At 34.8% G+C, this 72,089-nt stretch overlaps 3 protein-coding genes and 2 long non-coding RNA genes across 12 annotated transcripts; 3 read left to right on the forward strand and 2 right to left on the reverse strand.

Moving 5' to 3' along the window:
- Positions 1-334: 334 nt before the first annotated feature.
- On the forward strand, positions 335-31,445 carry LOC105219408 (multiple inositol polyphosphate phosphatase 1). Of its 3 annotated transcripts, none has more exons than XM_011195528.3 (8): positions 335-493; positions 18,123-18,299; positions 21,823-21,914; positions 21,978-22,124; positions 22,755-22,844; positions 22,918-23,159; positions 26,526-26,625; positions 30,865-31,445. In XM_011195528.3, exons 2-8 carry the CDS (start codon positions 18,125-18,127, stop codon positions 31,414-31,416), a joined length of 1,398 nt encoding a protein of 465 aa, XP_011193830.1. In that variant the 5' UTR covers positions 335-493; positions 18,123-18,124; the 3' UTR covers positions 31,417-31,445. The 3 variants fall into 3 exon arrangements, with proteins under 3 accessions (XP_011193830.1, XP_054084610.1, XP_054084609.1); XM_054228634.1 differs by lacking the exon at positions 335-493 and adding an exon at positions 13,905-14,435; XM_054228635.1 differs by lacking the exon at positions 18,123-18,299 and having other exon boundaries at positions 345-493.
- On the reverse strand, positions 8,760-9,214 carry LOC128921343 (uncharacterized). The gene is made up of 2 exons (XR_008470790.1): positions 9,094-9,214; positions 8,760-9,029 (listed from the first exon to the last, which is right to left on the reverse strand). It is a non-coding gene; the product is annotated as an uncharacterized LOC128921343 (long non-coding RNA).
- A 4,156-nt stretch (positions 31,446-35,601) lies between the features above and the next one.
- Positions 35,602-36,705, reverse strand: LOC128921342 (uncharacterized). The gene has a single exon (XM_054228636.1). It carries the CDS (start codon positions 36,703-36,705, stop codon positions 35,602-35,604), a length of 1,104 nt encoding a protein of 367 aa, XP_054084611.1.
- A 6,770-nt stretch (positions 36,706-43,475) lies between these two features.
- LOC105219409 (uncharacterized) lies at positions 43,476-48,220 on the forward strand. 6 transcript variants are annotated; one of them, XR_008471013.1, is made up of 6 exons: positions 43,476-46,419; positions 46,473-46,908; positions 46,975-47,134; positions 47,227-47,496; positions 47,568-47,709; positions 47,769-48,220. It is a non-coding gene; the product is annotated as an uncharacterized LOC105219409 (long non-coding RNA). The 6 variants fall into 6 exon arrangements; XR_008471012.1 differs by having other exon boundaries at positions 43,478-46,688; positions 46,753-46,908; positions 47,769-48,213; XR_008471014.1 differs by having other exon boundaries at positions 43,477-46,908; positions 46,975-47,163.
- A 3,817-nt stretch (positions 48,221-52,037) lies between these two features.
- On the forward strand, positions 52,038-58,299 carry LOC105219410 (importin subunit alpha-7). The gene is made up of 7 exons (XM_011195529.3): positions 52,038-52,298; positions 52,364-52,642; positions 52,696-52,916; positions 53,038-53,301; positions 53,357-53,696; positions 55,930-56,089; positions 57,960-58,299. The coding sequence occupies exons 1-7, from the start codon at positions 52,122-52,124 to the stop codon at positions 58,142-58,144; spliced, it is 1,626 nt and encodes a 541-aa protein (XP_011193831.2). The 5' UTR covers positions 52,038-52,121; the 3' UTR covers positions 58,145-58,299.
- The last annotated feature ends 13,790 nt before the right edge of the window (positions 58,300-72,089 follow it).

A 72,089-nucleotide genomic window follows, 5' to 3' on the forward strand; every position in this document is an offset into this window, starting at 1 on the left:
TGTCACACGGCCAGATAAAGGGTTATAAAGGGGTTAAACAAAATTAACTGTATATTTGTAACTAAACAATTTTGGCTTTCAATAATAATAGAAATGTGTGTTTTTTGTTTATGCATATGCATATAATATTGATGAGCAGGCTACAAACATTTACATTAATACATTCATATATTTATAAACATTTTACATACTACATATATACATATATTCACAGTGAGCTTTCAGATATGATTTTCAATCAGCCAAAAATGAGAATCGAATATACGAGAGACACATATTCTAAGGTCATTATTGAGAGTGTTAATCTAATATGTATTTATTATTTGATTGCTGATATAGCTAGCACGTTTATTTGTAATCTTTAAAAGCGCCGTCCTTTTGACCAATGTTCTCAGTAGTCATTTACTTACAATTGTGTTCGGACGTTTTGTTACAATAAACTTCTACGAATATTTAGATACACAGAATATAAAACGCGCGCTCATTAATAAAGGTAATGAAATGAATCGAATGTCTTAATTTCTGTGATGAAAGTTCGATTACTTGGAAAAGTGAAATAGCGAGTGACCAAATCAAATAATAAGAGTATTAATTCAAACAAAATATTTATAAATAATTGTAAATTTTTGTAATATGTATAGTGACGCAATGAAAAGATTTTATAAGCACTAGTTGTAAGCACTAGTTGTATACTATGTAGTTAACACATTCAAAGCATACGTAAATATAAAATGCTGAGCTCATTGGATATAACATGTTTGAAAATATACACATTGTATGTGTACACATATACATGTGTGTTTGAAAATGTATAGGTACATCTTAATTTATTTACACAACAATAAACAAATATGAAAATGCATATACATTTGTAAATTAACAATAATGACCATATTTACAGTAAATAAATAATGAATTTACTATTTATAGATAGATACAACAGATGTGTAGATAAGTATCTTAAGTTTATAGTATTAAAAAGATTAATTACTAGTCTTAGTTGAACTTACGGTTATTGTTCTAATATCTATACTCTATATGGGATTTGTAAAAGTGTACTATCTTTGAACTGAGTTTATTATACATAGTGCAAAAGTAATGTAAAAGTAAAGTAAACAAGTAAGGAAGGGCTAAGTTCGGGTGTAACCGAACATTTTATACTGTCGCAATTTATTTATTTGACTTTATTAATATTATATAATACACAATTTGACCCACATATTCTTCATATATATTGTATAAAGTCCATTGAAAGTTGGAAACCCTAATATTAGGTTAGAAGTACCGAGGTCCTCATGTTCGATATATGGGGCCTTGACAAACTATGGTCCGAATTCGGTTATTTTTAGAATGGGGCTGCCACACTATAAACGTAGAATTTGTACAAAGTTTTACATCGATATCTTCACTAGTGCTAACTTTATATATTGTAATTTAAACGATTCAGATCCACTTCAAAGTTCTGGTATATAGAAAGTAGGCGTGGTTGTGAACAGATTTCGCCTATTTTCACAACATATCATTGAGATGTAAGGAAACTATTACAAACCAAGTTTCATTGAAATCGGTCGAGTAGTTCCTGAGATATGGTTTTTGACCCATAAGTGGGCGACGCCACGCCCATTTTCCATTTTGTAAAAAAATCTGAGTGTAGCTTCTATCTGCCATTTCTTATGTTAAATTTAGTGTTTCTGACGTTTTTGACGTGAGTTAACCCACTTTTAGTAATTTTCAACCTAACTTTTGTATGGGAGGTGGGCGTGGTTATGATCCGATTTCTTTCATTTTTGGACTGTATTAGGAAGTGGCTAAAAAAAACGACTGCAGAAAGTTTGGTTTATATAGCTCTAATGGTTTGCGAGATATGTACAAAAAACTTAGTAGGGGGCGGGGAAACGCCCACTTCCCCAAAAAAATTACATCCACATATGCCCCTTCTTAGTGCGATCCTTCGTACCAAATTTTACTTCCATAGCTTTATTTATAGCTTAGTTATGGCACTTTAAGTGTTTTCGGTTTTCGCCATTTTGTGGGCGTGGCAGTGGTCCGATTACGCCCATTTTCGAACTTAACCTTCCTATGGTGCCAAGAAACAAGTGTGCCAAGTTTCATCAAGATGCCTTAATTTTTACTCAAGTTACAGCTTGCACGGACGGACGGACAGACGGACGGGCAGACAGACATCCGAATTTGAACTTTTCTCGTCACCCTGATCATTTTGATATATATAATCCTATATCTAACTCGTTTATATATACTATATACTCTCTTAGCAACTTTTGTTGCGAGAGTATAAAAAGTGTTTCAATGGTGTCACAAAATCTGATTGAATTTTCATCTTTTCTAATAAAAGCAAAACCAATATTCGAATCGGTGCCTCTATTTATTCATGGGGAAAATTAACAAGAAAAAGTGTTTGGAATTTATAAATTTAATGATATAATCACTTCAACTAAAATTCATTAAAACCGATAAATATAATTAAAGTGAGAAGTCATTTTTGCTTTTATTTTATTGGACAATGAAAGAAGCGCAAACGAGAAAAGGGGAATCACAGTGGAACTTTCATAACTCGAACTCTTGAATTTGCAATAAAGTCAAATTTCATTCAAATTTCCTTTCATAAATCGAACTTTTCGAAATTTAAAATCTACTATCGAGGCAGAATTTTAAAATAGTCTCTATATCGTATGGAGGCGAAGAAAAGATAATGATATTAATGAATTACAGAATAAATGTTTTCACGTATGTACATAAAACTTTATGCGCAGTAAATAAAAAATAAAAAATTCTATAACTTGAAGTCTCTCTAACTCGTTTTTCTGTGGATTATGGAGATTCGAGGGAAGTTCCACTGTATTTATATTTATGTAATAATGTACATAGGCATTTAAAGGGACCCCTCAATTCTCGATTTCAATTTTTGACGATTTTCATAATTTTTTTGTTGTTCATTTTCTTTGTGATCACACAGAAGCCCTTCTTTTCGGCGGCGCATGTGATTTTAGATATTCCCTAGATGTTCAATTCAAAATTTCAACGGGATTAGAATGAGTACATGTTTGGCTCTGGTATGAACTAGGAATATTAATATCGGACAAAAATTAACAAAATGGCGGACCTTTGAACATTCTTTTTTTTAATCGCCACAAATCAAGTTGAAAAGTAAAGATCTTCGCCGATTTGATTTATCCTAGTTCATACATAGTTATATATGTATGTATAGAAATACGTATTAAAATTTGGAACCGAAATGATTAATAGGTTTTGAGAAAAAACGCGTTTAAAGTTTTGAGAAGCAAATTCTTGGGTGTAAAACCTACCTATGTTATTTTATCTCACGTAGCTGTGTATTCTCTTTCCTATTCTTTATTTCGGTAAGTAGGGGGGACTAGAAGCAGATGCTTCAGGCAGATAGTCACAAAATATGAAGGGACAGGGGCACTAATGCGAGCTAGGTACCTGCGAGGTGGCCCATGCGTGCGCGCTCTCGCCGTCGCCTGACGCTTCTACCATAAATCGGCTATATCTTCAAGAGTTTTTGAAATGTCCACTTGAAATTTTAAAGGAACATTCTTGAATAGTTATAGGTTCGAATTTAATTAAAAACGATTTTTTGAAACCGAGAATGGGGGGTCTCTTTAAATGTACATAAATATTGTATTACGAGATATCTTAGCAAAATTAAGTGAGCGTATATTCTTGGATACACGTAGCGTATATTCAAGGTACACTACCTTGGTGGTGAAAATGAGAGAAATCTGTTCAAGAATTTCTTCAGCCCTATATACTATTTATGATGATTTTTGATAATGATTTGATAATTTTGATTTTATGCCTAATATGTGGGCCAAATTGTGTGTTATCTTAATAAAACTATATTACTAAATTGCACCGGTTAACGGTCTTGGAAATACCAACACTCTCGTAGTGCTAGAGATCATCTAGTTTAATCAATTTTCAACTCGTCCTCTGTTCTCGTCATTTTGATATACAGTATGCAAAATACGTATTCGTACACCCTTTGGTACCAAACTAATAGAGCACATACAGGTTTGTGATGTTGTTTTGCAAGCATTGGTTTAACGAGTAATCTTATGAGACTCTTTGTTATATCAAAACAATTACAATAAATAGATAACTATTACTACATTAACTTTATTTACTATTAGTTTTTGAAAGTAATTATGGAAATTTTATATTTTAATGTAATATATTGATATAGAAATATGAAACATTACTTATTATATGTATATTTACTTTGTTGATCCTTCTTTTCTTTTAGAACCTGTATTTTAACTCCTGTACAATTGTTTGAAATATCTTTATAACACAGCTTTTTCATGTAATATCTAATCGTATACTTCTTCCTCTTCTTGACTGGCGTAGACACCGCTTACGCGGTTATAGCCGAGTCCAAAACAGCGCGTATCCCTCCTTCTGGCAGTTTGGCGCCAATTGGTTATACCAAGCGAAGCCAGGTCCCTCTCCACCTGGTTCTTCCAACGGAGTGGAGGTCTCCCTCTTCCTCGGCTTCCACCAGCGGATACTGCATCGAATACTTTCAGAGCTGGAGCACTTTCATCCATTCGAACAACATGACCTAGCCAGCGTAGCCGCTGTCTTTTTATTCTATGTCGTCGAATAATACACACAGCTCATCGTTCCATCGTCTGCGGTATTCGCCGTTGCCAATGTTTAAGGGACCATAAATCTTCCGCAGAACCTTTCTCTCGAAAACTCCTAGTGCCGTCTCATCGGACGTTGACATCGGCCACGCTTCTGCACTGTAAAGTAGGACGGGAATGATGAGAGACTTGTAGAGTTTGGTTTTTGTTCGTCGAGAGAGGACTTTACTTTTCAATTGCCTACTTAGTCCATAGTAGCACCTGTTGGCAAGACTGATTCTGCGTTGGATTTCCAGGCTGACATTGTTATTGCTGTTAATGCTGGTTCCCAAGTATACGAAATTATCTACAACTTCAAAGTTATGACTGTCAACAGTGAAGTGGGAGCCAAGACGACAGGAGATATTTCGTCTTGTCCTCGTTCACCACCAGACCCATACGGTTCGCTTCCAGTCTGAAAAAAGTATCGCCTTATCCAGTCTGAAAAAAGTAGAGCAAACGGCGCGGGTGTTGTTTCCAATGATATCGATATCATTGGCGTACGCTAGTAGCTGAACGCTATTATAAAAGATTGAACCTTCTCTATTTAGCTCTGCAGCTCGTATTTTTTTCTCCAGCATCAGGTTAAAGAAATCACCCGAGAGTGAGTCACCTTGTCTGAAGCATCGTCTGGTATCGAATGGCTCGGAGAGGTCCTTCCCGATCCTGACGGAGCTTTTGGTGTTGCTCAACGTCAGCTTACACAGCCGTACTAGTTTTCCGGGGATACCAAATTCAGACATCGCGGCATAAAGGCAGCTCCTTTTCGTGCTGTCGAAAGCAGCTTTAAAATCGACAAAGAGATGGTGTGTGTCGATCCTATTTTCACGGGTCTTCTCCAAAATTTGGCGCATGGTGAATATCTGGTCTGTTGTCGACTTTCCAGGTCTAAAGCCTCACTGATAAGGTCCAATCAGTTTGTTGACGGTGGGCTTTAGTCTTTCACATAGTACGCTCGACAGAACCTTATACGCGATGTTGAGGAGGCTTATCCCACGGTAATTGGCGCAAATTGTGGGGTCTCCCTTTTTGTGTATTGGGCAGAGTACACTCAGATTCCAATCGTCAGGCATGCTTTCTTCCGACCATATTCTGCAAAGAAGCTGATAAAAGCACCTTATCAGCTCTTCGCCGCCGTATTTGAATAGCTCAGCCGGTAATCCATCGGCCCCCGTCGCCGTATTGTTCTTCAAGCGGGTAATTGATATTCGAATTTCTTCACGGTCGGGCAATGGAACATCTGCTCCATCGTCGTCGATTGGGGAATCGGGTTCGCCATCTCCTGGTGTTGTACTTTCTCTGCCATTCCGAAGGCTGAAGCAGGTTGTACTTTCTCTGCCATTCAGCAGAAGTGTTTCCTCCACAAACACAGTATACTCTGGTCGTCAACAATTAGACCACCTCTGGGGGTCCTACAGGAGTGTGCTCCGGTCTTGAAACCTTCAATTAGTCGCCGGATCTTTTCGTAAAATTTTCGAGCATTACCCCTGTCGGCCAGCTTGTCAAGCTCTTCATACTCACGCATTTCGGCCTCTTTCTTTTTTTGTCTGCAAATGCGCCTCGCTTCCCTGTTCAGCTCTCGGTATCTTTCCCATCCCGCTCGTGTTGTCGTCGATCGCAACATTGCGAGGTAGGCAGTCTGTTTTCTCTCCACTACGACACGACAATCCTCATCATACCAACTGTTTTTTTTTTTACTTTTCCGAAAGCCAATGGTTTCGGTTGCAGCCGTACGTAAGGAGTTTGATATGCCATCCCACAGTTCCCTTATACCGAGATGCTGATGAGTGCTCTCAGAGAGCAGGAGTGCAATTCGAGTAGAAAATCGTTCGGCTGTCGGTTGTGATTGCAGCTTCTCGATGTCGAACCTTCCTTGTTTTTGTTGACGTATGCGCTGTTCTACACAGAGGCGAGTGCGTATCTTAGCTGCTACAAGATAGTGGTCCGAGTCGATGTTGGGACCACGAAACATCAAATCACTGGAGACATGTCGTCCATCTATCACTTCACTGTTGTGCCAAAGACACCTTCTTTACCCACCCAAGCGTTGAAATTGCCAAGCACGATTTTGACATCGTGGCAGCGCTCATAGGTACGTTCTAGGCGCTCATAGAAGGTATCTTTGTCTTTCTTTTCATTGGGGGGTGTTTTTATGTGGTGGGTCCCAAACCCTACGCACAACCTCATAAGCGGGTTTCGCCTCCTCACTTTAGCTCGCCTCCAAACGGATGTCTGTTGGCTACCCAGAGGATACTTGGTCTAAGACCGGAAGTCGTGAGCTGCTTGAGCCACATGTAAAAGAATCGTTCCTGGACACTCCCAAGTGAATGACAGTCAGAAACTTTTTTCACTTAGGTGAACTTATACATATGACTCCATCCTCTATCTAATCGTATTAGGATGTAAAAATTCTTACTATTCGAAAGTATCATTCGCTTAGATCTAAGCCAAAATATATAAACCATGGAACAGTTGCTGCTCATTTTTTGTGACAGCCAAAATGCACATACGGGATAATTTACATTAGGCATTAGGAACATTTTAAAATATGCAATATTTGTATAGAATACTGTAATGTTATTCAGTAGTTTTCCGAAATAATGAATATTCGTTTTAACGAAAACCGCTTAAACGAACAACCAAATTTGATACATTGAGTACCTTAAATAACGAACATCGGAGATTTGTAAGTACTCGGTTTAACGAATTACATGAAGAAGACATATGAAGAAAGAGAATAAATCAAATAACATCAAACCGGAATTAAAAATATAACTTGAAAAAATTCAAAAGAAATTGAAAAAATGTTGAGTTTTATAAAAAACTTAAAACTATTGATCAGCACAAAATAGATGTACAAGTGTCCGAATTGGTTAATTTTGGAAGAATTTAGCTATTTTGAATTGTTTTGTTATGGTTTTTCATTTTTTAACAAATATTTAATACAACAATTTATTCAACTGCAATTTACGGATATTTATCTAATTTTTATTGAAAAACATACCTCTAACTGAGTACACGAATTAACGAAAGATTCGATGCAACGAACAGGGCTGACAATTAATGTGTTCGTTATTTCGGAAAACTACTGTATTACCAAAATTTGGTATTAAAATTAGATGTAGAGTATATACATATAAAGTATGCAAAATCCGTATTCGTACACTGTATTTTTTCAGCGAAAATAGAAATAGAAAGCTATCTTATAAAGATATTTCAAACTATTGTATATAAGTTATAATAAAGGTTATCTATTTATAAAAGAAAAGAAGGATCAACAAAGTAAAGATACATATAATAAGTAATGTCTTATATTTCTATGTCAATATATTACATAAAATATTAAATTTCCATCATTACTTTCAAAAACAAATAGACCAACAGCCCTATTGCACTTTACAAATTCAACAAATTTCTAATTTGTAAAAATTTGAAATTTATCAAGCATTTCGTATTCTGTGTCTAAAATAAAAAGCTTTTTTCTTTATAAGTTGTTAAGAAATAAAATGCTCTTGACAAATAAAATATCTAGTTGTGGATAGGTGTGAAAGTGAATTTGTTGCAATGGAGATATTTTACTTTTGTCGTTATTTCTATACAAAGAGGAAAAATATGAACATGTTGATTGCTGGCGGTATTGAGCCGTTTTTATATTAAGAAGTTTATTTTTCGCTTTTTTATATAAAAAAAATAAGATAATGAGGGTAACTTTGAGGACATTGTTTTCTCTGTATTACACACGATTACAGCTTAGCAAATTTTTGCCAATAATGAACAAAGATTTCGTAGTCCCCAAAAAACTTTTCTGAAGCTAAACATAACTACCAACTAAATCAAAATTGCATTCCAAATAGTTTTAAATATATTATAAAGGACATATGTACATATGTATATGTATTATATTATATAGTATTCTATGGCTTTGCGGGGGTGCAAAATATTAGGGGGGATATGTGATGGAAAAGCGAATAGCCTCTGCCATCCGATTATCAATTAACCTCATTTACGCGTGACACTCCCTGTTTGGTTAGTGAGGCTAACGAGGCTCTGGCGACCGAGTAAAGGCGGTATAACTTTATCATCTATATAGAGTAAATGGGGTTGTTAAACCAAACCAAATACTTTTCATCAGGTCCTGGACGCTCCAGTCGATATCTCGACATCAGAACCGGATAGATAGGCTGATAACCGGTCAATCGTAAACCAAACTTATTAATGAAGCCACAATGAAGAAGGCTCGGTTAAAACAAACACTCATACAAATAACGACTTTATGCATGAAAAATAGGGCCAGATTCGGAGCATGGAATATTTGCGCACTCTCAGAAACTTCACGTCTAGACCAAGAGCAAATGATTTATTCTGAAATTGAAGTTAAATTATTAACTATTTTGCAACAAAAATTGAAATGCATGTGAAAACGTACTTTATGGAATAATTCAAATAAATTTTTCGATTCAATTCAATATAATTAGACAGAAATCAGCTGTTTCTGTTTATATTATTTTGTTTCCCACACATGTGGGGAAAAGCTATGCGTACTCAAGCTTTTTATTTTATCAAAATTGTCACAGAATTCCAAAAAATTTCTTACTTGATAAAAATTTGAAAAATATTTCAATTTTTTTGTTATTTTGTCAAGTGCACAGAATAGGGCTGCAAATGTAAATAAAGGTAATGTAGTCATAGTTATCTATTTTTTGTAATTGTTTTGATATAAAAAAGAGTCTTATAAAATTACTCGCTAAACCAATGCTTGCAAAACAACATCACAAACCTGGTTAATTTGGTTACCAAAGCTATTATTCAAGCGTTAAAATTTGATGGTCAATGTGAAAAACCCTTGTTATTAAATTGGACATTTGATTCATTTACTTAACTACAGAACAACTCATTTTACTCTGATTTTCAAATAATGTAAAATTTTATCTGATTTAAGATTTATGTAAGTATTAGCCCCAACATTCAACTATACATACATATTATTATATATATTAGCCGGTTAGATATGGCGCGTGGCATGTTATTTTCAATGCTTTCTATTGTAGATGGAAGGAAATGAAATTATATATGTATGTATATAGTAATTATAGAAGTAGGCTTATTCTCAAGGTAAATCAATACTAATTTATTCCTATAAGTTTCGTGATAAAGGGCAATTAAAGAAAAGTCTGACCCAAAGGTATCATTTCTTGGAAAATAATCATTAGAATTCGACAAGAAAATCAATTAGGTGCAAAATGTGCACTATCATCATTTCCAAATATATACATATGTATATGTATAGATTCATTATATATATATTTATATACTAGCAACCCGCTCCGGCTTCGCTCGGGTTTAAAGAAACATTTCAATTTTACACACACATACACACTCTCCCATATTTTTGCGTGGGGTCATTAAAAAATAGTAAAATGAAGAAAATTCGAATACGAAATAATATTTTTTTGCAATGAGCGACAACTTGATTACGGCTTCTAGTGTTTTTTTATGTCCGCTGTCTTTCTCTCTGTTTATGAATTCGACTCCCTAAGGCGCCATATCAATCTATGGGTACGTATTGGTCAAAAACCATATCTTTGTAACTACTCGACCAATTTCAATAAAATTCGGTTCATAATATTTTCCTGGCTTCCCAGTGATATGTTTAGAAAAATAGTCCAAATCGGTTCACAACCACGCTTTCATCCCATATACCAGGACTTTGAAGTATACTTTATAACATATACATATATGCCGAATATATAAGTCAAATTGTTTGTTATATTAATAAAATTAAATAAATAAGTTGCGAGAGTATAAAATGTTCGGTAACACTCGAAGTTAGCCCTTCCTTACTTGTTTTTACTGAAATTAGTACCCTCAAATAGATCAATGACTATTCTGGAAAAAATATTAAAATCTATAACCATATAAAATGATAAAACATTTTTGTATTTAAAAGGCAGTAGTTCCAATAATTAATGATGAGCTATCGATTTGACAGTTAAAAGGCTATAAACTTTTGCTTGTCGAGTTGCCCCGTTATGGTGCCTAACCTAGCAGTTGGAGCGGCGAGCATGCGACATTTTTCAAATATCATACAATTCTATACTTGTGATAACTTTCGAATGGAATGTCCAAATTGAATAATTTAAAAAGTTATATAATAATATTGAAAACGCTTAATCATGAAGTCATTTGTTGTGATAAGGATTATTTCCAAAGTATAAATAAAAAAGCTTTTGTAGCGATTACATATATATTATATATATTTTTTAAAATGATAAAGACACTTATTGTGACAATACTATAACAGTTAGACATATGCTGTAGTAACATTTTTTGTAGATAATTATATGATCCTCAAATTTGTTTCCGTAGCGCCCGCGATTTAAGAAATATTTTTGGTAATTATTTCACACCTTCTGTTAAATTATTTGAGTTTTATTAAGGATTCCTAACTTTTTTGAAAATTTAATATAGCTTATGTTCACCACAGATAGTGTAGTTTGCCAACAGTGAAAGAATATTTCAAATCGATCAAGTTATTTCGAAGCCTATTAAATGCAAACAATCAAATCTTTCCCCTTTATAATATAAAGATAACTATTAATACAAATACACATGCATATACAATTGTATAGCATATTTATTGATATATTGTATTGTAGAAATGTAGAAAAATCTTATTAGTAAAAATTATGGAATTACTTATACATAAACTTCGTTTGTCCCTTCTAAGTAAGACCTATTTGATTATGGTGAATGACATATTACTGTATACAGTAAATTGAAAAACTAAATTCCTGAATAAAATACTTATGTATATGATAATTTGTCGTTATTTTCACTTAATAATAATAGTTTGTAAATGCATATCATATTGATGATATTATTGTATTCACAAAGTTTAGAGTAACAGTCCTTAGCCTAATTAGATAATCGATTTCTGGATATAGAAGAACATAACGTATTGGTTTATAAATTACCCATATACATACATATATGTATATCTGTCAGGTCTGCTAATATACATATAATATATTGCCTTTAAAACTAGAAATATTACTATTACTTGTAAAAGAGCGAAAAAAGTCGCTAAGAGAGTATTATAGTTTTGTTCACGTAGTGGTTGTTTGTAAGTCATAAAACTAAAAAAGTTAGAGAGAGGGTTATATTTATAAAAATAATCAGGATGACGAGACGAGGTAAAATACGGATGCCTGTGTGTCCGTCTGTCCAACGGATAACTTGAGTAAAAATTAAGATATCTTGACGAAACTTGGTACACATGTTCCTTGGGACCGTAGTAAGGTTGCTATTGAAAATGGGCTAAATCGTACCATTTCCACGCGAAAACCGAAAACCTAAAAAGGGTCATAACTAAGCATAAATAAATAAAGCAATGAAAAATTTGGATTGAAGGATCGCCCTAGGAAGGGGCATATCTGGATGTAATTTTTTTTTTAAGTGAGCGAGGCTGTGCCTTCAACTTGGTTTTTTGAATATATCTCGCAAAATAATAAAACTATATAAACCAAAATTTCTGCAGTGGTTTCCCTTAAGTACCCCATTATATATATATATTTGGCGTACAAACTGCTTTAAGCGATTATAGCCGAATCCACCAGAGCGCGCCACTCATTCCTCCTTTTTGCTTTTTGGCGCCAACTGGAAACACCGAGCGAAGCCAGGTCACTTTGCACTTGGTCTTTCCACCGGAGTGGAGGTCGTCCTCTTCCGCGGCTTCCTCCAGCGGGTACTGCATCGAACACTTTCAGAGCTGGAGTATTTTCATCCATTCGTACAACATGACCTAGCCAGCGTAGCCGCTGTCTTTTTATTCGCTGAACTATGTCAATGCGGCATTCGCCGTTGCCAATGTTCAAAGGACCATAAATCTTACGCAAAACCTTTCTCTCGAAAACCCCAAGAGTCGTCTCATCGGATGTTGTCATCGTCCACGTTTCGGCGCTCCCATTACACACCATAAAAATTGATATAATCAGATAATAACAATGCATAGGCAGAGGAGAGTTGCACACAAATTTTCTTAAAAAATGGGAAGTGAGCGCGGCGTCGCCGACTATGGGACAAAAACCATATCTCAAAAACTACATGACCGATTTCAATGAAATTCAGTATATAAACTTTCTTGACACCCTGATAACACGGATAGAAAATGGGCGAAATCGGTTCACAACCACGACTATTTCTGATATAACCCAATTTTGAATTCCAACTGATTCTTTCATTTTATAATATATACATAAAGAACTGATTAAGATAAGGAATCGATGAAGCTAGCGGAATAAAACTTTACTCAAATTCGCTTATGGAAAAATTGACGTATTTGGACAATAACTTTTCATGGCCCAGATATCGAACATGAAGAACTCAGTGGCTAAGGATAATTTTTCACCGAAAATATCGGTAAATATCTCGGATATTTTAATGTAATTCAGAGGAATTTTGTTTCTAATAGTGTGTTTCTGTTCTAAAATATTTTAAAATCGGGTCATAACATCCCTTGGCACCCAATTTACTTAATTATCGGTTAATATATGAGATATCTTAGCAAAATTAAGTGAGCGTATAGTCTTGGATATAGATTACCTTGGTGGTGAAAATTAGTGAAATCTGTTCAGGAATTACCTCAGACCTCATATACTATATATGATGATTTTCGTTATTTTATTGGACTTTATGCCGTATATATGGGTCATATTGTGTGTTATCTTAATAAAACTATATTAATAAATTGGGAGAGTATAAGAAGTTTGGTTGCACTTAGTCTCTCCTTACTTGTTATTAATATTTTTTATAAGATCATTAATACATATACATAGTTCGGTTGCACCCGAACCTCTTTAATTGAATAAAGAATATCATTTCCACTCAGTAATTTGTATACTCTCGCCACAAAGTTGCTAAAGAGAGTATTCTAGTTTTGTTCACATAACGGTTGTTTGTGTCACCCAGAAATAAAAGAGTTAGATATGGGGTTATATATATATATAAACGATAAGGATGACGAGTGGAGTTGAAATCCGGATGTCTGTCCGAAAAAAATAGCGAAAACCGAAAACTTATAACTAAGTCATAAATAAAGTTATAAAAGTAACATTTGGGACAAAGGTTCGCACTAGGAAGGGGCATATTTGGATGTAATTTTTTTATATGTATATGGTTTTTGTACATAACTCGTAAACTGGTAAAGCAAACTTTCTAGAGTCGTTTCTTTCAGGCTCTTCCTTACACAGTCTAAAAATGGAGGAAATCGGATTATAACCACGCCCACCTCCCATACAAAGGTTATGTTTAAAACCACTAAAAACGCTTTAATTCACTAAGGAAAAGCACCAGAAACCTTAAATTTCATTTCAAAGATGTTACAGAAGGGCTGCACTCAAATTGGTATACACAACTTGAAATGGGCGTGGCTCCGCCCACTCATGGGTCAAAAACCATATCTCCGATCCCTGAAATTCGGATTGAAATATTTTTCTGGAATCCAAATGATATATTGTGAAAATAGGACAAAACTGTTCACAACCACACCTTCTTCCTATATACCAGAACTGTGAAGTCAATCGTTTAGTTTACAATATATAAGTTAAACGCTAGTGAAGATATCGGAACAGAACTTTGGACAAATACTGCATTTATAGTGTGTATCCGTCTTTCTAAAACTCGTCGAAATCAGATAATAAGATTTCAAGGCCCCATATATACAGCATGAGGACCCCAGTGCTTCTAATAAATTTTTTACTGAAAATATAGGTAAGTCTCTCAAATATTTTGAACAAAGTCAAAGGGCATATTTTTCTTCCAATAATATGTCTCCGTACTAAAAATTTGTTAAATCGAGTCAACTTCTCCTAGCTCTGAAACACCTAATATTAGGGTTTCCAACTTTCAATGGACTTTATACCATATATATGACGAATATGTGTGTCAAATTGTGGGTTATATAAATAATATTAAATAAATAAATTGCGAGAGTATAAAACGTTCGGTTACACCCGAACTTAGTCCTTCCTTACTTGTTTTTTTAATTTTTTTTCGAAGATGTGACATTTTCCCCATGTGAAACTCAAGATACTAAAAACACGAATGTGTGAGTTTTTTCATTGGGATTGTCGTGCACAATAAGGCTGAAATTGGATTGAAGATTAGGTACACCGAAAGTAGCGGAATCCAATTGTAAAGAAAATTTCCAATGAAAAATAATTGTATATACCTTTAGGCGTTGTATAGTGACATACACACGTACAGAATAATTTTATATATACAGTAAAACACGGAAAGGTACTTAAATAAATGCGGCTTAAGTGCCTCGAGGTATAATACTTACCAAGCTTTTTCTCAAATACTTCGATCTTATATATTTTCTTTTAGAATGAAAGTCACATATATTTCTTATTAATAACAAAGATACTTATTAATAACAATAAATATAAAGAAAAAAACATAACAAAACGATGTATATGTTTTCCTTTTGACAATTAAATATCAAAAATATGAAAAGGCACTTAAAAGAAGAAAATTGCAAAAAAAAAATTATTTGTGGCTTAAATATTACAGGCATTTAAGCAGGAAAGGCACTTAGTTATGGCACTTTATGTGTTTTCGGTTTTCGCCATTTTGTGGGCGTGGCAGTGGTCTGATTTTGCTCATCTTTGAAAGCAACCTTCCTATGGTGCCAAGAAACAAGTGTGCCAAGCAATGTTTGAAAAACTACGCTACTCTCGTAGCATTTCATTTTACTCTTGCTACCGCTCTCACTTTGTCGAGAACCACAGCATAGCCTTAGCATAACAATGTAAAAATATGTGCTCTACTCTGCTCCGAGTTTTGTTAGGTAAAAAACTATAGCTGGAGCAGGAGCAAAAAATTAAATTCTTCGCTATGCTCTGGCGTAGCGGTAGCGAAATATCGAGAGCGGTAGCACAGCAGAGCTAATGAAAATTTTCATGTGCTACAGCTCTCGCATGTGTTTGTTGTTTTTTTTCTTTTTCTTCAGAAAAATTTTCGAAGCATTGCACAGAGCTGTGCAATATACATAGAAGTACAGTAGTTTTCCGAAATAACGAACACATTAATTGTCAGGCCTATTCGTTACATCGAATTTTACGTTAATTAGAGTAGAGAGGTATGTTTTTTTTCAATAATTTTAAGCTTTTTTATAAAACTTAACATATTTTCAATTTGCACATTTCTTTTGAATTTTCTCAAGTTATATGTTTAATGCTGGTTCGATGTTATTTGATTTTTTTCTCTTTCTTCATATGTCTTCTTCATGTGGCTGAAAAAAATATTTAAGATGAACTTAACGTTCATCAACCGCTTTCATACTTATTAAGTTTTAGTATGTTTTATTTATTAAATATAGCAAATAAATTACGAAAACTAAACTAACTAAGCTTTAATAACTAGATCATTAACAATTTTCTAAAGTTTACGCTGACAAATATGTATATGATAAACGTTCACACGGCGGACTGATTTCAAAATGGAAAAAATATTACGATTTCAATTTCTGGCGCATGCTAAATCGTTACGATTTGATGATTGAAAACGAAGACGGAACATTGAAATTCAGCAAATGGCATCACGTTTTTGAAGACAATTTCATGCGAAAACGAATTGCAGCACATGCCTGATAAAGATGTACATATGTATATAATTTTGTTTATAAAAAACAGCACTGAAAGTGTAGCTGTAGAGATTTAATAATTTCGATAGTATGTAATCAAATTTTCCATTTTAAGATAAGTTTGCTTTCCTCTTTATTCACTATCACATGATATATGACATTTAATAAAATTATCAATGATTTCGACATTCTTACAAATAATATATTGAATTGAAGTATCTGATTAAAAATATTTATAAGTGTGATTACGCCTAGTCATGGATTTATTGAAGAATAATAAAATTAGAATATATGTATGTATGTATAAATTTCTATGCATTGCAAACAATACGATTTAACAAAGTTTTAGGTTTGGGCACATTTATCATTATGATATTGCAGACATACATGTTTTACATGTACATACATAAATGCTCATAAATAATTATTGTTTGGGAATATAGTCTTTATACATATATATATATACATATATGTTCCGGAAGGTTCTTGTAGTAAAAACTACATAGGTTTGTGGAAGAGTGAGGACTGGACTGACTCGCTTTGAGTCTGTCAAGACTAGGTCTGACTTTTCCTTATTTTTTATACTTATTCTAATCCTTAAGACTAAATACAAATATTCATCTTGCAATCTAATATTTATCTTACAAACATATGTCCTCTTGAGGTGCACCACATGCGGTAAGTGAAAAGGTCATCTCACAATTTAATATGGTAACATGTATCCACTTCTTAATAGTCAATGTGCCAATGATATATTGGACATATTTGTCTATAGTTAAACTTACAATATATTGCTCGTGAGTTTTAATAATTACACTGAACACTTTAGTAAAGGTATGTATTCCTCAAAAATTTTACTGATGGCGCTTCTGCCGAAATGAAAGTCAAATAAAACCAGCCCTTGTTCTGCAGAAATTCCTTTTCAAGTGTTTGTCAATCTAGTTTTCATTTTTTGTAACAAAAAATCTAACTTTTTTACAGACATACAATAGTAATGCCAAAATCTGTCTGGAAAATTGCATAGATTTTTATATAAAGGGTTACATTCACCATCATTTCTCTCAATCTATAGGATGAACACTAATTTTATTCAAAAAAAATATTAAACTTTTTACAAATATGGATGTGGTTTTCTCTTGAAAAAATTAAGCGGACGCTTTGCCGCTCATTACGTTGCCTTAGCCTAAGTGTGTACGATGTAAACTAGAACAATTATATGCTATGAAGTGCCGACCAATGTTTTAGTGTTAAGAATGTTTGAAATCGATACAGTCCTTTTTCCAGTTCCCATAGCACTAATATAATGATTTCCGACCCAACGGTTGACTCTTTCTTCATGTGCACAATTTATTAAGCTTTGCACCCTTGGGTAGATATTCACCCTTATATTGGCATTTGGGAAAGATATCCCATTAAATTTAGGCGAGAATTTTTCGATTAGTCACAAGACAGGAAAAATTTGTTACATACACATGTATATGTACAGTGATTCCTTTTTAAGTGCCTTTCCTACTTAAGTTCTTATACTTTGCGTCATCGTCGAATTTTCCGTAAATTTACATATAAACTTCCCCCTTAAGTGCCTTCACTTAATTGCCTGTAATATTTTAGCCACAAATAAACAAATATTTAAATTTTTTTCTTTTAAGTGCCTTTTTAATATCATAATATATTATTATTTTCATATAATACTTGATAGAGGTTTCCATTTTATTTGTATATCATTTTAGTTTTAATATTTTTTACTTAATTCCAAAACAAAGTTTAGAATGTATAAAATAAGATTTCTTATTTTTTTATATATTTTGTAGATATGAAATTCTTACTGACTGCCCTCTTACTGTCATGTCTGCACATATGTGTTCACAGTCAAGATGATTACTGTTTCGGCAAAGACAAGGAAAGACCCCAGACACGACATTTCACATCGAAAACAGCTTATCAGATAATTAAGGGAACGAATATGGAAAAGCAGTATCTAGTTCCAGGTATGATTATTAACATGATTTTTTTATGTTTGGAATTTATAAAATAACAAATTTTTGCAATTTAAAAACATATAAGTAATATAAATATTTTAGTATATTGTACATTTGTATAACAAGTGAATTAGCCAATCAACAAAATTTTTAACAATTAAAGGACTTCCAGATATGCAGCAGTGCTGGTTAAACTACATACGCAATTCAAATTACAGCTACTGATACTAACCGTGGTCTCCATAACCCAGTTGTATTTATTCTTTGCTTGGCCAATTAAGTTTTTTATGTTATAAGAAAGCCAAAAAACATTAGGCGTGCTTTATTTGACCACCACAAGCTAATAGCTACACCATGCACAAATATGAACTGTGTTGGCAATGCGGGCCCGAACTATCAGCTGAAATGTAATTTATTTGAAAACAAGTAAGGAAGGGCTAAGTTCGGGTGTAACCGAACATTTTATACTCTCGCAATTTATTTATTTAACTTTATTATTATAATACACAATTTGACCCACATATTCGTCATATATATTGTATAAAGTCCATTGAAAGTTGGAAACCCTAATATTAGGTTAGAAGCACCGAGGTCCTAATGTTCGATATATGGGGCCTATGGTCCGATTTCGGCGATTTTTAGAATGGGGCTGCCACATTATAAACGTAGTATTTGTGCAAAGTTCTGCATCGATAACTTCACTAGTGCTTACTTTATATATTGTAAAGTAAACGATTCAGATCGTCTTCAAAGTTCTGGTATATAAGAAGAAGGCGTGGTTGTAATGCGATTTGGCCTATTTTCACAACATATCATTGGGATGTAAGGAAACTCTTACAAACCAAGTTTCATTGAAATCGGTCGAGGAGTTCCTGAGATATGATTTTTGATCCATAAGTGGGCGATGCCACGCCTATTTTCCATTTTGTAAAAATATCTGAGTGTAGCTTCGATATGCCATTTATATGTGAGATTTAGTGTTTCTGGCGTTTTTCGTTAGTGAGTTAACCCACTTTTAGTAGTTTTCAACATAACCTATGTATGGGAGGTGGACGTGGTTACAATCCGATTTCCTCCATTTTTGGACTGTATAAGGTAGTACCTAAAATAAACGACTCTAGAAAGTTTCCTTGATATAGCTTTAGTAGTTTGCGAGATATGTATAAAAAACTTGGTAGGGGGCGGGGCCACGCCCACTTCCCCAAAAAAATTACATCCACATATGCCCTTTCAAAGTGCGATCCTTCATACCAAATTTTACTTCCAGAGCTTTATTTATAGCTTAGTTATGGCACTTTAAGTGTTTTCGGTTTTCGCCATTTTGTGGGCGTGGCAGTGGTCCGATTACGCCCATTTTCGAACTTAATTTTCTTATGGTGTCAAGAAATACGTCTTCCAAGTTTCATCAAGATATCTCAATTTTTACTCAAGTTACAGCCTGCACGGACGGACGGACAGCCGGACGGACAGACAGACATCCGGATTTGAACTTTTCTCGTCGCCCTGATCATTTTTGTATATATAACCCTATATCTAACTCGTTTAGTTTTAGGACTTACAACCAACCGTTATGTGGACAGAACTATAATACTCTCGTAATAACTTTGTTGCGAGAGTATAAAAACGGTTGAATTTATAAATCAAATTTCCCTTTTGTTTACCGCTTTTCTATAATATTCTGACCTTTTAATGTATCTACAATAATTATTAGATCCGGGATGGTCAAAATAAATATGGATAAAGTTTTTTTCTCCCAAAGAAAATGGTGCAACACTATTGCGCATGATTAGCGCAGGGTTGCACCACAAGTGCTGCTTGTTTGTTTGAATTACTGGATAGTGTGTTCTATTGGCTTCTCTAGAACGCTTATCCAATCGGTGATAGCTAATATATGTACATTAAATTTTTACAAGTCTGGAACTGGACAAATGGAAAAATATCAACATTATGGTAGTAAATCAATCCTTTTTTGTGTCAGTATAAACTAATAAATGAGTTAAACATGGTAATACATATATTAAATGGTTAGAATTGTCTAAAAGATTACATTTGAAATAAAATGATAATATCCCAATAATATTTTAACTATTACCGTCATATTGTAATATATTTTTCAACGCTTTCATGCTTTATTAACCTGATGATACTAGTAGTAATCTTACGTAATGCAAGTTTTTACCAAAAAGTAGTATAGCCTATAACTATAAAAGGTCTATAACTTCGATGGGATCAAAACAACGATTGAGTGGATTTATTGTAAGTTTTGGCAAATACTACACAATATTATCATACTCTCGTAACATACACAGAGTAATATATTTTTGTTAACTTAACTGCGGTTTGTAATACCTAAAACTAATCGATAATACATTGTCCATATTTTACTTAAATTAGGTTGGCATTCTTTTTATACATACTCTCGCAACAAAAGTTGCTAAAGAGAGTGTTATAGTTTTGTTCACATAACGGTTGTTTGTAACACCCAAAACTAAACGAGTTAGATATAGGGTTATATATACCAAAGTGATCAGGGTGAATAGTGGAGTTCAAATCCGAATGTCTGTCTGTCCGTCCGCCCGTCCGTCTGTGCAAGCTGTAACTTGAGTAAAAATTAAGATATCTTGATGAAACTTGGCACACTTATTTCTTGAAATCGGATAATAACCACGCCCCCCTCCCATACAAAGGTTAGGTTGATAATTACTAAAAGTGGGTTAACTCACTAACCAAAAACGTCAGAAACACTAAATTTCACATAAGAAATGGCAGATGGGAGCTACACTCAGATTTGTTTTACAAAATGGAAAATGGGCGTGGCGTCGCCCACTTATGGGTCTAAAACCATATCTCAGGAACTACTCGACCGATTTTAATGAAACTTGGTTTATAATAGTTTCTTTACCTCTCAATGATATGTTGTGAAAATAGGCCAAATCGCTTCACAACCGCGCCTACTTCCTATATACCAGAACTTTGAAGACTATCTGAATCGCTTACTTTACAATATATAAAGTAAGCACTAATGAAGATATCGGTGCAGAGCTTGGCAAAAATACTATGTTTATAGTATGGCAGCCCCATTCTAAAAATCGCCGAAATATTTTTTATGGGGTTTTTAAGGCCCCATATATCGAACACGAGGGCCTCGGTGCTTCTAACCTAATATTATGGTTTCCAACTTTCAATGGACTTTATGCACTATATATGACGAATATGTGGGTCAAATTGTGTATTATTAATATAAATAAAGTTAAATAAATAAATTGGGAGAGTATAAAATGTTCGGTTACACCCGAACTTAGCCCTTCCTTACTTGTTTGACTATATTTTTATTCAACAGTAAATATGAATGAAGACCTTGCTTGGTCTAGCTCTGGTACGACTATAATAATGACTTTTTCCTCATAACGATAATTAATTTAATTTTAAGATAAATAATGTTGTTGTGTAGCTAAGTGAATTTATGACCTTTATAAATTACGAGAGTATTTAGTGTTAGGTTCCTATAATACAAAATTTATCTTATTTACAGGCTGTAAACCAACAAAAATTTGGATTTTACATAGGCATGGTACTCGATTACCAACAGTAAAAACTATAAAAGCGGCTCCAAAATTAGAAAAAGTAAGTTGAGAATTTGGCAAGGCGTTAATAATTTATTTAGATTTTAATTGTGTGTTTTTAAAGCTGCGTGACGAAATTGTGAAAAACTATCGTATTCGCCGTACAAAACCAGACACTAACGCCCTCTGCTTAGAAGACCTCACTCTTTTATCCATGTGGAAGTGGAATGCTAGTATTACATTTGATCAAGAAGAATATTTAACTCAACAGGTAAGTTGTAAATATAATACATAGATTTTACACTATATATGAAGTCAACACAGCTTGCTTTCATTCACAATAGATTAAATTTCACTAACTCCAACTAAATCTCTAAAATGTTGAGGATTAAATCGGAGTTAGCAAGGGAGTTAACTGAGATAACTCCCGAATTAATCCCGATTAAAGCAGGATTAACGCTGCCGTCTGTCAGTAGTGTAACGGTTATTTGTAACTATTAAAACTAACCAAGATACATAGAATGTATGATACATGCATAAAAATTATCACGGCAACGAGACAAATTGAATTCAAGACGTCCGTCTGTTCGTGCAAGTGATAACTTGAGTACCAATGAAGATGAATTGATAAAACTTGGTTCTTCAGAAGAAGGTATTATTGATATGCAGGGGTATAGACCCCGAGGTATTACTCGGGGTATAAAGCCCTGAGCTTGCTTTTTTTAAAAAAATTTTGTCAACAACTGAAAACTCCCTTTTGATCTTTTATAATTGCGGTAGGCTAAAGTAACCTCTTTCGCAAGTACTTAGTTTTACAGACTCTCTCAAATACTTATTTTTATATTTTTATAAATCTTCAAAATCCGTTTCATGTTTGTCATTGATTTTAATAACATTTTAGGGATATGAAGACCTTAGAGGAACAGCAAAAACTTACCAAAGGTTTTACGGTGACGTTTTAACTAAAAATTACAACAACAGCCATTACAAGGTACTATTAATACTTAGCATTAAACTATAATTTAATTAGTTATTTGCTTCAATAATTATTTTTTATTTAATAGTTCCGCCACACAGATACGCAACGCACTACAGAAAGCTTTAATGCTTTTGTGGAGGGTCTATTTGGTGTTAATAACAATGTACAACCAGAACCAATACCTGAACAGGATTTGCTTTTACGGCCTTACGACTATTGCGAATCGTGGAAATCTCATGACTACAGCGGAGTTAACTCTGAGAGCTACAAATTTAAACATTCAGCTATTTGGAATAAAACCATTGGAGAAATCTCAAAACGTTTGGGGTATGTATATTTTTCGTAGTAGGTACCATAACGCTATTTTAAGTAAATTAATAAGCGGTTAAAACTGAGTCGAGGAGCTGTGTAACAATATTTTTTAATTATGTCTCTCTTTTCAAAGAAGGAAATAAGAATAATATAAAGGGTGATTTTTTAAGAGCTTGATAACTTTTTAAAAAAAAAAAACGCATAAAATCGGTTCTTTATTTGAAACGTTAGATTGGTTCATGACATTTACTTTTTGAAGATAATTTCATTTAAATGTTGACCGCGGCTGCGTCTTAGGTGGTCCATTCGGAAAGTCCAATTTTGGGCAACTTTTTCGAGCATTTCGGCCGGAATAGCCCGAATTTCTTCGGAAATGTTGTCTTCCAAAGCTGGAATAGTTGCTGGCTTATTTCTGTAGACTTTAGACTTGACGTAGCCCCACAAAAAATAGTCTAAAGGCGTTAAATCGCATGATCTTGGTGGCCAACTTACGGGTCCATTTCTTGAGATGAATTGTTCTCCGAAGTTTTCCCTCAAAATGGCCATAGATTCGCGAGCTGTGTGGCATGTAGCGCCATCTTGTTGAAACCACATGTCAACCAAGTTCAGTTCTTCCATTTTTGGCAACAAAAAGTTTGTTAGCATCGAACGATAGCGATCGCCATTCACCGTAACGTTGCGTCCAACAGCATCTTTGAAAAAATACGGTCCAATGATTCCACCAGCGTACAAACCACACCAAACAGTGCATTTTTCGGGATGCATGGGCAGTTCTTGAACGGCTTCTGGTTGCTCTTCACCCCAAATGCGGCAATTTTGCTTATTTACGTAGCCATTCAACCAGAAATGAGCCTCATCGCTGAACAAAATTTGTCGATAAAAAAGCGGATTTCACATTTCGAACCGAACACTGATTTTGGTAATAAAATTCAATGATTTGCAAGCGTTGCTCGTTAGTAAGTCTATTCATGATGAAATGTCAAAGCATACTGAGCATCGTTCTCTTTGACACCATGTCTGAAATCCCACGTGATCTGTCAAATACTAATGCATGAAAATCCTAACCTCAAAAAAATCACCCGTTATAACCGATAATTAAAACACTTTAACAGAGTAAATTAAAAACGCGAAGAAACCCACTGTAAGCAGGGTCATATATGGATTATTTTATATATCGGATTATTTTACTTTACGCTATATAAATCAAGCACCAATGAGGTATTAGATTATTCTTCTTCTTCTTGACTGGCGTAGACAACGCTTACGCGGTTATAGCCGAGTCAACAACAGCGCGCTACGCATCTAACTTTTTGTCAGTTTGGCGCCATTTGGTAATACCAAATGAAGACAGGTCCTTCTCCACCTGATCCTTCCATCGGAGCGGAGGTCTCCCTCATCCTCGGCTTCCACCAGCGGCTACTGCATCGAAAACCTTCAGAGCTGGGGCACTTTCGTCCATTCGAACAATATGACCCAGCCAGCGTAGCCGCGCTGTCTTTTTATTCGCTGGACTATGTCTATGTCGTCGAACAACACAAACAGCTCATCATCTGCGGAATTCGCAATTGCCAATGTTTAAGGGACCATAAATCTTTCGCAAAACCATTCTCTCGAAAACTCCTAGTGCCGTCTCATTGGATGTTGACACCGTCCACGCTTCTGCACCATAAAGTAGGACGGGAATGATGAGAGACTTGTAGAGTTTAGTTTTTGTTCGTCGAGAGAAGACTTCACTTTTCAATTGCCTATTCAATCCATAGTAGCTCCTGTTTCTGCGTTGGTTTTTAAGTCTGACAGTATTATGGGTGTTGATGCTGGTTCCTAGGTATACGAAATTATCTACAACTTCAAAGTTATGACTGTCAACAGTGACGAGGCAGCCAAGACGCGAATGCGCTGACTGTTTGTTTGTTAACAGGAGATATTTCGTCTTGTCCTCGTTCACCACCAGAACCATTCGCTTCGCTTCCCTATACACGCGGGAAAACTAACGGCGCGGGTGTTGTTTCCAATGATATCGATATCATCGGCGTACCCGAGTACCTGTACACTCTTATAAAAAATTGTATCTTCTCTGTTTAGCTCTGCGGCTCGAACTATTTTTTCCAGTATCAGGTTAAAGAAGTTACACGATAGCGAGTCACCTTGTCTGAAATCTCGTTTGGTATCGAACGGCTCGGAGAGGTCCTTCCCGATCCTGACGGAGCTTTTGGTGTTGCTCAACGTCAGCCTACACAGCCGTATTAGTTTTGCGGGGATACCAAATTCAGACATCGCGGCATAAAGGCAGCTCCTTTTCGTGCTGTCGAAAGCAGTTTTAAAGTCGACAAATAGATGGTGTGTGTCGATCCTCTTTTCACGGCGCATGGTGAATATCTGGTCAGTTGTTGATTTTCCAGGTCTAAAGGCACACTGAATAGTTCCAGTTTGTTGACGGTGGGCTTTAGTCTTTCACACAGTACCCTCGATAGAACCTTATAAGCGATGTTAAGGAGGTTTATCCCACGATACTTGGCGCAGATTGTGCGGTCTCCCTTTTTGTGGATTGGGCAGAGTACACTGACCATATTCCGCAAAGAAGCAGATGCATGCACCTTATCAGCTCTTCGCCGAAATATTTGAATAGGTCGGCCGGCAATCCATCGGTCCCCGCCGCCTTGTTGTTCTTCAAGTGGGTAATTGCTATTCTAATTTCTTCACGGTCGGGCAATGGAACATCTGTTCCATCGTCGTCGATTGGGGAATCGGGTTCGCCATCTCCTGGTGTTGTACTTTCACTGCCATTCAACGATATACTCTGGTCATCAACAACTAAATCACCTCTGGGGGTCCTACAGGAGTGTGCTCCGGTCTTGAAACCTTCAGTTAGTCGCCGGATCTTTTCGTAAAATTTTCGAGCATTACCCCTGTCGGCCAGCTTGTCAAGCTCTTCATACTCACGCATTTCGGTCTCTTTCTTTTTTTGATTGCAAAATGCCTCTCGCTTCCCTTTTCTGCTCTCGGTATCTTTCCCATCCCGCTCGTTTTATTAGATTATTACCTTCTACAAATAGTGCCTTTGAAGTCTGCCATCTTCTGCATAACAGAACCATAACATTGCTAACCACTGAGGATGAGGTCATCAGTGCCTATGACAATTTGTATCTTAAAGAAATTAAGAAAGTATCATTTAGCGATAACCTTCCGGTTGTCTTACTAACTTTATAAACATAATATTATATATTCTATACTCGTAGTTTAATCTTAAAATAAAAACTTAAAAAGGTATACCAACACCAAAAATTTCCCGATCTTACAAATTGCGAGAGTAGAAAATGTTCCGTTACACTCTAACTTAGTCCCTTTTTGTTAGAACATTTATTAATTGTAAATATCTTACAGATTTCAGTATTCTTTGGAGTCAAGTGATGTTGAACTAATGTGGGACATGTGTCGTTATGAACAAGCTTGGCAAGTTGATCGCATTAGCGCTTGGTGTGCAGTAAGTATCAGTATGCAACTCTTTTCAATTGCGATCTTAGTAATTAAGTAAAAATGTTTAATAACATAAATTGGTCTAGGAAGTTTGTCATTACCTGTGGAGAACCTAATGTTATAGAAAGTTCCAAATATCATTAGATATACAAATTTTAACAACCATAAACGTCTTGCTTAGTTTATAAATGGGGAGAGACTTTTCGAAAGGGGATATTCAAATTTTTATTTTTAAACTCAGTATGTAGTATTGTTCTTGCTAATATACACAATTTCGGCACTTGGTTTATGATCTGAATGAGATAAGTTTTAAATACGAGCGTCCGTTTCAAAAAGGTATATTTTCATCTATAAAAATATAGCTTTGTTTATTTCATAATATAAAATGATATTTACAAATAAATTATTTATAGTGCGTATTAGCCTTTTTAACTCACATTATTACATGTTTTTTATAACTTATTTGTTTATGATATCGGTCGAAATTGCATTTTTTATTTTGCGGCACCTAATTTCGAGTCGATTTTAACGATTATTTGATTTTATCATATCGTGGATGAGAAAACCGTAGAAGATTTATATAGTGGCAGGAAAAAGGATATAACTGCAACAAAAACACTACAATACAATATTATGTACATATATTTCAAAAGTGAATATTTACAACATAATACAAAACTAAAGGGACTATTTACAAAAAAAGTACCCAACAAATGGGGGTATTATTAAAGTTCCGTGTCAAAAGGGGATTTTCTGTTTTTTAAGAATTGTGTAGCTCTAAATCGCAAGGTCCTATTTTTTACCAAATAGTGTAGTTAGAACAATGTAATGACATAGTTCCTTAACACAAAAACTATTTTTCAGTAGGTCTGTAAATATTTCGCGTTTTCTTATTTTGTGAAAAAAAGTTAAGATGTAGATATCCCCTGTGGAAAAGTCACTCCTGAAATGCCGTAGTCAAGAGCGAACCAGTCGCACGGATGAGTCTGCAATTTCAAAAAAATAACTACCAATGAAGTAACGATATATCCTAACAGGTTACCACTAAGTGAAATGGTATCAGGGGCAATAACTTGATTTAATCGATATACACTAAATTTTTATATACGCATAGTCCGTAAAAACCTATTTTCTGTTTCCTCAGGTATAATATGTAACCATTATGCCCCTTTATTTGATATTATATGCTCAGGTAAGATAATAACATAAAACAACGAACAAATTAAATTTTTTTGAAAATTTTGATGATAATACCAACACCTGGCAATTCTGAATATATTTCCCCACCTTTAATTTTTACAAATGGCAATGTTCCACGTACACGTCGCGTTTCAAAAGCTGCACGGCTATTGCAGCTTTTTTAAAGCGCAAGTGGCTGCAGCAGCGGATCTATTGCTTCACTTTGGTACCAAAAGCGCACTAGCTGCTCGCTGACTGCGCGTTCGAAACTAGTAAACAATTTCTACCCTCACTTTCAGTCGATGCCAGTTGATGACACTGTACGATTAGACTAGTTTGGGTGCCTGGCCACAGCCGAATTCCAGGGAATTGTAGGGCTGATGAGCTGGAAAGGGTAGGCACATCAGTCTGCTGGGCCAGCGCTGGTCAGTCACAATATCCTTCTGACCAAAGGTTAATCGTTCTTCGCCATAATTAGTATTTCCTTAGTTGTAGGGACAGACGTTGCCTGGTAAAAGAAAAGGTGAAATCATCTCAACACTTCCTTATGGACCTATCGACACTAAAATTCAATGGATCTCACTTTTTAAACATCCTAGCAAATTAATGGATTTAGAAGAAACAGATTTGAGTTCATCGAGCTTTGTCGAGTCTTGATATCTAAGTAGGGGTTTTCATGACAAAAAGACTGTGCTTATTCACAAAGACTGTCCTTATACAAAGTAGTTGAAATCGGCCGAGGAATTACCCCAACCCCCATATACTGTATATGACAATTTTCGTTGTTCTAATATATTTTATGCCGAATATGTCGGTCAAATTGTATTATCTTAATAAAATTACATCAATAGATTGCAAAAGTATAAAATGTTCGGTTACACCCGAACTTAGACTTTCACCTTTGATTTTTGTCTGTATACTTTAGTGTCCGACCGATACCAAATTTTTGGCTTATGCCGATTCTTTCATCAATAACTTTATTTAGTAAATTAGTATATGTAGTAACAAGAGAAAAACAAAGACAAATATCATTACAAAATAAGTAAACAACTCTGTTCATATGTAAATAAGAAGTTGTTTATTTATTTAGTTAATATTCAAAACTAAATAAATTATTATTATAATATATACATATGTTGATAAAAAAATAAGATATTCACGTTTTTTCAAAGCGAATCAGCAATATAGCTTTTTTCTTTTAAGGGGTTACATAAGTTTCGTGCATTAAAAATTCTTTTTTTTTGTGTTTTGCTTATTAATTTATAATATATCCTAAATTTTCAAGTCGATCCGAATAATAGTTTCCGAGATATAGACTTTGGAAGGTGTGCGCTCCACGTCAGTTATTATTGTTCCTCAAAACTTTAAATGCGTTGTTTTCATGCATGTTTAAATGCATGTTTTCAAAGTCGGTTCTCAAATGTTCTCGAAAACTACTCAACCGATCCTGATGAAATTTTCAATAAGGTGTTCGAGATACAATTTACTCATGCTTTAACGAATGATTTCTTCTTTTTTCAATTACAACTATTAATAAAAAAAAACAAAATGTCAAGCAAAAAAAAATTTTTATTTTTTTGGAAAAATGTCTGTTAAAATTCCAATTTTTAGTTTTTTTGTCTTTCCTTCGTTCAAGCACGAGTTTATGGTCTTACCTAGAAGACTTATTTTTTTTTTCATTTTGGATGATTCTGTCAGGAGTTATGCTGACAACGCGGACGCATCTTTTTTCCGAGAGGCCACCGGAAATGATGTCTCAATGGAGGAGTTTTAATTTTTTTTTTTTTTATTTCAGAAATTATTCTTTAAATATGTATCTATAAGACAGAAAAAAGTTTGAATTATATAAATAATTGCTTACATAGAAAAAATATTATTGAAAATAGGCCATTTAATACCTTAAGGACAAATATGAGCATTAAGGCCAATATTCGAAAATAGTAGGTCTAGTAAAAATAATCCGTCATTTTCAAAGAGATGACTTTTGTCATTTATATCTCGCATTGTGAAAGGCGTCACATAGTGATGACTCGATAGAAACTTGTTTGGCAGGTTCTTTTGCATGCACCTTATAGTCCTGGACAGCACCAAGTGATTATTACATGATCCTGTCTATGGCGAACTTTTAAAAATAGTTTCTCCTAGTTACGAATGCTTCTATAATAGTGGCTTTATGACATTATCTTCAAAATCTCAACAAGTTGTTAAACAAAACTGTGGATATTTGACATAAATCTAATCTTTCTAGCAGTGTTAAATAAAACCTTCAGTTTAATGCAAAATTATTGAATTTCTTTATACTAGACTTCAATTATCATCGTGGTGATTTATTAGTTTAGTCAAACGTGAATCACTGTGTTTTATATGGTAAACAGAAGAAGTCAAATTGTATGCTTTAAAAAAATTAAAAACGTAAAAAATGTATTTTAGAGTAATTCGAAAGAAGTAGAAAGAATCGACCAAAAATGGCCGATGCCGATGCTGAATTTTGTGGCCGATGCCGATACCAAGGCCGATTGATCGGTCGGTCTCTAGTATACTTAAATTATTCAGCTCTTTTATTATTTAGCTCATTGAATTCTACCAACTGTTTCTTTTCGAGATAACAACTTGTATTTATTTTCAATAATGATTAAGCCAGTAGAGAGAATTTTGTCCATCAACTGTATCGTGACTTTAGCAGTAACACTGACAGCATTGTTTTGTTCACACAACCTTGGGTGTGGTATAAAACATATATCCCATTTCACATAACAACTACGCTAGATATCTTAATACCAAATGTTAAAGAATGAAAATATCTTCCTCCGTTGATCGCTAAGTGAAACTGAGTTCTGAAGCTCATAATAGGTTCATTTATTAGCATATGTAATACGAAAGCAAAATTTTTTTTCTAAAATTAATTTTAGAAACTTCGTTACTATTGAGAATGCAATACATACAAAAACAGTGCATAAGGGCTAAAATATTAAATAATTGATTTTTTATAAATAAGTATTATGTATTATTTGCCTGCATCTGAATTTACGTTCTTACTTTTTTTAATTTTTTTCTTTTCTTCCTACAGGTGATTACATCTGAACAAGTTAACATACTTGAGTACGAAGATGATATGAAGTACTATTATAAACTCGGCTATGGTTTTGAGGAAAACACTCGACTTAATTGCCGTGCTGCCCAAGATTTGTTAATGCATCTTAACAGCAGAACTACTCCAAATGTAGTTGCTTATTTTGCTCATACTAGTGGAGTCCAAACCCTTCTTGCTGCATTAGGGATAGCAAAGGATAGCACGCCTCTTTCTGCCGAGGGTTACAATAGGACCGACTACAGATGGAGAACTAGCAATTTGGACCCTTTCGCATCAAATTTTGTTGCCGTAAAGTACGAATGCAACGGTAAAATCTCCGATAAGGTTATGTTCTTCCTTAATCAAAACGCTGTTGAATTCGATTGGTGTGATGGAAGTTTATGTGATTTGCCTGAAGTTTTAAAACAGTATCATTCACTTTACACCACTGACTGCAGCAATTATTACTGTGCGGACGCAGGTGCTGGTTCTATATTTACATCGTTATTTTTATTGTTACTATCTGTTGTTTCATACTTAATGTTATAACGCAAAAATATAAATTAATTGCAGATGTATTTCAACTGCCTATATTATTTTAGATTAATTAATATCTCTCAAATTAAGATCCATCTAAAAATTTGGAAATATATAACCTTCTCTGCAGATTCTTTACTTGTGAGGATTTTCTTCGTCCATGTCTTTCATATTGTAATTTTATGTGCAAAAAAATAACGATATTTAGACTTCCGTCCGTGTCGTTCGGAAAACATTTGTGCGTCGTTATTACAAAAAACGTTCTAAAGTTATTTAAGCAAAGAACGTATATGTAATAGGAAGGTGCAAATGTTAGCTGTTCTAAAACTTAAACGTAAACGAGGGTCCTTGACAAAGCAAAGTGGGTTCATTCGTAACATAGCAACACACACTTCGGGGCTCCTGATCGTTTCAATACCAATAATATGACGAATCTTTCTTGTGATGATGACAAAATTCCAAATTTAATATTAGAGATAATTATTTCTTCACATTGTAGAAAAAAATCAAAAGTTGAAGAATTTTCGAAGGTTTAATTCAAAAGATAAGTAGCAACACAGCCTTTCCAGACTCATACGGTTTTTTATTCAATTCTCTAGAGGCTCGAAAATCTGATCAGATAAAATATCACAATTAACGTAATTCTTAGAATCATCAGCTATAAAATGATCCAATATAATAATACATATTTATAATTAAAATTGTTTGTTTTGTTACGAAAAGTTCGCCATTTTTGCCAACTTTTTTGTTAGTTGGAAAAGTGAAAAAACATCTTTATTTATTATTTTTTTTGTACTTTTGTTATTAAATTCCGTCATTGTTACTCACTTAGAATTTTAAATAATAATAAAACACTATCGCTCACTTCCACCTTTGGGCTTTGTTTTATTGATTTGTAATCAATAGTGTAATGATCGCAGACTGACTGCGAGATTCCCTGGTCTGCTAGACCACGTCAAAGCTAACACGCGCTGTGAGGTATACTTCGATAACGCTGTGCATCAATAAGTCAATTTGCATACAAGTACGTTGTGTATGACACTGTGTGCAGACAGTTGTTAATGTCGAAAACGGCAGGTGGTTTTACTCAAGAGTTGTTGTAATAATATCCGTTATAAAAAATTAAGTGTTGCGGAGACTGACATACTCTCTTTGACATTATTTATTTTTTGGTAAGAATATTTTTCAGCATTGGCGGCCTTCGGCCGCGCTGTCCTACTTTAAATCTGGTCGAAACAAAACCGGGGGTCATCAAAGAAAAGGATATACCATTATGATTTATGTATTTGGGTTATACTTCATTTTTCTATAATTTCTCAACAAAGTTCCCTACAAGACGGAGCTAACTCATACACCACTACATATGCAAAATTTTTCAGTTTTTACCATTACATACACAATAGTAACTTTTTATATTTAAGTGGCAATCTCGGTAGTTATTAACACTAATGTGCTGAACACATAGAAGACGACAGCGACGAACGACATCTGCCAAATATTAAAATACACGCGTTCTTATGGGCCCATTTTTTTTTTGACAACAGCACGACTACGCGACAACAGGCTTGTAGTTGTCGACGACTAATTATGCCGACGACAATGGCCGCTGTAGAGCTGCCACTAACATGTGAAATGTAAAATTATTCAAAGTTCTCACAAGTATGACGTTATTTTGCCAGCAGACACGTAAAATAGCTTTGATATATCATTTATAATAACAATCGATTATTTAAAACAAATAAATCGCCAATTTTTTACTTTTTTGCGTAAATAATTTCACTTTAAACTAAATATGTAAATTTTATTGAAGTGAAAGATGTTAGTACGGCAACAATGATATTGCTGTTTGATATGTCGCTGCCGTCTTCAAAATGTTCAAGACGCTGGCTTCAAAGCGATATTTGTGATCAGCCGTCGCTACGTCGTGTCGTGTCGTCGTCTTTGTGTTCAGCACTTAAGTTTTAATACGATTTTATTAGCTTCACTTGTATGTATGTATGTTTGTAACTTTTTCCAGTTCTGACACTGGAAGAAGGCGATCAAAAGTGTGAGCCACTCACCAAAAAGATGCGCCTAAAAGTATGCAACATATGTATTTATATAAATACATATCCTTAATGAAAGTATATTTGTATAGAAAAAGCTGTGCATTCTTATACAGCGGGGAATATAACAAATATGTGTGATAACATAAATGTAACAAGTAAGGAAAGGCTAAGTTCGGGTGCAACCGAACATTTTATACTCTCGCAATTTATTGAAGAAATTTTATTAAGATAACACCCAAATTTACCTATAAATTCGGCACAAAGGTTAATAGAATAACGAAAAATTGGAGCGGGGTTCAACATGTTCGATAACAGGGGCCTTGAAAAGTTATAGTCCGTTTTCGACAATTTTTTCTCAATTGAAGCCAGAGATGATATGTACTATTTGTGTAAAGTTCTATTCCGCTATCTTCATTGGTTCCTTATGTATACATTATAAAATGAAGGAATCAGATGGAATTCAAAATTGAGTTATATGGGAAGTTGTCGTGGTTATAAACCGATTTCATCCATTTTTCACATGTGTCATCAGGGTGTCAAGAGTGTGTTATATACCCAATTTCATTGAAATCGATCGAGTAGTTCCTGAGATATGGGTTTTAACCCATAAGTGGAAGATGCCACGCCCATTTTTCATTTTGTGAAAAAATCTGAGTGCAGCTTCCTTCTGCTATTTCTTCTGTAAAATTTAGTGTTTCTGACGTTTCTCGCTAGTGAGTTAACCCACTTTTAGTCATTAGTTATTTTCTCAGGAGCCTTTCCTTTAGGAAAACACTTACCACTTGGCGACCGTTTAAGCAAGTATGAAATGGAAGGTATTTTTAATTTCCCAACACTTGGTTTGAATCCTTTATTAAGGGATATATAAAAGATGTGGCTTGACAATATTTTAAAATGTTTTGGTATAAAACCGTAAAGAATGAAAACGCGCGGAAAACTGCCTTATGTTCTCGACGATGTGTGACGAACTGATGAAAAAAAAATGACTGTCTTCTTCCTTCGCTTTCTGTGTCCTCATGTGTACAGTTATGGGTTTGTTGTGTAGATGTGTATCGGTGTGTAGTGTTGATGAGTAGTGTGCTCTTGAGTGGTGTGGATGATAATCGGTGGTGTGGTGAGTATGGTGGATGTAGCGTGTTAGTGATGCGAGTTTGAATATGGTGAGTGTTGTGTCCGGGATGATTAGAGTTTTTTCGGGTTTAAGTGCTGCTGTGATGTTTGTGTGTGATATGTATGTTAGTTGTTTGTAAGAGGACAAGGCTCATTTAGCCATCCCGGCCCCCCTAGGCGAATATTCAGCCTAGCAATCGCTGGAGTTGTTGCAACGTGGCTACCACATTGCTGAGGCCGGTTGGGCGGCGGAATGGTGACCTAGTCCTGTGACGCCGAGTGTTTGTCGAGTTGTGACGGTGCCTCGAATAGGGTTCCTCTATATGGGTAACTTGCCTTCGTGGTTGCTGTCGGTGAGGTCGTACGTTACCCCCGTGGTTGCGTGGAGTAGGGTGTCGCCTGGCTTCGTGGCTGGTGGTGCGGTGCAGCATCGTGTGATGCGGTAGCATACATATCTGGCACAGACAGCCGGACGTACACTCCTGCGTGGTGTGTGTAGGTGCGAGGCAACTCAGGCAATGGCCATGGGCCTGGGCGACTCGCTGACGTTGCGGGGGTGGCATACCCTTAAAGATGCTACAGTGTGACAAGCGGTGTGGTCGACAACAGGGGGGACATCGTGTGCGTTGTGTTGGTGTTTCATTCGGTTGGGATGCCGTAGTTGGTCGTGTTGCATTTCGTGCAACGATTGGCTGCGGTGTCGCTGTGATGTTTCGGGGAGCTGGAGTAGGACCAGTGCGTGGCACGGTGATGGCCGAACGAATAGTTGGCACTGGTGCTGCAGGCATATCCGCGTCCATATCAATCTGTATTGGAGAGAGTTATTAATATAATAAATTTCTGGCATGTATATGAATGCCTCGGAATGTGGCAAGAGTGGATCGTCATATGATCGATCAATTATGACACTTTGTTGGTGTTCGCAGATATTCATTATTTATTTATTTTCGTTATTTATTTATTATTTTGTTATTTATTGATTTTCGTTCGGTTTTTCTTCGGTTTTTTTTGAGTTTTGTGCGGTTTATTTGTTGCGATTTTACGTTTCGATGTTATCGGCGGTCGGCAAAAAGCATAGTTTAACGAGCGGTCTCGTTAGTATTCCGGTTTGTGTACGCAGATCGACTACGCGAATATGACCGTCGGAGCCGTAGTGAAGCTTCTCTATGCGACCAAGCCGCCATTCTGTGGGGGGAAGACAATCGTCATTTATCAAGACACAATCCCCAAGCTGTGGCGCCTTTTCTGGGGTTTTCCACCGGTACCTTCTGTGGAGGTCCTTTAAATAATCTTCTTTCCATCGGCGACTGAATTCATGATGGAGAATTTTAATTCTTTCCCATCTGTTTAATAAGGAGAGCGTCTCCACGTCTGGCTCAGGTGTGGCCAGAATGGGCGCTCCTTTAAGAAAATGCCCTGGAGTGAGGGCAGTGAAGTCTGAGGGATCTTGCGAGAGTGCTGCGAGAGGCCGTGAGTTGAGGACGCCTTCGATTCTAGTTAATAATGTGCTGAATTCTTCATAATTAAATTTGTAGTTTCCAGCTAGCTTCTTGAAATGAGATTTGAAGCTTTTAACGGCTGATTCCCATAAACCACCCATATGAGGAGCGCTTGGGGGGATAAATTGCCAATTAATACCTTGAGGAGCGTATTTTTGGACAATGTCCGGTGAGACTTGTTTTATAAAATCCACAAATTGTTTTTCTGTAGCTCTTTGAGCTCCGATGAAGGTTTTGCCATTATCGCTCATGATCTTTGATGGGAAGCCCCGTCGTCCGACGAAGCGTGCAAATGCCGCGAGAAAAGCCTCCGTTGTCAGATTAGTACATAACTCTAGGTGTACCGCTTTTGTCGTGAAACAGACAAAGACAGCCACGTAGCCTTTCATAAGGGTAGGAGATCTTAGCATGGACGCCTTTATCTGAAAAGGCCCAGCAAAATCAACACCTGTTGTGGTGAAAGGCAGAGCGAAATTGCAGCGTTCAGGTGGAAGTGCTGCCATAATCTGCTTTCGCATTTTCTGCTTATGCATGGTGCAGATCTTGCACATGAAAATACACTTCTTTATTTGGGGCTTAAGTCGGGGTATGTACAACTCTTGGCGGACCATATGTTGCACGAGGCGATTTTCGGCATGGAGCATTAGAATGTGGATGTAAGTGATAAATAGGGTGGCAAATGCAGACCTCTCGGGTATTATTATAGGGTGGCGCTCATTATAAGTTAGGCTTGAATTAGCAAGCCGACCATTTGCACGAAGGAGACTTTTCGAGTCTAGAAATGGGTTTAATACTAAGAGTGAGCTCTTTTTATCAATCGGTTTCGAGTCTTTTAATAATGATATGTCGCGGCTGAAGTAGCGCGTTTGGGTTGATGCGATAAGAGCGACCTTTGCCTTTTGTAAGTCTTGGTGCCCCAATGTATCGCATTGGAGATATGATGCTCCTTTAACCTTGAGTTTAAGTCGCTCTATAAATTTGAGCATATAGGCGACTACCCTGAGTGCTCGGGGGTACGAAGAAAATCGTTCAAGGATGTCAGTATCATCCAATGTTGTATGATAAGTGTCGATTTTTCGACTTTCTGGTGCAATTATGTTGCGCATAGGCGATTGTGGCCAAGAATCAGGCGATTCTGTTAACCATCGGGGACCATTCCACCAGAGTGTGGTGGTGGCGAGATGTAGGGGTTTGCATCCTCTTGTACCTAGATCAGCAGGATTATCAGCACTGGCTACGTGTCGCCAAGTAGCTGATCCCACTAGGTCAAGTATTTGAGACGTTCTGTTTGAGATATACGTTTTCCACGCATGTGGTGGTTTTTCTAACCAGGCTAAAACTATTTCGGAATCGGACCAGAGATATAGTTTATATTTCGTCATGTTTAAATTAGACTGCACCATGGATACTAGTTTGGCTAGTAGCAATGCGCCACAGAGTTCAAGTCGTGGTAGACTTAGCGTTTTTAGAGGAGCAACTTTTGCTTTTGCTACTAGTAAGTAACTTGTAGTTGCTGTATCGCTTTGTGTGCGCAGATATACAGTGGCACAGTATGCCTTTTCAGAGGCGTCGCAGAAGCCGTGTAGTTCGACTTTGTATTCGGGGGAATAGTTTACCCACCGTGGAATTTGTATCTGCGAAATATCGTTCAGATTATTAGCGAACTGGGACCATTTTTCTAAGCGAAGAGGTTTCACTTGTTCGTCCCAGTCGGTTCCGTCTAGCCATAATTCTTGGATCAGGATTTTCGCTTGTATCATAATTGGCGAAAGCCATCCTGCGGGGTCGAAAAGTTTTGCCACAGAGGATAAAATTTGTCTTTTTGTTGTAGCTGATAATGCGGATATTGACTCTGTAGTGTATGAAAACTGGTCAGTTATCGCATTCCATTGTATGCCTAGTGTTTTTGTTGTACTTTCCTTTTCGAATACAAGGAAATTGGTATCCAACAAATTGGCTTTTGGTATATTTTTTAGAATATTTGGGTGATTAGCAGTGATCTTTTTTAAAGGAAACCCTGCGGTGTTGAGGGCCTTTATTACCTGTGATAAAGATTCGTATGCTAGTGGAAGACTGTGGCTTCCAGACAAGATATCGTCTACATACGTTTGTGTTTTTAATACTTGTGTTGCCAGAGGAAATTCTGACTTTGTGTCTTCTGCCAGTTCGTGGAGTGTACGAATGGCTAAGTATGGAGCACAGTTTACGCCAAAGGTAACTGTTTTTAATTTAAAGTCGTGTAGTGGACTATTAGGAAATTTTCGGAAAATAATTCGCTGAAAATCTTGATCATCTTTATGTATAACTATTTGTCGATACATTTTTTCTACGTCTCCATTGAATACGTATTTGTATATACGCCAATTTAATATGAGGAGCATTAGATCTGGTTGGAGTGTGGGTCCCGTAAATAGAATATCATTTAGGGAATTCCCCGAACTAGTTGATTTTGAGGCATTGAAAACCACTCTAACTTTTGTTGTTTTTTTATCAGGTTTTACCACTGCATGATGGGGCAAGTAGAATGAGTGATATTTGCCTTTAATTATTTTTTCGCAGGGGCATACCTCCTCCATGTGATCTAAATGGAGGTATTCTTCTAAGACACCATCATAATCTTTTTTAAGCTCACCTTTTCTAAGTAGGTTTTTTTCCATGCTTAGAAACTGCTGTATTGCAGAGGTGCGGGAGTGACCTAAGGCGAGTGTGTCAGGAAATTGTTGTTTTCGTGGTAATCGTACGACGTACCGACCATTTTCTGATCGAGTAGTTGTGGCTTTGTAAAAGTCTTCACAATACTGATCTTCTGGTGTTGTAATCGATATGGGGGGGAGTTCTTCTAACTCCCAAAATTTCTTTAATTGTGTATTAAGGTATTCATTCGATATTTCTGCAACTTCAGTTGTCATGGTGGAAACTGTTTCAGTAAATAGTCCACTTAGTATCCAACCGAATATTGTGTTTTGAGCTAAAAGGGTGTTTGAAATTTTTTCAACACCTTCTAGTATAATTTGCGGTATAAGGTCGCTGCCTAATAGAATGTCTATTTGAGCTGGGGTGTGGCAGTTGGGATCTGCTAGGTTGAGGTGTGAAACCTTATCCCAATGCTTGCTCTTTATTTGATAGCTGGGAAGCATGTTTGTGAGTTGCGGTAAGACTATAGCTTCTGCTTGGATACGCTTATCCGCTTGGGGGGAAATTAGGGTAATGTGGCAGATTTTGTTGGAGTTTTGGATTACTCTTCCGCCCATTCCCGTAATTTCAAATTTAGCTTGCTTTGTGGGCAGTTTTAGTTTATTTTGTGCCTTAGACGCTATGAATGATCGTTGTGATCCTTGGTCTACTAAGGCTCTAAGTTTGAACAGTTCTCCTCGATGTTCGATGGAAATGACTGCTGTGGGTAGTAAAACCCTACTTTGAATTTCGCTGTGTAGCGTTTGTGTCTTTTGTGCCTTTGAGCAACATGGTGTCTCTTGGCTAATTTCGGGATTTTGTATTTCGGGAGTTGCTGTTGCAACTAAACCCGTGGCTCTATTTGTATAAGAGCTACTCTGGGGTGAGTTGGGAGATATGTTATAATGTAACATAGAATGATGTCTTTTATGACAATATACGCAATTGAATTTGCTTTCACAATTATTAAGATTGTGTGCGTGGGACAAGCAGTTTGTGCAGAGCCTTTTTGACCTGACAAAGTTGTTCCTTTCATTAATATTTAATTTTTTAAACTTCTCGCAAGTTTTAAGTTTATGCCCTCCTGTACATAGTTCGCATGACGTATGCTTGTTCTGTTCAGGTGTGAACGATTGTGTTTTGACAAAACTCTTATTTAAATTGTTGTTGCTATTGGCTTGGGGTCTAATGAAGCTTCTATTCAGGTCGTGTTGAACGTTTTTTGTTCTGACTACTTTTTTATCTACCCTTTCCGCAATTTCATATTGGGTAGTTAAGAAGTCTTTCATTTGCTGCCATGTTGGGCAGTTTCTTCTTGATGAGAGCGATTGCTCCCAGAAAATTACTGAGTTTTCTGGTAATGCTGTGGTGCATATATTTACCAGAATAGGGTCCCAATTGTCTGTGGGAATATTTTGCGTCGATAGAACCGACAAACAATTTGAAACAGTGGATTCTAGTTTTATGAACTCTTCACTCGTTTCTTTGTGAATTTTCGGTAAATTCATAAGTATTGATACTTGCTTGTCGACCAGTATTCTTTTGTTTTCATATCTTGCTTTCAGAGCTTCCCAAGCCAAATTGAAATTGTCGTCATTTAAAGCGAACTGCTTGACTATTACGCCTGCTTGACCTTGAGTTTTGTATCTGAGGTGATACAATTTTTGCGCTTGCGATAATTTTGGATGGTTTATGTACACGGCTGTAAACATATCCCGAAAGGACGGCCATTGTTCATAACCTCCATAAAATATTTCTGTATCGCATGCTGGCACATTGAGATGAATGCCTGAACTTGCTTCTTGAGTTTGTATTTGTAGCAGCTCTACTGGCGACTTAGGAGTCGGTGCTTTCATAAGTTTTAATTGGTCTGAGATCATAATTTTTATGTCTTCATACTGGTCTAAGCAGTTAATAAATTTGGCGTAAGCCGAAGATTTAAAATTGTCTGGTAGATCTGAATCGTCAGTTTCTACTATTGTGTCATATACACCTTGGAGACGTGTCCAAAAATGTTCCATTGTCTGACTTTTTACTTCTAGTGCCGATTCAGAATTGTCTTGCATTGGCGAAGCAGCAAATCGAGTGAAGTATCTAATTAGATTGTCACTCTCTGAAATAAATTTGGTATATAATATGTCTTTCCCCCTCTTTTGTTTGGTAGCACCTTGCTTAGAGCGTGTAGCTTCTGCAGGTGCACATGGACTCTTATCGTCAGAAAGCATTTTGGGAATTTTTAAAAATTGAGTAGCTTCAGAATATTTTGAGTCTATGTTCATTTAGAAATGTTATTTAATAGAAAAAGTGTATATTTACTTTCCGAATAAACTGAGAATTATCGTAACCGCAAACTCTTTTTAAATAAATAAGAGTGTTTTTTATTTTTTTTCGAAAAATTATAAAATACCGCGATATTACGTATTTATTTATCACGTTTTTATTTACTTGCGTTTTTTTTTTTTTTTTTTTTTTTTTATTACGGAATTATCCGTATGACCTTGTATATGAGCGCGCTCGTAAGTAAAGGGGTCAATGCCTTTTGTACATATGTGTGCACGATATGTGCTTATTTATCTGCATATAGTTATGCTCTTAATTTTGTATGCAGTCCTGCTTGTTTTTGTAAGACAAAGAACAAGGGGAACAACGTGAAAATCGCCAATAAGGACTTTGAATATATATATAAATATATGTACGTAGAGGTTATTACGCCAAATATGAATATTGTGTTAAACCGATTTTTATTTTATTAATTTAAAAATTTGTAACCGTGTTTTAATTATCCCGTAACGTTTGTTGATCTTCGATGGTAGAAGTATGATTCTTCGAAATTAAAAATATTTTAGGATTTATAAATATTAAAATGTCTCCTATGACTAATTGTAGGGTACTTAAGCATAGGCAGAGAGAAAGGCAGAGCGCGGCCAATGTATGTATAAATGTTCTTTTGTTTGCGCTATAAGAAGAGCACGAAAACGAAAAACAATTAAGTGCAGGTGATTCGTCGACCACACTTGTGTATATGTATGTATATCGTTCTTTTGTACCGTATAAGATATTGTGGAAAATAATAAAATATGGAAACGAAATTGACAGAGTGCAGGTATTTCACCACTGCACTTGTATATCGGAAGATATGTGAGTGTGAAAACTTTTTTATGTTATGGTGATTGTGATGTAGTATGTAACTAGCAATATTAAGAAAATATGTATGTTTAGAAATAAAATAAGCATGAAAATTATATTAAGCAATATGTATGTTAATAAATGAAAATGCAAAAAATTAGGTAAGTATGTATATGTATTTATATTTATTTCTCTTCCTGATAATTCCTTTATTTTTGTTTTTTTTTTTTTTTAGCTGAATTTTAAGCACACATAGGCGAATGATGCTTTATTTATCGATATATATATAAGTAGATATATATAATAGGTGTATATGTATATAATGGGTGTAAATTATAAATATATATAATTTTTTTTTTTTTTTTTTTTTTTTTTTTATATTGCAAAACTGTTTTCCATTACCGGTATCTTTAAATTTACCGTAGTTTAAGATTTTGATGTATCCGTTTTAATAAAATCCTTTTTTTTTTTTTTTTTTTTGTTTTACCGCTTATATTGGGCCACCTCGTATTTACATAAATATGTACATATACGTAATAATAATAAGGAATGGATACACTCACTTTATTCCTCTCAAGGGTTTAAAGGGGGGAGATATTTGTGTGGCTTTCTTTTACTGTCTGCTCCTACTCCTGTTCGAATGCTACTTCTTGGTTGTTGTACGATTGTTGTTGTGTTGATTAGTCCTTTTGGCAATTTGTTTCGCACTTTTTGTTGTGTTGTAATTAGTTTCGCGCCCGTTGGTTTTTTATGTATTTTTTGTTTTTGGGTCTCGCGCACGTTTTGTTATTTTTGTTAGTAGAATTTTGTATGTATTTTTAGTTTAGCCTGTTGTGTTTTATGTTTCACATATGTATATATCCATAACTGCACTTTACCACTTATTTAGGTCACCAATTTTAATAATTTTTTTTTTTTATTTTTTTTTTTTTGATATGTACTTTTTCTTGAGTTATTTGGTGGTTATGTATGTTTTATTTGTTCACTGCACTATTTGTTTTTTATGCATCTTTTATAGCATTATTTGCTATGTATTGTTTCCAGTGGTGCCTGTCTCTTAGGCTCGAAGGACCATAGTTATTTTCTCAGGAGCCTTTCCTTTAGGAAAACACTTACCACTTGGCGACCGTTTAAGCAAGTATGAAATGGAAGGTATTTTTAATTTCCCAACACTTGGTTTGAATCCTTTATTAAGGGATATATAAAAGATGTGGCTTGACAATATTTTAAAATGTTTTGGTATAAAACCGTAAAGAATGAAAACGCGCGGAAAACTGCCTTATGTTCTCGACGATGTGTGACGAACTGATGAAAAAAAAATGACTGTCTTCTTCCTTCGCTTTCTGTGTCCTCATGTGTACAGTTATGGGTTTGTTGTGTAGATGTGTATCGGTGTGTAGTGTTGATGAGTAGTGTGCTCTTGAGTGGTGTGGATGATAATCGGTGGTGTGGTGAGTATGGTGGATGTAGCGTGTTAGTGATGCGAGTTTGAATATGGTGAGTGTTGTGTCCGGGATGATTAGAGTTTTTTCGGGTTTAAGTGCTGCTGTGATGTTTGTGTGTGATATGTATGTTAGTTGTTTGTAAGAGGACAAGGCTCATTTAGCCAGTCATTTTCAACCTAACCTTTGTATGGGAGGTGGGTGTGGTTATTATCCGATTTCTTTCATTTTTGGACTGTATAAGGAAACGGCTAAAGCAAACGACTGCAGAAAGCGAGTTATATACAAAAAACATATTTGAGGGCGGAGTCATGCCCACTTTTCCAAAAAAAATTACATCCAAATGTGCCCCTCCCTAATACGATCCTATGTTCACAAATTTTATTTTCATAACTTTATTTATAGCTTAGTTATGACACTTTATGTGTTTTTGGTTTTCGCCCATTTGTGGGCGTGGCAATGGTCCGATTTTGCCCATTTTCGAAAGGGTGCCAAGGAATACGTGTTCCAAGTTTCGTTAAGATATTTTAATTTTTACTCAAGTTATCCGTTGGACGGACAGACGGACGGACGGACGGACAGACAGACATTCGGATTTTGACTCGTCTCGTCACCCTGATCATTTTGATATATATAACCCTATATCTAACTCGTTTAGTTTTATGACTTGCAAACAACCGTTAGGTGAACAAAACTATAACACTCTCTTAGAAACTTTTGTTGCGAGAGTATAAAAATAAAAGCACACCAAGAGAAATAATATGAATTTATGCAAAACCATTGGCTTTCAGTTAATAAAATTTAGTTCTGTAATTGCAAAGCTTGGCTTATAATAGGAAGAACTTTTGGTGGTCATCAAATGAAGGTCTACTATAAACACTCCGAAATATACTAATATGTTCTCTTTATTATTTTTGTCAGCATATATTAAGAATTATTTTTTAGTTCGATATGGTTTAAAAGCGTGTTTTTATTTTTTTTTTTTAAATATATTTATTAAATGTATAAAAGAGAGATGCACGTACTACAATGAACCGTTAAAAAGTCGCCGCCATTCATTTGAAAAGAAATTTTGGTGTGAATGAACGTAAGTGCGTATTAATAATTTGTTACTGATATTATATTATGCCACTGGAGGCAGATTTGTGAGTTGATAATATTAAACCTTATAGGTTTGTATATACTATAACATGAAATCTTTTGTTTGAATATACGTTCATATTAAACTTACTATTATCTTCTTATTATCCTTTTCAGAAATTTGCAAAATTCGGAAGAAAAACTTAAGTGTAAGTTGGATACCACCTTGGCAGGCTAACTGCTATAGACAAGCCAATCGAACAAGCTTTCCAAATTTTCATACAAACTGGCAGCACTGAAATCGAATTGTCTTTACTTGGTCGCACTGAACTCTTCTACCACCGCCCATGTCTTACGTTTTCTACAACAAATTTAAATTTTATTAAAATTTTTTATTCAATAAATTTAATACAAAAATACTGACGATTCATCTTCGCCTGCCATTTTCAATTTCAAATTTGTGTATAACAATTTTTATTATTTTGACAGTGATTTGTCCTTTGAGCCGTTCACAATAGTAAAATGGTTCCAAAATGTGTAAAACAAAACTTGGTAGCACTCAGCAAGCGGCAATTGAAATTTTAATGAGGTATTCGCATACTCTCCTGCTCGAATTCAACTAGATAACTTTGTTGTTGCTTTTATATGTAAAATTTTTGACTGGCAAGATAGCGAACAGAGAAGTGACAGCTAAACTATAGTAAAACAATAGCGACTCTAGGCAGAGGATTCATGGAAACAGATTGCATTAATATACACCAACATTGCAATAATAATAATAAAATAGTAATGGATGCTTATGGTGATAACAATCAACAGAATCCGCAAAAACAAAGTAGAGATAAAGTATTATTCCCATGAAGGAAGAATCCTACCAGCAGCTCTTCAACTTATACAACGGCAATTGCCTTTCAATCGTACAATACACATTCGAACTCAAATACGCCGTATGATCGAGAAGCACTCATATTCTTTTGCCCATTGTGTCAGGAAGTAACCAAAATCGTGCACCTATAAATACAACACAAAATATACTACAACAGATATTATTGAAATTACGAATATAGACAATTTAATTATTTCTAACCAACTATACATATTTTCAGGCATTGGACAATGTACAACAAATTATGTCGGACTTTTGGAGTAGCAGTTTCACTACTTATTTTCCACATGCTAAACACAGTATCTCCTATGATGTTCCTGGATCTAGATCATAAATGCCTTAACTTTACTGTCTTTAAACAGCTTAAAATCTTAAATTTAATACATAACATCAAACAACATTCATAACTGTAAGGCATTTCGCGCAGTGCCCTTTTTAGACAACAGCACGACTTCGCGACAGCAGACTTGAAGTTGTCGCTGTCGCCAAATTAGAAATGTTTCTAATGTTAGAAATGTTTCTAATTTTGTCGACTCTACAGCGGCCGAGTTGCCACTATTATGTGCAATGTCAAAATGTTTAAAGTTCTATCAAGTGTTACGTTATTATGCCAACAGAAGTACAATATTGCTTTGATATAGGAACGGATTTTCAAAATCTGTTGTTTACTCTAAAACTCTACCCTGAGTTCGATCACTGGATTGTCAAATAAAAGCCACACTTTAATGGCTACACACTAATCTTTATTTATAATTCCTTATAACTTAACACTTTATTACTCAAAACTCTACTTTACAACTCTAACTTGTAACTTGTTTACACTTTACTCGACAACTCTCTCATTAGAACTGAGTGTTGCCGCTAGTCCGGCAGCCCTTATATAGTCGATTGTAAGCGATACATCGCCACTCGAACATTCTGGCAACTACGAATATCGATGTCTAGATACATCTGGCAAGTTATCGATTTCAATTGTCAATTCTAGTTTGTTCTGGTGTCATTTTCGTTACAATACCAACACAATAAGATTGATTCTTCAATTTTTCTAAGGCTTTCGTGATTTTCAAAAATTCTCGGTTGGCACCTTTGTGCGTCTCATTGCGCCTCCTGCTGCTTCAATTGTGTAGACACCTGTGCTGAAACCTGCGATGGTATACACTCTCCATGCACTTGCATCTGTGTTAACACTTCTGCTCTATTTAAGGTCACATCCATATACTCGTCCTCCTTCAACTGTGAGGACACCCCATTCACTTCCAACTGGGATAACAAAATCTATCCATGCGCTTCCAAAGGTCTTGGCATACACGTCTCTTTCACTTCCAAATATGTGGACGTATTCTCCCCATGCTCTTCCAGCTGTCTTAATATGTCTGCTCTATTTGAGGACACTTCCATTATACAACACAATATATCATTTGTAATAACAATCCTCTACAAGACGGAGCTAACTCATACACCACTATACATGTAAAGTTTTTCAGGTTTTACCAACACATACACAATAGTAACTTTTTGTAGTTAAATGGCAATCTCGGTAGTTAGAGTAGCAACATTCATTAACCCTAATTTTTGTATGTATAAGACAGAGATGCACATGGCCGCCATTCATATGAAAAGAAAATTTGAAGTGAATGGATGTAAGTGCGTATTAATAATTTGTTACTGATACTATTTTATATTTATAGTAAATTTTATATTTACAGAGCGGTACTATGTTTGACTGGGTGCTGCAGCGTATTTTAATTGAATATAACTGCAGAAAATGGTCTCGAAAGGCAAAGCGGGCTGCAACGCACATCTGGTGCGTACATGCAAAACTAAAAAGAGAAGCAGAACAATGATTATGCCACTTTAGGCAGATGGGTGAGTTGATAATTTCAAACCTTATATATGTATGTACTAAACAAAAAATCTTTTGTTAGAATACACTTTTATCTTTTTATTATCCTTTCCAGATATTTGAAAACTTCGGAAGAAAAACTAAAGCTGAAGCTGGATACCACCGATATACTCCCATATAGGAAGGTAGCTATACTTGGTATGGGTGCGGGGAATCCTACTAGCAGTTCTTCAAGACATACAACGGCAATCGCTCATCAATTGTACAATACAAATTCGAATTAGAATTCGACGTATGATGGAAGCAGCACTCGTAGCCCTTTGTGTCAGGAAATAACAAAAATCATGCACCTAGAAATACAACACAAAATATGCTACAACAACAGGTATTATTAAAACGAATTTAATTGCAAAACAAAAACAAAACCATAATTTTGATATTCTTATCATTTAACAGAGTTGGTATTAATATTTCCATGCTTATAATATTGGTGGATAATCGCCACATGGTGTAACAAGTGTAGCAGCAACAACAAATAATACATATTCAAATTCGCAACAAAAGTCAAAATCGCACAACGCAACCGGCAAATAATAAGGTTTGTTCTACGAATATAGATATTTTAATTATTTCTAACCAACTATACATATTTTTCAGGTATCGGATGATGTACAACAAAGTACATCGGAACTTTTGGAGTAGTAGTTTCACTACTTATTTTCGACGTGCTAAACACAGAGTCTCCTATATTGCCCTTGGATCTACACAATGGATAGTTAACATAACAACAAAGCTCGAAAAAACAATAAACGCAGAATTTGTTTATCCTACTTCTGATTTGACTATGCTGAACTTACCGTTTATCATTTTCAATATTATGATTGTTAATTTATAAATTAAATTAATATCTATATACAAATGAATGTACGAATATTTGTAACAATCGTAACAGTAGTGAAATTGAATTTGTATTGTATAACAACACAAAAAAACAATACTTAAAACTTTTGAGATATTGTAAATTATAAAAATTTATTAATTCATACTAACTTTATATATAAAATAGGTACATTTTTTCAATGTATAAATGATATCTACAAAAATGTTTGTAAAAATTAAAGATTACTTTGTACTGAAATGCTAATATTGAAAAATGAATTTATAATATTATTATTAATGTAAAACTAATTTATAAATGTAAATACCTCGTACAATTAAATAAAAAAATAAAAACTTATTTTTTTTTTTTCTAAACGAAATAAAAGGTAACCAGTAGCGTGAACGGAGTGACTACTAAACCAAATTTTAGTAACGAGACGTGACCATCCAAATGACCTCTAAATTTACTTCATGTGACTAAGGGTTGACCATGGAAATGATGAAGCAAATAAACGACTGCAGATGGCTCTGCTAAACACAGAGTGACGTGTGGCTTTCCAAAATAATACAAAAGTTAGAGCAGAAAGACATATGCATCATTTGCACCAAAAGCAATGAGAAAGAGCGAGCAAGATAATCCCACCGACGTGTTATAAAAGAGGAGAAGTAGTCACCTTTTTCCTGATGCTAGAACAAGAGTGACCCCGAAAATAATACAGGCTTTTTTTATTGGTAAACACTGGACCATAAGAGAAGTAACTCTATCCGTCTTGCAGCGATGTTAACAAAAAAGTTGCTAAGAGAGAAGAATTGTACATACAACGGTTGTATGTAACACCCAAAACTAAACGAGTTAGATATAGAATTTTGTATATCAAAGAGATCAGGGTGACGAGTCGAGTTCAAATCCGACTGTCCGTCCCTCCGTCCGATTGTGCAAGCTGCAACTTGAGTAAAATTTGAGATATCTTGTTGAAACTCGGTACACGTGTTTCTTGGCACCATCGGAAGGTTGTTTTCGAAATCTGACTACTGCCACACTTGGAACCTCAAATTTCATGTACACAGTATGTGGCTCCGCCTACTTATGGTTTAAAAACCTTATCTCAGAAACTTCTCCAACAATTTCAATGATATGCCATTCGCAATATTTTCCTCGGTTCACAACCACGCCTACTTCCTATATACCAGAACTGTGAAGTCAATCTGAATGTTTTATACATATACATATATAAAGTAAGCACTAGTGAAGATATCGGAACAGAACTTCGCACAAATACTGCATTTATAGTGTGGCATCGCCCATGAGGACCTCAGTGCTTCTAATAGATTTTTTAACGATGTAAGTACTCTGCAAGCTAGGGTATTTAAAATTGTGTGATTCAATAATTTAAACTTTAATTAGGCTGCAGATCACTGATTTAAAGAAAACACGCAAAATAATACTTCACATTTAAGTGATCATAAAAATTTAAAAACATCTTGTATATTTATTTAGGAGGACTTTTTTGATTCATTTTCACCTTGTATTGAGGAATCATAACGTTGTTGTATCGCTTTACAAGGATATGGATTAACCGAAATTAGTTCAATGGAAATATTACAGCAAGATCATGGATGTTAAGATTAGAACGTTGTCCGTGCAAGGTTTAGTATTCATGAAACATAAGGTAATTATTACCAACATTTATGTTGTAAAAATTCAAATTTTACTTTATATTTTATTGAAACCCTCCTCACAGAAATTGAATGAATCTAGTACTAGTGAAATTAATGAAACAAAAACAACAACAAAAAATCCAAAAAAGTCCTCACATCATGTGAGCTGTTACACTTCCAGGACACACGGGGTAGCCTTCGTCCGATAGCAAAAATTATTCAACTATTCAATACTATATACATATACAGCCCTATTCTGTGCACTTTACAAATTCAACAAATTTCTAATTTGTAAAAATTTGAAATTTATCAAGCATTTCGTATTCTGTGTCTAAAATAAAAAGCTTTTTTCTTGATAAATTGTTAAGAAGTAAAATGCTCTTGACAAATAAAATATCTCGTTGTGGATAGTTGTGAAAGTGAATTTGTTGTAATGGAGATATTTTACTTTTGTCGTGAAGATAATGAGGGTAACTTGAGGAAATTGTTTTCTATATATTGCATGCGATTACAGCTTAGCAAATTTTTGCCAATAATGAACAAAGTTTAGATTTCGTAATCCCCAAGGAACTTTTCTGAAGCTAAACATAACATCCAACTAAATCAAAATTTGCTATTAATGAAATATTTTTAAATATATTATAAAGGACATATGTACATATGTATATGTTAAGTAGTATTCTATGGCTTTACGGGGGAGCAAAAGACTAGGGGGAAATCCAAATCTTATCATCCATATAGTTGTTGTTGTAAAACCAAACCAAATACTTTGCATCAGGTCTGAGAGGCTTCAGTCGATATCTCGACATCAGAATCGGATAGATAAGCTGATAACCGGTCAATCGGTCAATCAAACCAAACTTATCAACGAAGCCACAATAAAGAAGGCTCGGTTAAAACAAACACTCATCCAAATAACGCCCTTTTTCATGAAAAAAATAGGGCCACATTCGGAGCATGGAATATTTGTGCACTCTCAGAAACTTCACGTCTAGACCAAGGGCAACGGATTTACTCTGAAATTTAAGTTAAATTATTAACTATTTTGCAACAAATATTGAAATGCACGTGAAAAAGTACGTTATCGAATAATTCAAATATATTTTTCAATTCAATTCAATATAATTGGACAGAAATCAGCTGTTTCTGTTTACATTATTTTGTTTCCCACAAGTGTGGGGAAAAGCTATGCATACTGAAGCTTTTTATTTTATCAAAATTGTCACAGAATACCAAACAATTTCTTACTTGATAAAAATATGAAAAAAAATTTCAATTTTTTTGTTACTTTGTCAAGTGCACAGAATAGGGCTGATAGTGTCGTACGGTAATACATGCGTAAAGTAAATATAATAATAAATACCTAAATGGCATGCTATTTTCAATAAATATGTAATATAATTAATGATTTTGTTATTAAATTCTTATTTGGGGTTTTGGTAGAACTAACCGAAAATAGCGGGTATAGTTTCAGGGCTTTTGGTCTCAGTACTGAAAGTGCACATGTAATTTTGGTTGGCAGTTTTGGGTCTGTCATCTGTGATTGCACCAAGATCATTCCCCGAATTCTGCAAGAGGTATATAGTATATAAATTGCTAAATGAGAAATATAATGCACAAGAAAGGAATGAACGATCACACGTACACAATAGTTTCGGGTACTTTTGTCAATTCGCCCTTAAGAATCGCATAGAAAATTTCATTAAAAGTGCTAGTACCGCTCCCTGGCTTTTCACCGAAGAATTCGCCGGTACCTGTCTTGCAGGGCATGACTTGCTGGGTAAGCCTTCAGACTATCTCCCAAATACCTAATATTAGGGTTTCCAACTTTCAATGGACTATATTCCATATATATGACGAATATGGGAGTCAAATTGTGTGTTATATTATTAAAATTAAATTAATAAATTAAGAGATTTTCAGCTAATTTCGTGATATATAGAAATATACAAAAACAATATGGTCAATTGTAATTGTATAATAAGTGCAAAATGTTAATAAAAAAATCAGTTTATATCGGTAAATTTTAAGATTAAAATTGAATATCTCAAAAACTATAAACTATAACTATCAGCTGCAGCTATATGTATACATATATATTCTTAAACTGGAGAACCTCCTCTTTCCAACCATACTCGTTTTATCCCGAAAGACTGGGATAGTATACTAAAGCCGACCCTAATTTTATGTCTAAATATACTCAAATATGTAAATATGCTAAATTTAATAAAATTATATGAGAATTAAAAGAAGTGCTGATTTCTACCGATCGACATGGCACATGTATGTCGTGTATAGCTTCTTAGCCACTCGAAGTCTCTCATTTGTGAAGACGGGTTGTTAACTTTGTGAAATTTCGATTTTTGGAGAAAACCCCGATAATTTTATCGACTAAGGATAGTTTTTTGTTAAATGCTTTCATTATATTAAATGAATAACTTCATAAATTAAATTGATCGTATATTTATTACAATGTCAGCGACACATAGGCAACGCTATAAAAACACGCCTTTGGATTCCACGGAAATGCGCCGAAGGCGTGAAGAAGAAGGTGTCCAGATTCGTAAGCAGAAAAGAGAACAGCAATTAATTAAACGACGTAATGTTGTTTCCGAAGTACATCAATCTGGGATTGAGGAAGGAGACCAAGTAGATATTTATGTTTATATATATATATTTGTTTAAACATCTATGTATTTTTTTATCTATAAAAGGAGGTGGAGATGCAAAGCGGAGTACATCAATATAATTTAGATTTGCAAGTTCCACAAATACTGGGCGAACCAAATTTTGGAGCTGTTGATATTGTAATTAAAAACGAATTAATAGACAAAATAAATAGTGAAAGTGAGATCGATCAACTGGATGCTACGCAAAAATTCCGTAGGCTTTTATCCCGTGATCCAAACCCACCGATAGAGGAAGTCATACAAAAAGGGATTGTGCCCCGTTTAGTATATTTTCTGGGAAATAATTCCAATGCCTCTTTACAGGTAAGGTCCAATGCAATTAAAAAAAAATAAAACGCTAAAAATATTGATAATAGTTTGAAGCTGCTTGGGCGTTAACTAATATTGCTTCGGGTACATCAAATCAAACTAAAATTGTGGTTGAAGCCGGTGCTGTGCCTGTTTTTATAGAGCTTTTATTAAGTCCACATGATGATGTTCAAGAGCAAGCGGTTTGGGCTTTGGGAAATATTTCTGGAGATTCGCCAAGTTGCCGTGATCATCTACTTAATTTAGGAATTTTACAACCATTATTGCAGTAAGTTATTTGAATATGTGAATTATTATTTTCTTGAGTGTTGTGTTTATTATTTATAAATTGATTTCATTATCACTTTAAATATTTTGCTTCCTTAATTAAAGTCATTTTAAAATTTCAGTGTGCTGAGCACTTCTAATCGCTTGACTCTGATAAGAAATGCTGTATGGACACTATCAAATTTGTGCCGCGGTAAAAATCCTCCAGCTGATTTTTCCAAAATTGTAAATGGTCTGCCAATCCTTGCGCGACTTCTAAATCATACCGATCCTGATATATTAAGTGACGCTTGCTGGGCTATAAGCTACCTGTCTGATGGGCCTAATGATAAAGTGCAAGCAGTTATAGATGCAGGAGTTTGCCGTCGACTTGTAGAACTCCTAATGTAATACTAAAACTTATAAAAGCACATTTAAAATTTTAATTAATATTTTTTTTAGGCATCCACAGAATAAAGTTGTTACCGCCGCACTTCGAGCCGTAGGGAATATAGTAACGGGGGATGATGTTCAGACACAAGTTATATTAAATTGCAATGCACTATCGTGCATAAGTGTTTTATTGAATTCTCCATTTGAAACTATTAAGAAAGAGGCGTGTTGGACTATTTCTAACATTGCGGCTGGAAATAGACAACAAATACAAGCAGTGATTGATTCGAATATATTTCCCGTACTTATAACTATAATGCAAAGTGCGGATTTCAAAACTAAAAAGGAATCTGCATGGGCAATCGCAAATGCCACCAGCAGTGGAACAGCCGAGCAGATAAGATATTTGGTAAGCATAATTTATTTACTAATTTTCAGTTGACAAGCATGTCGTGTTGCATCTTTGAGTGTAGAATTCCAGTCATTATGGCTTTCAATAAGTTGATACCGTTACATATCCCTCGATAACCTGCATACAGGTTACAAACTTTGGTGCTCAAATATGTATATAAAAAATATGAATGTTATTCCATTCTGCACTTTGTTTCCAATTATAAGGCAATAAGGGAGTTGCAATCGCTTTTCGTTCCGTTTTGTAGTGATGTTCTTACATGCTGTTTAAAAACAAAAAGAATATTTCCTATTAAAACAAAAGTACTTCGTATTAAAAGAACCTATTCATTTATATGTTGGTATGGTCACAGGCGAGGCGAATGAAATTTCAGTGGAATTTCGCCAGCTCGAATTGTGAGTGGCGAACACTTGGCGAATTCGCCAAGAATAGACGAAGGAACTGGCGAAAATCAGTATTCGGTATTGTCACTGGAAATTCGTTTCGCCTAAACTGTCAAAATCTGACGAACGTTTATATGATTCGCCAGTTTAATTCAATAAAAAAAATAAGGAAGGACTAAGTTCGGTGTAACCGAACAATTTATACTTTCGCACTTTATTTATTACGTAATTTTATTAATTTGACTAATATATTTAATATGAATAACAAAAACAGTTTTATATAGTATATGAACGCTGGGGTAATTCCAGGACCGTTCTCAGCCATTTTTGCCACCAAGTTACATCATATCCCAGACTACATGTTCATTTAATTTTGCTAAGATATCTCACATATTAACCACAGGATGTTTGAAAATCCGTATATGAGAGGAAGTATTGATCTTTGATCGTATTGATTTTGTCCATTTTTGGCGAAAAGGCACTCAATTTTTAGGGAACATATCCTTTAAATTTCTTTAGAATATCAATGATTTACCTATATTTTCGATAAATTGACCTCTGAAGTGATTGTGTTTGATATCTGGGACTTTGAAAATTTATATGTACTTCGATTTCGCTGAATCTTAGACGGACGATGTTACACCAGAAATGCAGTATTTGTGCAAAATTATGTTGCGATATCTTCAGTAGTGCTTAATTTATATATTGTAAAGTGAACGAATTTGATGGTCTTAAAAATGTTGTTGTAGGGGAAGTAGGCGTGGGGTTGTGAATCGATTTCGCCCATTTTCAAACCAAACCATTGGGATGCGAAACAAATTTCATGAAGAAAATTTCGTTGAAATAGGTTGTGTATTTCCTGAGATATGGTTTTTAACCCAATAAGTATGAGTAGGGCCCTAAATAAATTGCTTTTTGTCCTTTAAAAATCAACTATCTTCAAATTATAAATCAACGTGGTTGTACAAAATTGAAAACAAATTTTGAAAACAAAAACAGTACCAACAATCGATGTTTTTTCTCTGAATTTACATATAAACTTCTCCCTTAATTGCCTTCGCTTAAGTGCCTTATTCATTTGCCTGTAACATTTAAGCTACAAATAAAAATTATTTGCAATTTTCCCCTTTTAAGTGTCTTTTTAATGTTTTTAGCAAAGAATGCGCTGCATTGTCAACAGGAAAACAAAACAAAAACGTAACTATAGAATTATCAGAATTAATTTAAGCGCCTTCCCCGCTTTAGTGCCCCAAAAGTGTTATATTTTCAGCAGTGACACTTAAGCGGGGATTATTCAAATTAAAGACGTCAAAAAATTTAAAATTCGTAGGCGAATGTGTTCATTCACAAGTCGCAATACAAACAAGACGAATTTTCCCCAAAGCGTTCGTCACGCCAAGTACATTCGCTTCGCCAGTGACAATACCAGCCATAATATAATATATGTGATGATTAGAAGTTAAATGTATGTGATGATTAGTCGAACATATTAAAGTGTGCATTCAAATTGACATAACAATATGCAGAATAATGACTTCTGATTCGTGGTTATTGTTATTAATTTCAGTTTATCCAACTCTTTCAAAAAATAAACTTAATCGGTGTATCCCTATTCATAACGGTTATGTACCGAATAGCAGGATAGTTTTTCTTTTGTTCGGAGCGAATTATTTAGTGAGATAAGTTAGCTATATTCGCATTTCTATATAACCTATATACATACTACATATGTTAACATTATTTAATAAATTCACTGGTTTTGAGTAAATTTAGCTGACTTAGTTTAGATTATTAAATATTTTATTACAAAATACTTTATACACAAAAAATTATTTATATTTCTTAAGGTTCATGTGGGCTGTATAGCTCCTATGTGCGATTTCCTGACGGTGGTGGATTCAGACATCGTTCAAGTGGCTCTGAATGCATTGGAAAATATCTTGAAGGCTGGCGAAAAATTTGCTGCGCGACCAAATCCCTACGCTATAGCAATAGAAGAGTGTGGAGGTACATTAATATTATTTATTCGAACAGTTTTCATTCGTAAATGTGTATGTATGGATCTAAATTGCTAAGCAATGTGATGAAGTCAAAATGTTGCATTTTGTCAAACTTGAGATATAACATAGTTTCTCTAGTCGATTCGATCAAGCGATGACTTGAATTAAAATCAAGTTATCTCAATGAAGCATGGTTCGTGGATATGGACAAGGAGCACTTTTACGTTAAACCCCATATCTAAGCAACTCAATTACCCGACCAAATCAACCGAATTTTGAGAAAAGTTTTATTTTGACATTTTATGTCACAATTGCCGATATCTGCCAACAACCATTAATATTTCCCATATACAATTTTAATTTTCGTCTGGATAATCGAAGATAATTGGTACACATTTGGCTATCAAGAAATTACCGAAAATATTATTGAAACACAAATTTTTGCTGGAATGTTTCAAAGAGAAGTGGTCTTAAGTACCACGACACCTTCAGAAGGCTGCAGTTTTCCTTTCGCTTAGTTATCGCCATTTCTATAAATAAGACCAAGGCCAAACAATGTCCATTTATAATTTAAACTTGAAAAATTCAAGATTTTTCATTTGGGCCTGCTCATGTGTTAAATATCTCATTTCAAAAAGATGTGTAGTGAACATTCGATTCACCCTAATTATAATGGCAATATTGAATTTAATGTCTTACATTTTACTTTATTGAATTTTTTAAATCTCATTTCCTAAAAGATTCCATATCAGCTAAAGTTATGCCCGATTTCAGTAATTACTGCACCAACCATTTCCCAATTTGACGTCTTAAATTCTTTAAATCACTTAATTATGGTCCAGATAAAATTTCCTTATGTTTCCTTAAATATTGTATCAAATCTATTACCTGCCCTTAACAAAACTATTTACTTTTTCTCTGATACATAGCATATTTCCATCAATAAGAAAACGTCGTTTATAATTCCTTTTCATAAGAATGGATTTAGGTCATCCATTAAAAACTGTAGGGGAATAGCAAATATGTCCGCAATACCCCAACTTTTCGAAGCTATTATCACGGATCAAATAACGATCTTGATTCCGCCATTAATTTCATATTCTTAGCAAGGATTTTGTAAGGGGAAATCTACAGTAACTACAAATTTACTTATATTTGTAAACCATATATCAGTGGATTTTAGAGAGAATAAGCATATTGACTCTGATGTTATATGCACCAGTAGAATACAGCATTTACCACAGTAGATCACCCAAATCGTTTGGATATACTAGGTTTTCATCCAAAATACCCATAATGATGTTTTTACAGATTCAATTAATATCTCATCGGGCGTTTCGTTCCGTTCGGATATCAAAAATTGGCCCGATTCTGTTCTTGTTATTTATTAATGATATACTTTCAGTAATTAAATACTGAAACAATGTCGAATGAACAATGTAGAAATATTTCAATTAATGATAGATGTCAGTTGCAAATAGACTTATACAATTTATTTACTTCTTTTGATAGTAATGAGATGCCACTGAATCTTAAAAAATGTAAAACTATGTGCTTTTCACTTTTTTCCGTATTCCCTTTTCCCTATGTAATAGAAAAACGTTAGTTTAGAGTAAGTATAAAGCTTTGTTGATTTGGGAGTTACTATGGACCCCAAACTTAATTTTAAACATCAAGTTAATACAATGATTTTAAAAGCAAAAGGCGCGTTTAGTTTTGTTAAGCATTGGTCTAAATAATTTATCATAGAGAACAGTATATTACTTAAAATTCAAAATTATATGCGAGCAAACAGTACATGTTTTCTCCAATATATAACAATTTTAATACTAGAAATTAAAAAAAATGTTTAATAAATTATATTCTTTTTCTTCAAGGTTTAGACAAAATTGAGTATTTGCAATCTCACGAAAATCGCGACATTTATTGCAAGTCATTTTACATAATTGAACAATATTTTAACAACGAAGAAGAAGACTCCCGTGTAGCTCCAACTGAGGAAGAAATGCATTACACATTTAATCCAAACATGGCCACTCCCAAAGGCGGATTTTTATTTTAATCCAAGAGCGATTGGTTTTAAAATAAATATTATATAATGCATCTGTCGACACTTTATACTTCCAACACAGCACATATTTTTAGTTATTATAATTTACAAATTCAATTTTTTCTGGAAAAAAGTTCAAATAAATATCAAGAATGATAGAAATGAGATCACGGCAATTTCCTTCCATTCCTTTTTTGAAGTGTGTTCGACAGAAATAAACTTCGATTGGGAGCGTCATATTCGGAAGGAGGGGACGGTTTGACAATTTTTTTCGTTTATAACGTTATGTTTCGCAGTCTTGTCTCTATCATTCTTGAATAAATACGTATATATTTACATATATGTAAGTACATGTACATTACAAATTTGTTTATGTTGACAAATGCTTCCTCAAAGTTGTTTTAAGTCCTTTTCTCCATAATTCTTGCAATAAAAAGTGGATATACATAGCAAAATAAGCGTCGAGAGTTGTTTTAATTAATTTTTTAATAAGAACTTCTTACATTAAATGAAGTGTAAATATATACATAGGTACATGGTATTTCAAAAATAGATTCATCAGAAGTTTTATAGTATGTATTTTAACAAAAAACAAATCAATCAGGAAGGGATAAGTTCGGGTGTCACCGAACATTATTTAGGTTTATTAATATAACAAACATTTTGACTCACATATTCGGCATTTGTATGTAATAAAGTCCATTGAAATTTTGAAAACACTAATATTGTGTATATGGGAGCTTGGGGAAGTTATGACCCGATTTCACTCATTTTTGGCATGCAGACATATTATTAAAAGAAAAATATTCCTCCTGAATTTCTTCAAAATATCTGAGAAACTTACTTATATTTTCGGTAAAAGATTAGAAGCTCTGAGGTCCTTATGTTCGATATATGGGGCCTTGAAAACCAATGGTCCGATTTTTAGAAAGGGGGTGCCACACTCTAAATGCAGTATTTATGCTAAGTTCTGTTCCGATATCTTCACTAGTGCTTACTTTATATATTGTAAAGTAAACGATTCAGATTAACTTCAAAGTTCTGGTATATGGGAAGCTAGGAAGATATTATGAACCGAATTTCATTGAAATTGGTCGAGTAGTTTCGGAGATATGGTTTTTGACCAACAAGTGGGCGGAACTACACCTATTTAAAATTGTGTATGCCCTTTTGAGTGCAGCTCTTCTGTACCATATTTATAATGAAATTTGATTAGATTTGAAATTGAATTAAGGGGTTATATACAGTTAGAATTTTCAAAAAATCAATTTATTTTATTTCATTTTCTTAATGTACATACATATATTTAAGAATACACACAGAAAATTTCATATCGTTCTGGTGAATATTTTCAAAGTTACAAGCAAATGAAAAATTTGAAAAGGCGTTTCAGAGTGCTTGGAAGTACAAGGTCCAAACTTTAAACGCGTTTTTCTCAAAATGGGGTTTTCAAAGTCGGTGACCAACATTACTCGAAAACGGCTAGACCGATTAGTCTCAAATTTTAACACGACCTTCTTAAATATATTTTTTAGTAATTAATCGAAGATTTTTTCTCTCCGATAAATATTTTTTTTTATAAACAATTTAAGGCCGAAATTTCGGTGAAGAATCGATTTTTTTTTGAGAAACCGCCATTTTGTCAAACAATTTTATTTTGCTTATTCCTTCGATTAATTACTAGATTTAACATTATTTTAACGAAATCTGTTTGGTTTTTTCCGAGATATAGTGGTCATCGCAAAACGTCTTTTTTGAGAGCAGCTCCTGGAGAAGAAGATTAAAAGATACCATAATATGTGTATAAATTTTTGGATCAATAAATTAAAAAGTTTTCTCACAAAAAATTCTGGAAAATGCACTTTTTTTCGGCCGTCTAACTGTATATAACCCCTTAAAGAAGAAGTAGTTTTCAACATAACCTTTGTATGGGAGGTGAGGGCGGTTATGATTCGATTTCCTCCATTTTTGGAATGTATAAGGTAGTACCTAAAAGAAACGATTGTAGAAAGTTTCCTTTTTATTAGTAGTTTACGAGATATGTACAAAAAACTTAGTAAGGGGCGGGTTACGCCCACTTCCCCAAAAAATACATCCAAATATACCCTTCATAGCGCGATCCTTCATACCAAATTTTACTTCCATAGCTTAGTTATAGCTCTTTATATGTTTTCGGTTATCGCCATTTTGTCGGTGTGGCAGTGGTGCGCCCATCTTCGAACTTAATCTTCATATACTGCCAAGAAATACTTGTACAGTAAAAGCACCTTATTCGCGGGGTATATGTTCCAAAAATATGCCGCGAATACAGAAACCGTGAATACGGAATGGTAATTTATATGGGATTATAGGGGATATGTTCCCAGGTGACAAAACAACAAATAGGTATATAAAAAAATTATTTAATTGAAGTTTTTGAACATTTTAACTAATTATCATAAGGCTTAGGCAATGGTCTGAAGAATTTTGTAATTTTCTTGCTTAGCAGTTTTCAAAAGCTCCTTCAATTCAGACAGATACACAGCAGTCGCATTAGCAATTTGTCTCTTAAAAATTAGACTTCGTTCCATAGACGGATCAATATTTATAAAGAAATCGCAGAGCTAATTTGCTATTCTTAAACCTTCACTAAGATTTTTCAAATTGAATGTCACGTTTCCAGTGCTTGTTGAACCCTCTTCTTCAATAGTTTGTGAATTTAACATTTCCTCCAAGTCGGTTTCAGTCAAATCATCATCTTGCGATTCAAGCAATTCCTGAATGTCACTTGATTCTATCTGTTCGAACCCATCTCGTCATATTCCATTCGCGATTTCGGCTATGTATGCCGTCAAAATTTGAGCTTGCACAGATTCTTCGTAATTTTCTGCAGTCAGAGCATGCCACAGTTTTTTCCAGCATGACTTCAATGTGTGTGGCTTCAGTTCTTCCATTGATTCTTTTATGTTTACGATGCATTTTGCTATGTCAAATTTCTTCCAGCATTCCATAACATTCATATCAGGATTACATTCCATATTATCCAATATGATTTTGAAGGTTCGTCTAATGTAATAGAGCTTAAAAATTTTTAGTCGCGAATAAAAGAAGCGCGAATAAGGAGCTTTTACTGTACCAAGTTTCATCGAGATATCTCAACTTTTACTTAAGTTACAGCGGACGGACGAACATACAGACATCCGGATTTGAACTTTACTCGTCACCCTGATCATTTCCATATATACGACTCTATATCTAGCTCGTTTAGTTTTCGGACTTACAACAAAACGTTATGTGAACAAAACTATAATATTCTCTTTAGCAACTTTGTTGCGAGAGTATAAAAATAACTAGTCCTAATCATTGAATCCGCACCGAATTCGATTTCGATACGATAAAGATTTTCGATCGAAAATTTTCATGCAATCATTGATTTCGTCGAAAAACTACTTTACCACAAAGTAAGAACGAACAACTGTATTATCGACCTTTACCGACAAATGCGACAAATTTAATAAATGAAATCGTCTAAGTTTTTGCTTCGTTTAAAAAAAGTTTAAAACTTTTTATCGAGTTAAAGTTACTTAGATTGTAAGTTTTGGTAATCATTTTTTGTTACAAACTTAATATCAGTTTCAAACTATAAATAAAATAATTTAATAACCCATACAGCCTTATTCTGTGCACTTTGCAAATTCAATAAATTCCTAATTTGTAAAATTTAAAATTTATCAAGCATTTCGTATTCTGTACTTGAAATAAAAAGATTTTTTCTTTATAAATTGTTAAGAATACGTCGAATAGAACCATTTTTCGATCGAAAAAATTTTTTGTCGGAATCATTGAAGCCGTATCGATAATCACATTTTCAATCGAATTTACTTACTTGCCGAATCGATAAAATGCTTTCCGCGGCACATACATAGCTGTCGCTAATTTCGGAATCATTGATACCGCAATATCGAAAATTTGTATCAATATCTCGTTGTGGATAGTTGTGCAAGTGAATTTGTTGTAATGGGGATATTTTACATTTGTCGTTATTTTTATTCAAAGAGAAAAAATATGAACATGTTGATGGCTCGCGTTATTGAGCCGAGTCTATATTAAGAAGTTTATTTTTCCCTTTTTTGTATAAAAAAATGAAGATAATGAGGGTAACTTTGACGAAATTGTTTTCTATATATTGCATGCGATTACAGCTTAGGGAATTTTTGCCAATAAAGAACAAAGTTTAGATTTCAACCAGCTAAATCAAAATTGCATTCCAAATATATTATATGTTATCAACAAAGCCACAATGAAGAAGGCTCTGTTAAAACAAACACTCCCCTGCAGGACGGAGCTAACTCATACACCACTACACATTCAAAGTTTTTCAGCTTTTACCAACACATACGCAATAGTAACTTTTTGTAGGTAAATGGCAATCTCGGTAGTTAGAGTGGCAACATTATTTAACCCTAATTTTTGTATGTATAAGAGAGAGATGCACGTACTACAATGATCCGATCAAAATCTCCGCCACGGCCGCCATTCATATGAAGAGAAAATTTGAAGTGAGTGGATGTAAGTGCGTATTAATAATTTGTAGGGTAGCTATACTTGGTATGGGTGCGGGGAATCCTACTAGCAGTTCTTTAAGACATACAACGGCAATCGCTCATCAATCGTACAATACAAATTCGAATTAGAATTCGACGTATGATGGAAGCAGCACTCGAAGCCCTTTGTGTCAGGAAATAACAAAAATCATGCACCTAGAAATACAACACAAAATATGCTACAACAACAGTTATTATTGAAACGAATTTAATTGCAAAACAAAAACAAAACAATAATTTTGATATTCTTATTATAATTAACAGAGTTGGTATTATATTTCCATGCTTATAATATTGGTGGATAATCGCCACATGGTGTAACAAGTGTAGCTGCAACAACAAATAATACATATTCAAATAACAACTATACATATATTTCATGCATCGGATTGGATTTGGAGTAGCAGTTTTGCTACACAGAGGCGGGTGCGAATCTTATCTGCTACAAGATAGTCGTCCGAGTCGATGTTAGGACCACCTAGCGTACGCACATCAAAAACACTGGAGACATGTCTATCACAACATGATCGAACTGGTTGCGCGTGACTCGATCGAGGGACAGCCAAGTAGCTTGATGTATTTCCTGAGGCTCTTTGGGAAAATTCGTTCGCTATTTTGGATAGATTTCCATCAAAATTTTCGATTTTGTGGATTCAATTATTTCAAAATTAGCGACATCTGTTAGCCGGTTAATGTATTTTATCAAGTTGGTAAGTGAGTTCACTTAAATATACTGAAAAAAATAAAATTTTTCGATCGTGTCGAACCATTTTTCGATCGAAATGGATTCAATGATTAGGCCCAGTATACCAAAAGTCCTATATAAATTCGTATTTGTACAGTAGCACTATTCCTATAGGCTGTGCTAATTTAAGTCATTAAGACGATCTCATAAAGGTCGAAATTATAATCTAATCAAATGAGATATAATGTTAATAAGATGAAAGTGAGTGTTCTGAAAACAAAAAATGGCTCGACTTTAGTTGTATTTTATATTCCGAGGATGTTGAAGGTAATATAACGACTGATATTATTCAATATGGATTAACATGTCTTTACAATGTATGAATGAGAAAATGAAAGATAATTCAAAAAGTAGTATACAAGGTTGAATGACGTCATAGTTGTACTTATTCATTTATTTACTCATTGTTTACCTTCCCTCATCAGTTTCTTTATTCTGTTGGTCCTTTAATAAAAGCATCATTTTAATAAAAATCAAAATCAGTTTCCTTGCTGTTATTTATAACCGAGAAAAATACACAATTCCTATTTTTTCCCCGCTGAGGGATTCTTTATGGATCTGAGAGCATGTTATGGATACCCAGACTCTTAGTTTTCGATACATTCGCCTTTACAGTTCCAAAATGAAAAGATTTATGTGTTTAAAAATAGGTTTTTTAGCGAAAGGTCCTCTTTATTTATTTGGCAATGATTGATGATGGACTATCTAATGAATAACATGAGACACTTCGAATTGACGATTCTGAATTCAACATTGAATATTAGCGTTAAATACATTCCATTTGTAGGTGTAATACTACATACATACGTACTTCAAAACAAATTCAAAAAATCTATTCAGCATTTTTCAGAAACACCTATCCGACTTTGATAGTCGATTAGATCGGGTATATTTTGACTTTTCGCAAGTGTAAATTGAGACATTTGTAACGGACGTGCAAAGGTAGAAATACAATTATTTAGACAGCTACTGACAATTCGTTTTCGCATGAAATAGTCATCGAAAAAAACGAAAATAACACAAAACGGATTTTACAAATGCAGCAGGAGATGAAGCTATTAAGTGAAATGATGGCACAGTTATTACAAACGCAAATCCGCGTTACTAAAGCAGAAACTACATATCTCGCGAATGCGAATGCGAACGTTTGACAGTTGAGTTGAATACACATGTTCTTATGAGATGAGCTACATAGCTTTCGCATGTTTTCGCAACCAACGCTCCGAAATTCGAACTAGGATTCGAAGACTCACAGAAGTTGAAAATTTTCAACTTTCATGCGCTAACACAGCAACCTTCACATTCTTAAGAATAACAACCAACATTATGTTACTTACAATCTTGTATGTTTTAATTATTTAAGCTCGTTTTCTTCGATACAATATAAGTATTTTGGAAAATATAATATTTATTAATTTATTATTAATAAATTTATCAAATATTTAAATTAATTTTTAAAGATTAGGGGTGATGAAGTTTTAATAAACTAGGTAGACAGTTTAAATTTTCCTTCCGTTGCTTAATTCGAGGTTTTCTATGTACACTGATTATAAAAATCAATAAAAATTTAAAATCGCCGTCCATACTATTTAGGTCGATTTCAAACTCGCAAATAAAAAGTGTGTATGTATGTATATCACCTTTTACACAGCTGTCAAAGCATTCAAAAGCGCATTTATGGAGTTGCTCGATATATACGCAGTCAAGCCCATTTTTTCGCTTTCGCATACGCGAGCTATGTAGTTTGAGCTTAATAGAAGTACAATACAGAAGGTGGCAAGCGATGGTGGCGCTGACACAGTCAATGACAGCTAGGGATGCAAACATCGTGAAATCAAAAACATCGGCCATTAAAACATCGATACATCGATGTATTTTTGAACTTTTTTAACTTATAGTATTTTAAATATGAAAATAATCTCGTTCTAAGCTCGTTCAATAATCTTACCGTTTACATATAGCCAAATGAGATTATCAATTGTCAAATGTGTTGCATTTGTTGTTGTATTACACATATTTCTCTCACTGTCAGCCATTGTTGTTTACATTTTCATTTGACATTTCTCCTTTTCTTCGCAAAATTATCGATAAACCTAGGAATAACAAAAAATCTAGTTGTATAAAACGAGATAATTTTATAATCTCGGATTATCCAGAGAGGAGTTTTGTATGGGAAATCTCGTTTCTTAATTACAGATTATCGAGTTAAGCTCGTAAATAGAGATAATCTCGTTATATGTAAACATAGTATTATTTTAAAATTAGTGTGAAAAGCTAAGGGATACAGAAACAGAAGCATAAATAAATGAAATGTAGTACGTCTTAAGTTGATACATTTTATTTCACTTATCATTATTTGTCTGTTAAAGTGTTTTCTCAATAAATAACAGATTTTCTAAACAATGACATGGAAAGTTTTTTCACCGTCATTTCTTTTCGTTTTTACTTCTGCGTGATAGTTGCCCTGGGTTTAGAAAACGGTCGTTTACTCGGCACTGAAGTGGCCACAATGTATAAATATTAATAAGCCTATTTATACAACTCCGGAAACACAGTATTCATGTCAACCCAAATTCTATTGGCTTCTGATTGGTAGGGGTAACAGACGAGATACACTTCCCTTCAACCTTCCGTCCCTGTAATTTTAGATAAATTTGACAGCTTAAATTTCACCTTTTGGTGGACCAACTGTTTATTCTGGTTCCAAATATCAAACGAGTATTCTGTTTCACACTCATCCAAAGATTCCGTTGTACCAGCGCGATTCTTTAAATTTTTTATGAAACAAAAAAAGTATTTATTTTAGCCATAGCATCTTTAAAATGCAGTAATTGGAATCTCTGATCTAACGCATTAGCCTACGCCAGAATTAAATTGTATAAATAAATCATAAAAGAAACCGCAATATTGTCCAAGCGCACATTCCCTTAACCAATTCTCCGTATTTTACAAAAATTGAATTCCAATGTAATAAAGCGTATCCAAACAGAGAGTTTCGAGTTAATACCCGAAAAATTGTGAAAGTGTAAAGTCAAATTTTTATATAAAACATCGACATAAAATATCGTTGAAAGTGACATCGATGCATCGATGCTTTTTGACGAAAACATCGATGTTTCAAAATCATCGATACATCGTTTGCATCCCTAATGACAGCGCGGGTGCCCAAAAAGGGCATCGAAAATATTCCAACAGGCGGGAATTTTTGTTATTGACTATTTATACACGATTAAAAGGTGACGCACGCCTGTGGTTGGATACATCATCCACATTGCACACAACTTGAGCAGATTTTGCCAATGACAATACTGTGTTTAGAGTGTGGCATCGCTGGAGTAAAAATCGCAGAAATCGGACTATAACCTTTCAAGGCCCCAGATATAGAACATGAGGATCTCAGTGCTTTTAGCTAATTCGGTAAATCTTTCGGATAGCTCTTCCATACTTGTTTTTAATTTTTTCTCGAAATCCAGCGCGGAATCACTCTGGTGCTCCTTTGGACTGAGTAGGCAATTGTAAAGTAAAGTCCTCTCTCGACGAACCAAAATCAAAATCTACAAGTCCCTTATCGTTCCCGTCCTGATTTATGGTGCAGAAGCGTAGACGATGCCAATATCAGATGAGACGACACTAGGAGTTTTCGAGAGGAAAATTTTGCGGATGATTTATGGTCCTCAGAACATTGGCAACGGCGAATACCGCAGACGATGGAACGATGAGTTCTACGAGTTATACGACGACATAGACATAGTTCAGCGAATTAAAAGACACTCCAGCTCTGAAAGTGTTCGATGCAATACCCGCCGGAGGTAGCCGAGGAAGGAGAAGGCCTGGTTACACTTGGAATCTCCAACTGGCGCCGAACTGCGAGGGAAAGAGAAGAGTGGCGCACTATCATCAATTCGGCTATAACCGCTAAACGGCTTCCACACCAATCACATACATTCAATGTCTTATTAATATATATATATATATTGATAGAAGTAGGCGGGTAGGAGTTAACCATGCCATTTTCCCCTCAATCTATACTAATATTATTAAAAGGAAAGATTTAATTGTTTGTTTGTTTGTTTGCATTGAATAGGATCCGAAACTACTTGACCGATTTGAAAAATTCTTTCACTGTTGTAAAACTACACTATCTGAGGAGAACGTATATATATATTTTAAATTTTCAAAAATGTTAGGGATCCACATTAAAACTCCAATAATGTAACCCAAGGTGTAAAAAAATACCAAAAAACGCGGGCGCTGCGAAAACTATTGATTATAAAACAAAACAGTGTACAACAAATTTGCAGATCATATAATTTTCTATAAAAAATGTCGTTACAGCATATGTCTAACTATTATAGTTTTGTCACAATAAGTATCTGTATCATTTTTAAAAATACATAATATAAATGTCAGCAATACAAAATAATCCTTATCATGTTTAAATGTACCTCAATATCGTTAAAAAGTTTTAAATTATTCAATTTGGACATTCCATTCGGAAGTTATCCCAAGTATAAAATTGTATGATATTTGAAAAATGTCACATGGTCGCCGATCAAGCTGCTAGATTAGGCACCATAATGGGGCAACTCGACAGACAAAAGTTTATAGCATATTAACTGTCAAATCGATAGCTCATTATTATTTATTCGAACTTTTTCTTCTTGACTGACGTAGAAACCGCTTACCCGGTTATAGCCGTTTGGCGCCAATTGGTAATACCAAGTGAAGACAGGTCCTTCTCCACCTGGTCCTTCCATCGGAGTGGAGGCCTTCCCCTTCCTCGGCTTCTTCCGGCGGGTACTGCATCGAACACTTTCAGAGCTGGGGCACTTTCGTCCATTCGAACAACATGACCTAGTCAGCGTAGCCGCTGTCTTTTTATTCGCTGGACTATGCCTATGTCGTCGAACAACACATACAGCTCATCATTCCATCTTCTGCGGTATTCGCCGATGCCAATGTTTAAGGGACCATAAATCTTCCGCAAAACCTTTCTCTCGAAAACTCATAGTGCCGTCTCATCGGATGTTGACACCGTCCACGCTTCTGCACCATAAAGTAGGACGGGAATGATAAGGGACTTGTGGAGTTTAATTTTTGTTCGTCGAGAGAGGACTTTACTTTTCAATTGCCTACTCAGTCCATATCCAGGCGGGAAAAAGCAGAACTAACGGTTTATTGGGATTACTGCATTTAAAATACAAAAATGTTTTACCATTTTATATGATTTTATTTCACAATTTTATCCAAAAAGATTCATTGATCTATTTGAGGGTACTAATTTCAGTACTATGTACATATGCCAAGAATTATCCTTAAAATATTAACTATAAACATATATACAAGATGCACACATATGCATTTCCCTAATCCATTTCGAGCCTACTTACATTTTTCAAATACATTTTTATAGCTATTAAGTATTATTTAGTACTTTGTACCAAGACAGTAAATTGGTTTTCATTTTAAAAATCTCAAATGATCTTCATAGATCTTAACTTTCTGGAAATACCCAGGGGAGGGTATCAAAACGACACCAGAAACTGAAAATCGTCTTGTAAGTCTAAGAGAATTCCATAGCAATGGCGGAAGAGAGTCGAGTAACGAGCGCTCGCTTTAAGGACTTCTCAAGCACATGCGCGAGAATCGATAATATTAGCTCGACTTAGTGAGTCGAATTCTGAGCGTTCCCAACGCCTATATGATCAGAGAGAAAGACATCGGACATCGAACACTAGCAGTCGTAATCAAGTTTTAGTTCAAATCAAGTTAGCCCAAAAAGGTAGAATTACATACATATGTATGAGAAAGTGTAGGACAAGATGTTATCATAAATGAAAACATTACCATAGAACGTGTAATAATAAGAAGGAGCAAATGTTAACTCGCAACTTTTTGAGTGCGAAATTATATGGGAACATCGAAAGCTCGCCACTTCGAAAGAAATTTTTTTTTCAATATTTCTTTATTTATTGAATCTGCTTGTTTTTAAGCCTAACAACAAGTTATAAAATCTTAAATCTATTTAAAAACTAGACAAGCTCAACCAAGTGATTGAGCTGTATTTCTGCTCTTTAGTACGCTGGCATATCCCTTCTTTTTAGGCATGTTTGATCGCAGGAATGTACTAAAGCATTAGCCAATGGGTTTGGGTGATCACGGAGTTTAGATAAATATTTCAATCTGCTGTCCTCTACTTCTTTCTTTACCAAAGGGATACCAAGATCTTTATGGATATTTTCATTGCGCATGTACCATGGTGAGCATGTGATTGATCTAAGCATTTTCGATTGGAACCTTTGTATTATATCAATATTAGTTGCACAGGTCGTACCCCACAGTTGATATGGCATTCATTCGAAATCGGCTTTATGACCGCATTGTATAAAAGCACTTTGTTGTCTAGGCTAAGTTAAGAGTTTTTATTTAAAAGCCAATTTAAATTTGCAGCTCTTATCTTCATGAAACTAGAAATATGTTTTCTCCACGTAAGCCTTCTATCTAGGTGAATACCAAGATAGGTAACTTCATTCGCTTGAGAAACTAGAATATTGTTCATTTTTACTGCCGGGCACATTTTTGGTCTTAGGGAAAATGTAACATGCACTTTTGTTCATTTACATTTATACGCCAGTTTGCTAACCATTCTTCGACAGAACTTAAGTGCGTCGCTAATATTCTTGATGCTATAATGGGGCATTTGTTACGACTCACTAAAGCTGTGCCTGAGCCACATCTAGAAATATAGCAGAACTGTACTCTCTATGTTCAAATGCCTTCCTAATTTCGTTAGTTATTCTATTTACTTGCTCTACAATGCCATGTTTTGCACGAAAACCGAATTGGTGCGTTGGAAGACTAGTAGAAGACTGATTGGTCTGTATGAAGACGGCTGTGTCAGATCTTTTTTCGGTTTATCTATCATGATTATCTGCGACTTTTTCCGTGAAATAGGATAGTATCCGAAACTAAAAATTGCATTATAGAGCAAGGAGAGCACTGTTAAAGCAATATTTGGTAACTCAATTAGCATTTTTGGAGTAATATTATCGTGGCCTGACGATTTTTTTGGATTAAGCTTTTTTATGATACTAATAATTTCAGTAGTTGAAGTCTTAATAGACCCAAGCGACTCGTTTGCGGTATTGTGGAGATTTGCAATACAATTTGCCTTATCTTCGTCACTTCGTGCTCAATTACCATTTGACTGTCTTATAGGCATGTTGGAATCTACCGGTGGCTTAAAAGACTTTTGGGCTTTCCAAAGAGAGTTTTGCTTAGTATAATTTGGACACAGTTTCTTTATATAATTTTAAGTGCTGTATTCTTCCTCGCGTTTAAGCGCTTTTTTTAACTTACGTACAGCAGATTTCAGTTGAAGCTGAGTAGAAGGAGAGCGATGTATCTGCCATTCGCGTCTAATTCGCCTTTTTTCGTTCACAAGCTTTTCTATTTCTTTATTAGTCATGTTTCTAAAAACCTTACTGTTTCTTTTTGGTGTTGCCAAGACAGCTGCATTAGTTACTACATCATTAAATTCTTCTATACTGTTATCAATATCTCTTCCTGTATTTATTTTTATTTCTATGTTAATGTGGCTACTGATATATTTTCTATATTTCAACCAGTTTGTATTATGAGTTGTTAGAGAAACTTTCGGCTCAACTATCATGGGCTGTTCGTATAAGTCAGTACATGTATCTGCTGTTATTAGCGATTTATCTATATTTTTGACAACAGCAAAATCTAGTAGGTCTGGTATTTTGTTTCTATCACTGCGTCAGTATGTCGGCTTAACAGGAGATATTATATCAAGGTTATTGTGCTTATTTATAATAGTGTAGTACAGCTGCCGTCCTTTCGGATTAATAAGACGTGAGCCCCAGTACATGTGTTTTGCTTGGGATCTCCACCTGCTAGAAATCTTGGACCTAGCGTTCCAAAAAAGTCTTTAAATTCGCAATCTGTAATTTTAAAGCGAGGTGGACAATATATAGCAGTTAGATTGAGGTCAGTACACTGATTTTTCAAAGATATTGTTGTAGCTTGTAACTGGGCTGTATCATGCGGTTCTAAAGCGTGGTGGCTTAACCGATTTCTTACCAATACTGCTGTTGCACCGTGCGCCTTTCCATCTGGATGATTTGTAGCATGAAGTCTATATCCCGGTATAAAGAAATTGCTCTTATTTGTTAAATGAGTTTCTGACAGAAGCATAACATCTATGCCTTTTTCAGTCAGAAATCGTATTATTTCCAGTTTGTGTTGGTTTATACCAGAGGTGGGCACAAGTTGATTTTCCTATGCACGCGTGCATAGGGCCTCTGCTGCGACGAGCAGCACAAAATATTACGTAACAAACGAACGAACGAACGATCGGTAGCCCTCGGCACAATAAAGACTGAATGCTATCATACCAGTGGCTATGGGAAAGCAAAAACAGTCGCATGCAAACATTTGTTTAAGCAACACCACGCTGCGCTATTTCAAATATACAGTGAGAGCTAACAATGTTTATGCGCGAATGGGAAGACGATTTTTTCTTTATATAAAATTTGGATGGAAGAGCACAATGCCTTATTTGTTACGACATTGTTGGTCGCAATTCAAAATTTTGTTTGAGCCGACA

This window comes from Zeugodacus cucurbitae, chromosome 4, assembly GCF_028554725.1.
Source record: "Zeugodacus cucurbitae isolate PBARC_wt_2022May chromosome 4, idZeuCucr1.2, whole genome shotgun sequence".
Taxonomy (NCBI): domain Eukaryota; kingdom Metazoa; phylum Arthropoda; class Insecta; order Diptera; family Tephritidae; genus Zeugodacus; species Zeugodacus cucurbitae.

What these genes read in the sequence shown, in the direction of transcription:
- LOC105219408 (XM_011195528.3), top strand. Translation starts at nt 18,125, where the DNA reads ATGAAATTCTTACTGACTGCCCTCTTACTGTCATGTCTGCACATATGT. An exon ending in AAAGCAGTATCTAGTTCCAG is followed by an intron (nt 18,300 to 21,822) that starts GTATGATTATTA and finishes TCTTATTTACAG; the next exon opens with GCTGTAAACCAACAAAAATT. An exon ending in ACAACAACAGCCATTACAAG is followed by an intron (nt 22,845 to 22,917) that starts GTACTATTAATA and finishes TTTATTTAATAG; the next exon opens with TTCCGCCACACAGATACGCA.
- LOC128921342 (XM_054228636.1), bottom strand. Translation starts at nt 36,705, where the DNA reads ATGCTCCATGCCGAAAATCGCCTCGTGCAACATATGGTCCGCCAAGAG.
- LOC105219410 (XM_011195529.3), top strand. Translation starts at nt 52,122, where the DNA reads ATGTCAGCGACACATAGGCAACGCTATAAAAACACGCCTTTGGATTCC. An exon ending in GGATTGAGGAAGGAGACCAA is followed by an intron (nt 52,299 to 52,363) that starts GTAGATATTTAT and finishes TATCTATAAAAG; the next exon opens with GAGGTGGAGATGCAAAGCGG. An exon ending in CCGAGCAGATAAGATATTTG is followed by an intron (nt 53,697 to 55,929) that starts GTAAGCATAATT and finishes ATATTTCTTAAG; the next exon opens with GTTCATGTGGGCTGTATAGC.